This window comes from Stomoxys calcitrans, chromosome 1, assembly GCF_963082655.1.
Source record: "Stomoxys calcitrans chromosome 1, idStoCalc2.1, whole genome shotgun sequence".
NCBI classification, from domain to species: Eukaryota; Metazoa; Arthropoda; class Insecta; order Diptera; family Muscidae; genus Stomoxys; species Stomoxys calcitrans.
In genome coordinates, this window is record NC_081552.1 from 173,290,284 (window position 1) to 173,362,372 (window position 72,089).

The window sequence follows — 72,089 nt, forward strand, 5'->3', positions numbered from 1 at the left end:
TCGCTAAGTGGATCATAAATTAGCTGTTATTATTAATAGAAAGCGTTAAGACCAAGAAAATACAAATATTTTAGGCGGCCTCTGCGAAATCTTTGAAGGAAAAAAAACTAAAAACAAAACAACACTTGTTCATTGAACGCTAAATGGCATACAAGCAATCCTAATTGAAAACGTTAAGTACCGCGTGTTGACTGCTCAGCTATTTGAGAAGAGCCAGCGTAGCCTGGCACTTGGCATGGCATTATGATGATAAAGACATCAAAATGTTAAAACAAATGACATACAGAATATTATTGTGCATGTATCTGCCTCTTTACGTATAAAAAAAATCCACTAAAATAAATAATGAAGGTCTTTGTGGTTCATTTTCAGAACAAGGCACCCAAACTGAAATTCTACAGATTACTGAACCCAATGAGGAGGAGGCAAAACACGAAACCCCAGAGGACAGTGGCCTCGACGAGAAAAGTAATGGGGCATCACATGGTCAGCACTACTATCACACAATCGAGAGGGAATCTTCGGTGAACAGCAAACAAAAGAATGAAATACCCGAGAGCAATAAGTTGAGAAAGTCAGCCTCGTTCTCCTCCTCTTCGAATGCTTCCATAAGGGGTCTGGAGGGAGCAAACACAGTTTCGACTTCCAGTTCCACAATGTCGTTACGCTCTTCTCCTTTGAGATCATCCTGCCGTACACTAAAAACTGGCAAAATCAATACATTCCAAAAATGGGAGACCACCGTGGAATCGGTCAGTTATGTTACTACCAAAACAGTGGCCATTAACGAATATCCTTCGGATAAAAGGTCCCGTTCACGTTCCACCACACCCATTACCATAAAGGTAATACCAGATACCGCAGTCAATACTTCAAAGGAAAATGATGCGAATTTGTCGAACGGCTGCAATGGAACGGAAAATGTTTCTGAGAAAAAGGGTAAGTTTTTTTTTGAATACCCATCAAAATTTCGTAAGTAAATATAAATCATATCAAATATACCATTCTATTAATTATTACACAAAGGAAAACAATGATAATATAACTAAAAAATAGGGCTATAAATAAAAATAAATAAAAAAAAAATTAAAAATAAAAATCTGAACTTAAATTCTAACATTTTGGGTGAAAAATTCCTAAAAATTATTGAGATGTATAAAAATAAGAATACAAAAAATTATCAATTAAAACTTGAAAATAAAAAAACAATGATTTCACATTATTTCTTGGTGGGCTTACACATTCCTAATGGAAAAATCTTGAAAATAAGTTTTGAACTGATAGAGAGATTTGCAATATACTTTGTTTGGATGAATGCTTTTCTATAAGTACGCATAGATATGAGTTGCCTAGATTGTCACATCGCATTTGTAAAATTTGTAATGCTCGCCAAGAGCTCGACTTGAGAAATGCCATTGCCTTGCTGGTTAGAATAATATCCTAACATGTGCTATATGCGTAATTTCTAATTTTTTTTTTTTGTTCATTCGATCCTTCGACGAATCTTTCTCTCAATCAATCCATGTACTGGCGTTTTAATTGAAAGTAGCATCTATTTATTCCAAGTCTATTTGTTTGTTTACGCCTTCTTTTTTCGGTCATAAATCTTATTGAGATTCCATTGCTGGATATTATCCGGCTCTAGACCATTTCATTTAATGGCGATATCTAGTTCGCTGGTGAATCAGAAATCGCGATACGGATAGTCAGTCAAATGTTGTTAGCAACACCACACTTTAAATGTTTTCTATTGTGTTATTCTTTCTAGGGTTCCGTCAATCCAAGACTGTGACGATGGCAGCAGTCCCTCACACTCGACTTCAAGGTTCATTTCAGGTATCTGATTGGAAACCTCTTCCCTTCCTTCCAGGTTTCCTATCGTCGGTTCGATTATCCGCGATGGTATAAGCTGCTCCCATCCTCAATCCATTCTCCCATCGCCTTAAGTCTCATAGCCGCAGTGGCTGCCTCGCACTTAATCTGTATGTCAATGAGTCGGATGTCTAGAAAAATCTCCAGTGCCCTAGTGGGCGTGGTCCTCATCGCTCGGCCTATGCGAAGACAACATTTTCTCTTAACCTGTTGTATGGTCCTTATGTTTCACTTTTTCTCCAAAGCAGTCCACCAAACTATTGAGGCGTAAGTAAGTATTTCGAGCATACGGCCCGTCTACATACTGCCCAACATCTGAGCAGCACGCTCCTGAATGTGACACTTCCAATTCAGTTTCCTGTCCAAGATCAGATTAGAATATGGTTTATATAGTCTCTTAGGACAGAATCCAACCGGTACGGTCCGAACATTGTTAAAAGACCCCTCGATGTCAATGCATGCCGCCAGGATATACGTTTGGGCAGTCTCCACCGACCTTCCCTTGACATAGTGTCATGGTGTCCACAACATGTTCCATGGTTTTAAGTAGAAAGGACGTAAGGCTTATGGGTCTGTAGGCCTTTGGTGTCGCATAACTTTCCTTGCCGGACTTGGGTATAAACACCACCCTTGCCTCCTGCCAGGCTTTGGGAGTATATGAAAGTCCTAGGCACGCTGTGAAAATTTTGGCGAGACGAGGCGCCGGATAGTCTGCCTCTTTCTGCAGTAATGCCGGACATATTCCATCAGGTCCGGGTGACTTAAATGGTTTGAAGCTCCTCAAGGATTCCTTCACCATAAATTCCGTAATTATAAACCTTCGATCAATGTCATTATTCCAAGATTCCGGTGTCTCCGTGAGTACCGTCGTATCCTGTGAAAAATAGGTTTTCATCAAAACCCTAAATTTCAGCGAAATCCAAGACCTTAAATCGAGAGTACGCACTATACTGACTTTATTTGGCTATGACAGAACATTCGTTCTACTAGCCGAATGTAGAATAGCGTTCCAAGCGCCTCGATCTTCTGTGCTCATTTTACATTCATTTTTTTATTTATTCCATCGAGCTTTTGGTGGTACCGTTTTGCGCGTACCACCGAAACTGGAGTTTCAAAGTTGTGGTTCCCAACTTTCTCCATTTTCATTATCTGAGCGATTATACATGGTGTTTTAGGAGTTGATACCATGCATTTCGTCTTATCTCCATTTGCTGTCAAATCCAATTTCATCGACTCTCTTTCGATTCTTGCAAACGCTGCAGTTGCTACTTCCGGTGACCGACCTATAATGTCGATGTCGACGGCATAGGCGGGTAGCATGTGTTTTCCTGTGATTAGTGTGCCATATCTTTTTACATCTGCATCTTGTTTACTCTTCTCCAGCAGGATATTAAAGAGATCACGCGATAAGCTGTCATCTTGTCCTCGTTTGGTATTAAATGGTTCGGAGAGCCTCTTTCCTATTCTTGTTGAGGAACATGTATCAGCAAGTGCCATCCTGCAGAGTCTTATTAATTTTGCAGGGATACCAAACTCAGACATGGCTGGAAATAACTTTGAACGTAAAGGAGTATCGAAAGCGGCTTTGTAGTCAACAAAGAGGTGGTAGTTGTTAATTTGTCCTTCTCTGTTTTTTTTTTCCTGGATTTGGCGCAGTGTGAATATCTGGTCTAGGGTGAATTTACCAGGTCTAAAGCCGCATTAATAGGGCCCAATTATCTCATTGGCATTAGGTTTTAATCTTTTACACAGTACGCTCGAGAGTATATTGTATGCGATGGGGAGAAGACTTATTCCTCTGTAGTTGGCATATTCCGTCTTGTCTCCTCTCTTGTGCACGGGACATAGTATGGTGAAGTTCCAATCATCGGGTTTGCGTTCTTCTAGCCAGATTGCGCAGACAAGTTGATGCATACGACTTAACGGCGTGTCGCCTCCGGTCTTAAATAGTTCAGCGGTTAACCCGTCGGCTCGTGATGATTTGTTGTTCTTAGTCGGATTACTGCTACTAGGACCTCATTGTATATAGGAGGTAAATATTATATACCATCATCGTTGATTGGTTCTGCGGTATCCTCTTCGCTGCCATCATCGGACACTAGCAGTTGGGTAAAATAGTCTTTCCATATACTCAGCATGCTATCTGTGTCAGTTGCCAGATTTCCTTCCTTGTCTCTGCAGGAGGATGTGCCTGCACCAAAGCCATCGATTCGATGTTCTCTTTGATAGAATTTCGAGACTTCATTCTGACTCCCGTACAACTCAATTCGCTCACATTTTCATTGCTTTCCATTTTCTTTTTATTTCTGCGGAAAAGAGGTTTCTCCTCTCTCCTTTTCTCTCGATACCTCTCCTTCATCTGGCGCGTTGCTACTGATTGCAGGGTTGCTCTATATACCGCATTCTTGGCTTCAGTAGCTTCTCGGCACTCTTGGTCTTACCATGGGTTTCTGGCGGAGGCTGCCGGTAGCCAAGTACGGTTTACTGGTTTGCCATTGCGTCATTATATCATCGGAACAAGTTGTTCTTTCATCAAGCAGTGGATCAGTCGAGTGGAGTATGCCGTTGCCACCTGTTGTGTTTGCTGTTTTCCGACGTCAAGCTTCCGCGCAGTGTCAGATCGTACTTTTCCCGTCACACTAGGACGTGTAAGAACCTTTGCTGCAAAACAAGGTAATGATCCGAATCGATGTTCGCGCCTCGGGTCGATCTTACATCTAACACGCTGGTTGAATGTGTTTCATCAATCACAAAATCATCTATTTGGTTTCTCGTGTTTTGATCGGGTGACAGCCATGTGGCCGTGTGAATCCTTCGATGTTGGAAACTGGTGCTGCTAACTACCATGTTATTTGTCGCAGCGAAGTCTATTAGCTTCAATCCATAATGGAAAGTTTCTACGAGTAGGCCAAATTTTCCGACTGCTGGGCCAAAAATATTTTCCTTCCCCATATTCACATTAAAATCTGCTAGCACACAAAAACAGCACTGGCAGAATCAACCGTTGGGCGATCGCCGTGCGAAGAACGAAAAATGTTTGTTTTTGTTGCGATTAGCACTGTTGGATAAGTTGGATTTGAATAGGGGACGCAAGATTTGATTTGTTTTCTATTGCGCTTATGAATCAAGTCGTCTCAAAGAGACCTGTTCAAAATCAGATGTGAGCTTTACAACTTACTCTAGTTAGATTGGTTGTAAAGCACCATGATCCATTTGACATCTCCTGCTGATGATTTTTCTTGGTCGAAAATGAAATCGCGGTACAGGAAACCAGTCAAATGCTTCTAGCAAAAATACGCTTTTTGTTTTTTGTTATACTATTCTTTGAATAGGAAGCATTAAACAATGGTCTAAAGCCGGACAATACTCTGCATTGGAATCTCAATATTCTAGAACGATTTTAATATCATACAGCGGTCATATTTTCTTTCTAGGCGCTCGTAGAAAATATCTTTGATCTGTTCGTCCTTATCGTCGGTCGGGGCATGGGCGCAAAAAAGGCGAATGGTGAAGAATTTGGCCACTTTGCGGATAGTGGCTAGCCTTTCATCCACCGAAGTAAACAAATCCACAGCCAAATTCGTGCCTCGTTTTATGGCAGCTATAACATAGGCCATCACCTCCTGGTGTTTTGTGGAGCTCTTCCCGAGCCATCAAACTTCCTGCATGGCAGTAATGTCTGCCCTGTACTTTTCCAATACATCTACAAGTGCGTTCACTGCACCCTCTCTATAAAGGTGCGGACATTCCAGGTGCAGATACGCAAATCACGGTCCTTAAAACGTTTTGGTGGTCGTCAATAGAGGGGGAAATCCGTTTTTATTCTTCTTGATTTTTTCAAAGAATTTTTTTAAGTTTTCCGGGTGATGGGCTATTAACCCGACCCGACATCTAGTGCCTGTTCCTGGTAATGAAAGTCGATTTAATGCCTTTATTAAACATCACGTCAGCATAAGTGAGGACATAACTACCCTTTAGGAAGATTAACAATACAAACACAGTAATTTTAAATAAAAAACAAGTAAAAAGGCGTTAAGTTCGGCCGGGCCGAACTTTGGATACCCACCACCTCGGGTATATATGTAAACCACCTTTCATCAAAATTCGTTGAAAATTTCATACCTTATACTCATATACCTCATACCGATCTGAACTATATACGACACGCATGTCGAAAAGCCGAACATAAGTCACTGTGTCAAATTTCAGTGAAATCGGATTATAAATGCGCCTTTTATGGGGCCAAGACTTTAAATCGAGATATCGGTCTACATGGCAGCTATATCCAAATCTGGACCGATTTGGGCCAAGTTGCATAAACATGTCGAAGAGCCTAACCATACTCACTGTCTCAAATTTCAGCGACATCGGACAATAAATGCGTCTTTTATGGCCCCAAAACCTAAAAACTAGATATCGGTCTATATGGCAGCTATATCCAAATCTGGACCGATCTGTGCGATATTGCAGAAGTATGTCAAGGGGCTTAACTTAACTTACTGTTCCAAATTTCAGGGACATCGGGCAATAAATGAGCATTTTATAGGCCCAAAACCATAAATCAAGAAATCGGTCTATATGGCAGCTATATCCAAATTTGAACCGATCTAGACCAAATTGAAGAAATGTGTCAAAGGGCCTAACACATCTCTCTGTCCCAAATTTCAGCAAAATCGGATAATGAATGTGGCTATTATGGGCCTTACACCATAAATCTGAGGATCGATCTATGTGGCAGCTATATCCAAATCTGTCCCGATTTGAGCCAAATTAACGAAGGATGTCGATGGGCCTTACACAATTCACTGCTCCGAATTTCATCAAAATCGGATAATAAATGTGGCTTTTGTGGGCCTAAGACCCTAAACGGGAGGATCGGTCTATATGGCAGCTATATCCAAATCTGAACCGATCTGGACCAAATTAAAGAAACATGTCAAAGGGCCTAACACAACTCACTGTCCCAAATTTCAGCGAAATCGGACCATAAATGTGGCTTTTATGGGCCTTAGACCCTAAATCGGAGGATCGGTCTATATGGCAGCTATATCCAAATCTGGACCGATCTGAGCCAAATTGACAGAGGATGTCGAAGGGCCTAACACAACTCACTGTCCCAAATTTCAACAAAATCGGATAATAAATGTGTCTTTTATGGGCCTAAGACCCTAAATCGGCGGATCGGTCTATATGGGGGCTATATCAAGATATAGTCCGATATAGCCCATCTTCGAACTTAACCTGCTTATGGACAAAAAAGAATCTGTGCAAAATTTCAGCTCAATATCTCTATTTTTAAAGACTGTAGCGTGATTTCAACAGACAGACGGACCGACAGACGGACGGACATGTCTAGATCGTCTTAGATTTTTACGCTGATCAAGAATATAAATACTTTATAGGGTCGGAAATGGATATTTTGATGTGTTGCAAACGGAATGACAAAATGAATATACCCCCATCCGCCGGTGGTGGGTATAACAAGTAAAGAGGCATTAAGTTCGGCCGGATAGCAACCACCTCAGATATATATGTAGACCCCCTTTCGTCACAATCCGGTGAATATTGGCATATAACTTATGCATCCAAATTCGGCACGGACATTGAGTGGCCTAATAAACATAAGTCACTGTTGAATTTTGTATTACAAATTTCAACAAAATCGGGAAATAAATAAAGCTTTTATGAGCTTCAGACCCTTAATCGGCACATCGGTCTACAAGACAGCGATATCTGAATATAGTCCGATCTTTACCATATTGGGGTCGGATGGCGGGTGGCCTAAAACTACTTCATGTTTCCCTTTATCGGGAGATCGGTCTGTATGGCAGCTCTATCTAAATATAATCCGATCCGAACCATATTTGAAACGGATGTCGGGGGACCTAAAACTACCTACTTCCAGCGAAATCGGGTAGTAAATAGAGCTTTTATGGGCTTTAGACCCTTTATCGGCACATCTGTCTATATGGTAGCTATATCTAAATATGGTCCGATTTGATCAATATTTAGGTCAGATGTCAAGAGGCCTAGGGTAACCCTCTGTTTCAAATTCCAGCAAATTTCTGTTCCGGATAAAAAACAATGCTTTTATGGGCTTCAGACCCTTTATCGGGAGATCGGTCTATATGGCAGCTATATATAAATATAAGCCGATCTGAACCATATTTGAGTCCCATGTTAGGAGACGTAAAACAACTTACTGTTTTAAATTTCAGCGAAATCGGTTAAAAAATAAAGCTTTTATGAGCTTCAGACCCTTAATCGGGAGATCAGTCAATATGGCAGCTATGTCTATATCTAGTCCGATCTGAACCATATTTAAGCCAGATGTCGATAGGATTAAAATAACACACTGTTTCAAATTGTAGCGAAATCGGGTAATAAATAAAGCTTTTATGGACGTCAGACCCTTTATCGTCAGATCGGTATATATGGCAGCTATATATAAAGATAGTCCGATCTGGACCATATTTGGGTCAGATGGTAAGCATTTATGGGCATTAGACCCTTTATCGGCAGATCGGTCTACATAGCAGCTATATCCAAATATGGTCCGATTTGGCCCGTTCAAGAACTTAACCAGCGTGCATCAAATAAACGTATCTGTGCCAATTTACTGCTCAATATCTCAATTTTTTAAGTCTGTAGAGTGATTACAATAGACATCGTTAAATCGTGTTAGAATTTTACGACGATCCGAATATTTATACTTTGTAGGGTCGAAAATTGATATTTCGATGCATTGCAAACGGAATGAATAAATGGATATACCCACCTATCCTGGTGGTGGGTATAAAAATAATAAATAAAAGAAATTTAATAAAAAAACAAAAAGTAAAATATGCTAACTTCCACTAAGGAACAGGGGCAAACTTCCCACATATCAATGAGTGCAGTCCGATTCAAATTTTAAGCTCAATGATAAGGGACCTCCTTTTTACAGCCGAGTCCGAACGGCGTGCCGCAGTGCGACACCTCTTTGGAGAAAAGTTTCACATGGCAAAGTACCTCACAAATGTAGCCAGCATTAGGAGGGGAAAACCACCGTTGAAAATTTTTTCTGATGGTCTCGCCAGGACTCGAACCCAGGCGTTCAGCGTCATAGGCAGACATTCTAACCTCTGCGCTGCGGTGGCCTCCAATCTATAATCATTTATTTTATTCAATCAAGTATAAGTCATTATTTACTATGAAAATTAACATTAAAATAAAAAGTATATTTCCAATTTTGTTTACATAATATCTTAAAATTGAATAAAATTGTATTTGAAAACCCTAGCCAAATTTTTGAAGTTCTTTTCAGGTTTAATTTAAAAACTGTAAATTTTATAGCTGTTAAAAATATACACATTATGCGAATGGCCTTGCATTTGATTTCAAACTTCAAACATTTTTAAATGCACGTTTAAGGAAATGAATAGTATAAACGTATAATGGTATTTTTCCATGTCGACTTAGTTCTTAATGCCAATCAGTTGCCGGTACCTCGATGAGAGGAACCATCTTTAAAATTTTAGAATTTAAATGCATGTCCATGTACATTTGAATTTGCCACATTCCGCTGGCATGCTTTCATCTCGCAATTATGTTCATCCATATGTGTTTCCCATTTCATCCGACAGCTGTCTTCATTTAAATAATCATCCTTTCATAGAGCTTAGGCATACCATGCATTCGACCTGACCAAATGATGTTTAGTTTTCCACACAGCAGAGTGTTTATTTATTTTTTGGGGAAATTTGTGAAAAAAAAATATTTGATTGCACTTGGCGTGTTTTTTTATTTATTATTTAATTTCATTCAAGGTAATTTGAACATAAATGTTAGAGCGGGGGGTTTATGCAAAATAAATAAACCGGATATTGAAATTGCAAAAGAATGTTGTTCGCTCATCAGTCAAAGTCTTCATTTGGCTTCTATTAGATGTTGAGAAATATTTTGCACGAGGATTTATCGAAAACTAATTATTAAGGCAGGTGTTTTTTGTTAAAGAAAATTCAACATGTGAAATTCATTTTTGAAGAGTGCCAAATTTTCCCACCACAGGTATGTCTTAAATATGAACTGTTAGTATTTTTTTTGAATGAAATTACCTGGGAAATTGCAAATGAATGCTAATGGATGTGACCTTCAAATGTTTTTGCAAATGAAATATGAAGAAATTGTTAAAAAGCCTTATTTTGGTTGCGCACTTTCGTGAAATAATGTAAAAAAAGATAAGGTAGAGCAAATTTGGTAATAAAAATCAAATGTTGGTATGATTTTATCTTCACTAAAATAAACCGAACTAACGAAAGCTAATTGATGGACCTTACCCATTTAAAATTTGAACTATATAATCTTGGAGAGTACACAACCCCCAATTAGTGGTCATCTATCTGTCATTAGTCGCTCTGCTAGCCTTATTTCGATGAATCAGTTTGCAGGTCGCATATCCACGGACTCCAATTTACCTGAAATGTGTCTACTCGTCTAATACAAAAATATGTGTAGCCCGATACCCAGAACATGTAAATCTTTAACTTCTCGTTCATAGATCTGCTGCAACCGCGACGGCCTTTAAATTCAAAAATATTTACCCACCCCACTTCTGTAGCAGCAACGCTTATCAGATGGAAGAAATTTTTTACATTTTAGTACGTTTAGTACACATTGTAGCACGCACCAACATTCACTCTCATCTTAAATCCATATAATTAAAATATCCTAGCCTGAGCCATTTCGTCTGGACGTAGATAAGTTAGTTACTGACGTACTTTGTCCCTACAACCCAGAAGCTTGATTTTTATTTTAGATCAGTTGTTGTTGTTGTAGCAGTATGTTATACACTGAGGCGGCAGTCCTTGCCGATGAAGAACTCGGTACGTACAACCGCCATGGGATTGATTTTAGATCAGTGTTGGGCAAATGTGCTAGTGTGGGTAGCATTTTCAAGCCCATGGGCTTAAGTTCTTGTTCGCGTACACAGATATGTGTAATAGTGCACGCAAAAAAAAACGTTGGGAATTGTAATCGTGTAACGTTTCTCTTCAACATATCTAAAGATAGTCATAAACGTAACATTTTTGAACGTAACTTACTTGGTTAGTTATAAACCCTTTAGCAGCTTTGCCTACACAGATAAGAATAATTATGAAAAACAACAACTTTGGTCGAAAAAACGACTACGAAAGTTGTTAATTTTCCTGCAACAATTTGTTTTGAATCTCAACTATCCAAAGTACAAATTTGTTGTTGACAAGCACTCTTTGCAAGCCAACATATAACAACAACAACACCAACAATACATCCATAAGCGAGACAAAAAACCAATCTAACCAGTGGTGTGGTGGTGTTTTTATTTTCTTTGTTCTGCTCGCGCTGCTTTTTCTCGTCCATTTTGCTGCTGCTCTCGGGGTTTTCTCTGTCGCTCCCTACTATTACTCTTAAAAACAAATTGTAATAATTTTGGTGCCACAGAGTATTGAACTCATGAAAAATGGCATCATCTTATTTATGATGAAATAAATCAAGGAGTGCTGCTGCACAGTAATAAGTGTCTCAATTAATTAAATTATTTGAAATGTAAAAACCACTCTAAACATTTTTTCTGTATTCGAAATTCATATTCGAATTTATGCCGAATTTTCTAAAATAAGTTTAATGAAAACAAAAAATAAAAATAATTTTTTTTGATCGGGCGGGGTACTCGAACCTGTGTTTGCAAGTCATGAATGGCATGGGTAGTACGCCTATTTTAACAACTACCTTTATTAAAGAATTTGTTGAAAGTCAACCAAATTTCAATAATTTTTTCTGTCAAGCCTCTTGTAGAGACTTACTTACGCACTTCAGCAAATAATGTCTGCGATTCAATGCTGAAATTTGTTGAGAAACTAAAGTTTCACATCCAAATTTGGTAGTTGGTTTTTCTAAGTGTTATTTTTTCTGTGTACGGTTAAATAACCTATCTTTTGTTGCAAAACCAAAAACTCTTTGATTGCAAAAGTATTTCGATAGCCGGAAGTGATTATTCGTTAGCCGTACCAATAATTATACTCTTGTATATATCCCACTAGAGAGAATAGACAAGTTTTTAAGCGTATAGACCAGTGATGGGCAGAAATACTGTGTACGTACGCAAGAAAATAATCCAAAGTGAGACCATGGGGTTGCACTTAATTGCAATTGTGTTCTCGTCACTGGTATAGACACATTCTCACAAACAACATTTTGTCTGTTGTGTTTTGATTGAGCAAAGAGTGAAGTGACAATTTAAAAGTTGTATCTTATGAACAAAACTGGTAATATTTAATTACCATCCCAAAGTAGGTATTTAAATGTGCCAAAACAACAACCCCCACAAGTAATTTGTTTTATTTATAGTACAACGAATACAGCAGATCATAATACGAAACCGTAATGGCGTTGTACAAAAATGGAAGGGCTTTAATATAATTGTGTATCAAAGTGTATTGTGAATTAGTCAACTGAGATCTGCATAAAATTGGTTTTGGGGATGAACTAAGCATACTTTTCAATATGCACATTCTATTAAAAAAAAGAATATCCATTCATAAGAATGACATTAAATTAACCTTTTATATGAAAATCGTAGTTTTGCGGAGAGCGGACCCTCCCCCTAACCCCACTAAAAACGCCAGATCTCGGAATTGGTGCATCAATTTAAGCGAAATTTTGTATGCCCCATTATGGTAACCCAAAAAATTAAAATTGGTAAAAAACTGTGGGATCAAACAACCGTGGGGACGCCCAACCATAAAACCCTCCCAAACGGACATGTTTACCATTTGGGACAATATAGGTATAACATGTAAGGTAATTGGAGGTAGAATACGAAACTTATTTAAAAAATTTAGTCAAGTTCCAGGGTGCTGCCCCATCCAAAAAAAACATTCCAAAACGGCCATGTATGTCGATCGGGACAATATGGGTTTCAAACAAAAGGTACTTGAGAGTGGAATACGGAGCTGTATATGGAATTTGGGTCAAATCCTGGCGAGCCGTCCCATCCGAAAATTATGCTCCAAATGGGCATGTATACCAAACGGGGCAATAATGAAAGTTATTTGAGAGGTAAACACGAATATAAATAATTTTCAAATGTGGACCATGTCAAAAGGGCCAGCTACATTATAAATAAAGAAAAACTAGTTGAAATTCCGAATAACATGTTCTGTTAAAAAACTTTTTATTTGTCTTCAACAAAGTTCAACGTTTTTTTCGAAAAGAAGTTTACTTGGCGAAAATTTCTTTTATGTGAAACGAATAATTTTGTGTGTGTGTGTATTTGTCCACCACTGCTTTAGACCCATTTTCGAGTTTCCCGCGTAAACTGTCCTAGAATTCGTTGAAGATTTCGATTTTGATAACCGATTGGTTGTTTTTTTTTTATTCATACAAATTGAGCCACCCTAATCAAAGTTGCCTGCGATATAATATACTGTTGTCCAGAGTCACATAGAAAGTGTGGGATTATGCAAAGCTTCCGTTCTTATCATTTCAGTTCATCTCAGATACACAACCCATTCATTCTTTGGATCATACGAAGTTTCAGGCACAGATCTGTGATATTGCGATAGCCGTACAATAAATCCGGGTAAAGGGTTTACCACCTTCGTAGTACAGGAGTTATATGGTCTGTATGGGCCGTGGACTCTACGATGTTGAGGTCGAGGTGCGATTTGTTTGAACTGCCTGAATGTGCTTAAGATAGAGGGCTGACTGTAGAGTTTTCCGACACAATGACATTTTCGAGTAAAAAATATGCCATTTGAGAACAAATAGAGATAACTCTTTCAAATTTGAATGGTTAGAGCTGAGATGTTATCGAGATCATTTCAAGATTTTAGGTAGTTCGGGCGCCTCTTGGCAGGGCCCTTAAGTTGGTCACCTCGCCATTTCGAAAAATTTTTGGGGCTGCCAAATTTCAAAATTTTGTTTGCGGATACTCAGAAATCTCTACAACAAACTCTGCTTGACGTATACAAAATCTCCCCTGATTCCGGGAAATTCGACTATTAATTTTTATTTTTTTTGAAATTTTGGCCAAGATCGGCTTCGTATCTTGCTATTATGAAGGCATGTGGGTTCGATTTTCATTTTGATACATATTTTGCTTTTTTTTGGGAAAAGAAATAGATTCATTACCATAACTTTTTAATTTTCTCTAGCAAAGAGAACATTCCGTGCGAAGCACATCGAAATATTGATCTGACACCCAACAAGATATCCATATTCTTAATCGTCTTGATATTCTAAGTCGATTTAGTCATGTCCGTCCGTCTCTCGAAAGAACGCCAACTTTAGAATGAATAAATTTTGCCCGAACACTTCTTATTACTGTAGTTTGGTAGGGAGTGTAAATGGGCTATATCGGTCCATGTTTTGATACAGCTGCCATATAAACCGATCCTGGATCTTGACTTTTTGAGCCTGACATTTTGCATGAAATTTTTGTTTTAATTTCCAACAACTATGTCAAGTATGGTCCGAATCGGTCCAAATCCTAATATAGCTACCATATAAACCGATCTCGTATCTTGACTTCTTAAGCCGCTAGAGAGCGCAATAATTACTCGCTTTGGCTGAAATTTAGCATGAAGTGTCTTGTTTTGACTACCAACAACTGTGCCATGTATTGTCTTAATCGATTCATAATGTGATATAACGGTCTCCCGATTATACTTCTAAAAACCCTAGAGGGGGCAATTATTATCCGATTTGGCTGAAAATTTGCGCAATGACTTTCAATTTGGTCTCCAACAGCGAAACCAGTCGGTTCATAACTTGGTATAGCTCCAATATCATAGCAATTCTTATCCATTATCCTTTGTTCGCCTTTAAAGATATATCTGGCAAAGAACTTGACAAATGTGGTCCATGGTTTTGTTTCGATTCTATCCCACCGTGCGACGGTCGTAGGGCTTGTCTACGGCGAGCGACACTGTCTCGTATAAGTGTCATTTGTCGATCTGATGAATATATAAGAGAGGATGACCAGTCGGTGGTGGTGGTCTGATATGAGATCAATAAGCACTAATACACGGATCATATGGCAGGAATTTCTCGCAATGATTATTGAAAAACATAGGGGTTCATGCACTGGGTATATACTGCAGTTGTCAGAGCTAAAATGTTATACGGTGTTGTGGTCTGGTGGACGACGCTTCAAAAATCCACCTACTGTTCAAAACTCAGCCGAATCCAAAGGATGGCTTCTTTGTGCATTACAGCCGCACTGAGGAAGTAAAGGAATGGCTTAGATATAATGTCATAACGGCGATTGGTATAAATATCTTCTCAGACAGCCACGCAGAACATATATCTGAATTCAAAAACACCTCTCGAATGTCGCAGATCTCTCAACGAGATGGCTGAACAGTTTGAAATTCACCAGTCTGGATGCCGGGTTACAGTGATATCCCAGGACATTGTAGAGTGGACGAGCTTTAAAGACAAGAAAAATACCTTACACACTCCAGGGGAACTAAAATCTGTGGGCATACTTCTAGCAACTTGTAAGCTAAGTCTCCAGGATCAGACCGCAGGGCAACGAATGACAGATGGTCACAAAGTGTTGGTTATGAAAACTCTAAAATTATGTGGCCCACTCTAGGCTTTGAGAGTTCTAAAACTTTACAGTCGCTGGCTATACCAGACGTCTCAGTCATTGTGGCCGTCATAACAGGCATTGTCTGATCGGAAAACATGATGACAGACTGAAGGTTGCAAGTAACGGTTTTTGCAGAAAATCTGAGGACATCGAGGAAGAAAATATAAAGCACCTGCTGTGTGCGTGTGTTCCGCACCACTAGCATTCAGAAGAAGTTCCACTTTTGGTTTTCATATCTTTCAAACCCTGTCTAATTAAGTAGATGCGAACATTCGCAAGGTATTGGGTTTTAAAGCGATCTGGATGGTTCAATGGTAGGAACTGGAAGGCATCTTCTTGCTTCTGTTCCTTTGGTATCATAATAGACGAAAACGTCTCAGTGAGCCTGATTTCGTCTCGTCTCGGTCTCATATGACAACTTCTTTCTAGCTAAGGTATCACAATGGGCTAATTCTCGTCTCCGAGTGAGCTGGCTTTATAGTGTACTGGCCGTTTGAGTTAACCTTGGTCGAACCTACTGTTGAAAAGATGTTTGATATCCTGTCCACAAGACAACAACTAGTACAGCCAATGCATGACTAACGAATTTCATGACTATGCCAAATTTCAGCAAATTCTGGTTATAATTGTGCGTCTATGAGACCAAGACTAAATCGGAAGATCGTTCAATATAATAGCTATATCCAAATATATAAATAACACGACTTACATTGCCAAATTTAAAAGAAATCAGGCCTTAAATCGGTAGATCGTTCTATATGGGGGCTATATATAGATAAGGTAAAGGCCTCGTGGGGATCAAGAAGTTAAAACTGGTGATCGGCATATGTGGGAGTTATGTCAGTTTATAGACCGATACGAATCATACTCGGCACGAATGATAGAAGGTCGTGTACCAAATTTCAGCCAAATCGGATAGAAATTGAGGTCTATAGAGGCTCAAGAATTCAAACCTGGTGATCGGTTTATATGGGGGCTATATCAGTTGGTAGAGCGATTCGCATCATACTCGGCACGAATATTGGAAGTCAAAACAGAAGCCCTTATGCAAAATGTCAGCCAAATCAGATGGAAATTGAGGCTTCTAGGGGCTTAAGAAGTCAAATCCAGGAGTTGGTTCATACATTTTTAGACCGATTCGGATCATACTTGGCACGGATGTTGGAAGTCAAAACAGAAGCCGTTGTTCCATATCGGATGCAAATTGGGCTGAATCAGGTTAGGGAGCGATTCAGACCATATTTGGCAAGTATGTTGGAGGTCATCACTCAAAAACTGCGTCCTATGAGGACTCAAGAAGTGCAATCGGGAGATCAGTGTATATGGGAGCTATACCAGGTTTTAGACCGTTGCAGACCATATTGGCACACATGTTGGAGATCATAAAAGAAGTCATTGTGCAAAATTTCAGCCAATTATAATATTAAATGCGTCCTCTTGAGGCTCAAAAAGTATTATCGGTAGACCGGTTTATATGGGACATATATCCGGTTTTTAACCGATTCGGACCATACTTTACACATCGGTTGAATGTCATAGAAAACATCATAGTACAAAATGTCAGCCCAACCAGAATTAAATTTCGCTCGCCAGAGGGTCTAGAAGTATAATTGATAGATTGGGAATATATGACATCTGTAGCACAACATGGACCAACGTGGCTCATTTACAACAGGCCTTCACCAATAGGAAGTATTTGTTCAAAATTTCAAACGGCTAGCTTTGCTCCTTTGAAAGTTAGCGTACTTTCGACAAACAGATGGAGGGACAGACGGACGGACATGGCTCGACCTACAATTTCATTGCGAATATATATATACTTTATGGGGTCTTAGACCAATATTTCCATTTGTAACAAACGAAATGTTGAAGTTAGTATACCCCCATCCTATGATAGAGGATGTATAAATTTGTCAAAATTTTTATGTTGTTTCAATTAATTGCAGGGCCAATAGCTGATCTCTCGCTGTGGCATACAAATCCGCAATGAAGGTATTTATGTCTACTGGATTCTTTAACCACACGCACCGTTTGCGGTTAGATTTTCAGTTTAAGTTTCATTGCTGCTGACACTCATCTTGTGGCTTCACTACTTTCTTTGGATTTTCTCTATGCCTTTATTTTTTGCTTATGGATTCGGCAGCTTTCTAGTCACAAAGATATTTCAATAGGGAAATCAAAAGAATACATTTTTGTACTTAAAGTAAGTGAATGAATGGCTGTAGTCTACAGTGGCATAGCACAGAAATTAGCAGGATGTAGGGCCTTTAAATACCCACGGCCTATTGGTTTATTTTGGTAGACCAATGTTAATATAGTGAAAATAATTGTTTATTCCAGGCATGGTGATATCCGCGAGGGGGTGGACCCGCCCCTGACCCCAAACTTTCGAAAAAGCCACATCTCGGAGATGGGTGCATCGATTTAAGCTAAATTCTCTATGCCCCATTATGGTAACCCAAAAACACAAAATTGGTACAAAACTTTTGGGGTCGAATAACCGTGGGGGACACCCAAGCCTAAAACCCACCCAAACGGACAATAGGGAAATCAAAAGAATACATTTTTGTACTTAAAGTAAGTGAATGAATGGCTGTAGTCTACAGTGGCATAGCACAGAAATTAGCAGGATGTAGGGCCTTTAAATACCCACGGCCTATTGGTTTATTTTGGTAGACCAATGTTAATATAGTGAAAATAATTGTTTATTCCAGGCATGGTGATATCCGCGAGGGGGTGGACCCGCCCCTGACCCCAAACTTTCGAAAAAGCCACATCTCGGAGATGGGTGCATCGATTTAAGCTAAATTCTCTATGCCCCATTATGGTAACCCAAAAACACAAAATTGGTACAAAACTTTTGGGGTCGAATAACCGTGGGGGACACCCAAGCCTAAAACCCACCCAAACGGACATGTTTTCCGATTGGATCAATAGGGGTATCAAATGAAAGGTATTTAAGGGTAGAGTACGAACTTGACATAACCTTTGACCCCAAGTGTTGGGGGTGAAATGGCTACCCTCATTACAAATTAAGAAAAAGCTTATCAAACTCCAATCTGATATAAATATTGATCTAAATGCTTTGGGTTAGGTTTGAGTGGCTGTCCTTTACGGACTCACTTAGACAATTGTAAGTTCTTTGTGATATCACAGTAGTGACAGACCAAGGCCTCTGCAGTACCCTCAACAACCGCCCAAAAATTACATGTTTACCAATTGGGGGAATAAGGGTATCAACTGAGAGGTAAATGGAAGTTGGCTACGAAATTGATATAAACAAGTAAAAAGGCCCGGCCGAACTTCAGATACCCACCACCTCGGGTATATATTTAAACCCCCATTCGTCACAATCCGGTAAAAATTGGATAACTTATGCACTCAAATTCGGCACAGAGATGAGTGGTCTAATAAATATAAGTCACTGTTGAACTTTGTATTTCAAATTTCAACAAAATCGGGTAATAAACAAAGCTTTTACGAACTTCAGACCCGTAATCGGCTTAAATGACAGTTATATCTAAAAACAATCCGATCTTTACATTAGGCGGGTGGACTAAAACTACTGGAAATCGGTCTATATGGCAGCTATATCAAGATATAGTCCGATCTGAACCATATTAGGGTCAGATATCGGGAGGCTTAAATTAACCCACTGTTTCAAATTTCAGCGAAATCGGGTAATAAATAAACCTTTTGTGGGCTTCAGACCCTTTACCGGCAGATCGGTCTATATGGCAGCTATATCTAAATATGGTCCGATTTGGCCCGTTCAAGAACTGATCCAGTGTGCATCAATCAGACGTATCTGTGCCAAACTTCAGCTCAATATCTCAAGTTTTGAAGGCTGTAGAGTGATTACAACAGGCGGACGGACAGATACACAGACGGACAGTTGGACAGACGGATAGACGGACAGACACATGGACATCATTAAATCGTCTTAGAATTTTACGACGATCCGAAATATATATACTTTTCAGGGTCGGAAATCGATATTTCGATGTGTTGCAAACAGAATGACTAAATAAGTACACCCCCTATCCTACGGCGGTGCGTATATAAATTGGGGTCCAGTCCCAAAGGGGTCCACCTCAAAAAACTCCCCCAAAGGACATACAAGCCGATCGGGACAATATGGAATCCAAACAAAAGGTACTTGAGAGCGGAAGACGGAACTGTTAAAAAAATTTGGGTCAAATCCCGGGGGATCGCCCCACCCCAAAATGTGATTCTAATGAAAGTTATTTGAAGTTAAATACAACTATGAATTATTTTCAAATTTGGACCATGTCAAAAGGGGCCCACAAACACTTAAGGCTAGCTTATTCTTCATTTCCCTTAGTTTCAGGAGCTTCGGTTAGTAGCAACGAAATGAAACTGGTTTTCGTGAAGTTGTCGCGTTGTCGCAAGTATCTGTATTTACTAATGCGGGTGCAGTTACTTTTATTCTATGCCGATCGTAGGTACATCAAGTGCCACCAAACTTTGCCTTTAATCCTATTTCTTGAAAGAGTTTAGACGGTAAGTTCCTCTGCACTTTCATCTACCGCATGAAGGCCTCACCTAGAAATGATCACATTTCTATAATCAACAGCGAGTTTTTGTAAAGACATACTGAAACAACTTTTCATTCACACAAAGCCCGGCCGACTTGCTACATGTAGCAAAGGAATGCCTTTTTGTTGTGTTGCCTTATTGTCTTACAATAATGTTGTTCATTCGCTACCCGTGAGGCGGCCGAGTAACCTGACACCACTTTCAATTGCTGACGTTGCAGTTGTCACCCTCATCTTCAGCTACAGCATTTCCTCCGTCATCGGCATCGATGTTGGTTTTGGAAACACAATCCACCCAAGTTCTCATGCCTTTATCTAAGAAAGGCAAGAAATTGCTCTCAATCTCATATGGGGTTTCCTCAGTGGCATCATGCTTTGAGGTGGCATCGTTTATTTCGTTTTGCTTCATAGTTTTACGGTAGAGTAACGCAACCACATTGAGTGTGTGTGGCGGAGTGGCTGTCTGCGCAAAGACCCCCTCTGGAACACGACAACGACACTCACATCTTTATGATCGCAGCTAGAGTTGCCTCTGGTGATTTATTTTGTTCTTGTAATTGGCATTGTTGTTAAAGCATTTTCTCTAGTTTCAATTGCTCTTCTTTCACAGTGTCTGCAGGCTATGAAATCGACCTAGGGGTCGACGAGCAATTGTGGTGAATTCTTGTTTTTGTTTTGTTTGTTGGTTGTTTACAAAATAAAATGTTCAGTTTTTTGTATGGCTATGATCACCCACCACCCGCCAAGAGAAAACTGTGTCTGTTTGCCAAGAGCAAGGGGATGCCATATAATGGTTTATATATATATATATGATCTGTTATATATACATTTAGATGTGAATGTGTGTGGGTGCAAATGGAAGCCATTTGTTTCAGTTGACTTAGACTGGACAATTTTATTATACATTGGGAGTGGCCTTGTAACACTTTCGCCTATTTTGAGAGGGGGCGCTGCCCTGATTTGAGAATTCATTGAGGCATAGTGGCTGCTGTAACTCGTCAAACACTATTGGGAAGACCTCATTTAGACAATTTGTTTGTTTTCGGTAAAAATCTCTACTCAAACACAAACAAAATAATTTTCACCTATTGTTAAAATTCCATTTTCGAAAATGTATGTATATTGCAACAAAATTAAAAAAAAATATGTGTGTTTAGTCTTAAAATAAACGAATAGGTAGGTAGGTAGGTATATGCTTAATTATACTACACGAAGTGTATGAATTTAGCCATTCAAATGGATTCTCTGCAGTGCTTACGCAAGGTAGACCTGTTTCTTGGTAATCAAAGGAACAGAGCACTTGGTGCTATTAGCCCTTATGTTGATACTTTTTGAAATAAAATTTGGAAAAAGACTTGTGAGGCTTCAAATAATCAAAATTGGATACTGATCTATACTCGTATATGAAAATATAGTCAATTGCAAATTTTCCCATGAACACTTCATTAAAACTTTCAATACGGAATTTAAAGTAGGAATGATAAAATTATTTTCTCTTCGCAACTAGTAAATTGGAGTGCTAAGAAGTACGCATATAGCATTTGCGAAAGTATACAGTGGTGGAAAAATTATAGGGACTACAGTTACTATGAACAATGTTAAACAAATAGAGTAAGAAAACATGGTTACGTCTGTTAAAGGCTGAATCTGAATATTCATAGACTTGTGGAATTTGTAATGATGAACTTAAATTAGAAACTAAATCTCATTTAATTTGCGGATGCTCATTATGATGATTTTTCCGGTAAATTGACTTGGAAAAAATAATAGGGACAATTATTACAACGTTGTCATTACTTATGAATTGAATTACTAAAAAACACAAATGGTTACCACTCGTTCACAATATTCGTTTCGTAAATTACAGCATTAGCACCTAAAAATGGTTCGCAGAGTTCACATAGATGAAGAAGAGAAAAAGTGATTAAAAAAACTTAAAAAAATCATATAAAAACCAAAAGGGATATTGTGCCCCAGAGAGGTTTAAAAAGAAAAACACTGAAAGAAAAACACTTCATTGCATAAATGAACGGGTTTCATTGATTTCTTTTTCATTTTCATTCAAGTTGCATTAACATAATGAAATGTTCCATACATGCAATAAAAACTTGCGTTAAACAAAAGTTAATGATTTTTGACTTCATTAAATGAACAAAACGGATTTCATTGTTTCATTGTTACGCTACAAATGACTATAAAGCTTGACGAAAAAGTATAAAATAAGTCAATGAAATCAGTGTCATTGACGTAATAAAACCTTTCATCTAGTTAACGAAATTTGCATTGCATTTACTAAACGAAAATCTTCTTCTTTCTTTAAACATTTTTGAGAAAATTCGACTTAAAAATATATGCTTCTTATATATAAAAATCAATTTGTGTTTGTTTGTAGGTTTGTTTGTATGTGTACAACTTTGGAGCAAGTGCTGTAAGTGGACTGTAAGTTTATTTAGGCGCTCCCAAAGTGTAAGGAAGAAAAAAAGGAATAAAAAAAAACGCAACAGATCAGGTTTCAGGTGGTACAATTTATTGATACGCCGCAAGCCCTTACCGCTGTCTTCAATTGATGCTGGACAATTGACTGGCGGTTGGTAAAAAAGTATATAAAACCATCATAAATACATATATCAAGGCGAAATGGAATTCATGGTAATATGGCTGCCCTTTATCCATTGAGTGAAAGCTATCAGCCTTTTTATAGGCAATGGATAAAGGGTTGCCATATTCGATAAAATATTATAAGTTTCTGGGAAAAATGTCTGGACTTCATGTAATTCATAATTCAAATTGTAATGATAGTTGATTGTTGAACAGGCTTCAACATGCCGGGCCGCTTGCAGTGTTGCAACTTAAAATTGGCAGGCGCCTGAGATGGCCCATCCAAAAATAGTGCTTTGAGCAATTGGCATCCTTGAAGACGTTTGTATAAGGCCGGCTTTTAAAATTCGGGGTAATTGATCGTTGCCAATTATGATTTCAATATTCTTTGGGGAGCAAAAGTTTGGGTCTGCTAGGTCGCTCAAGTGGTCATATACCTTCTTAAATTTTTCATCCTTCACCTCCGTCGGAAGAGCTATATTAAACTGCCGTTTGACAACCCCGGATATTTGGATCTTCGCAGAGGGATCCTGGTAAGACTGAAGATTTACAATACAGTGTTCTTTGCCCTCCTTTATAGTAGAACGCAGGTTCAACCGGTCCACCAAGTCTTTTAGAATCACGGTTTGCGTACCACCAGAATTCAGAAGAACCCTAGTTTTTTCTGGGCCATTCTGAGCCAATATACGCGTGAGAGCAGTAGGTAAAAAAATGTGGGTTTTTGACCGTCGACTTAACCGATCCTCCATATTGGGCTTTCGACTATGGGACGGCGGTGATGAGCGTTTCGATGCCCTGTTGGACGACAAAGATCCCGGTGGCCTTCGCTGTTTTTTTTTGTCACCATCTCGGACAGGTTCTGATCCATGGACGCGGTGGACGTTCTTTAGAGTTGCGTCTGTATGTATTAGGGTATGGTGGTTCTTTTGGCAGACCATACAAGTCTTCCTTGAAGGACACCAATGTCGTGTATGTGATGTACAGAGGCAGTTAAAACAAAACCCCTTTTCCTTTACTACGTCCCTTCTCTTCATCACGGACATCCTGAGGAATCTTGGGCATGACTTCAAAAAGTGTCGGTCATTACAAATACGGCATTTGGGAACGCTAGATGAAGAACTAAAAACGTAAGATTTGTTAAATATTATGAACGGAGATGGCAAAACAAATTAGGCGTTGGGTAAGATACAAAGCTTGACAACAGGACGAATAAGGGTCCCACTTTGGGTACGGATCTCAGCCACTCGGACATTCGAATCTTTGCCTTGGAAAACGTTGATGACCCTACCGAGACACCATTCAACAGGTGGAAGGTTGTCTTCTCTAACGACCACAAAATCATCTGCCTTCAGGTTCTGCTGAGCCGTTTTCCATTTATATCTGCGTTGTAATTCACAGATATACTCGTGTTTCCAACGCTTTGCAAAGTGAATTTGTATGGCCTTTAGCCGTTGCCAGCGATTTATGATCGATAAGTTGTCAGAATATTCCTCGGGGACAGAGATCAGTGCTGCTCCTCGTAACAGATGGCCAGGTGTCAGTGGTACAAGGTCGGAAGGGTTTTCACTCATAGGAGAGAGGGGTCTGGAGTTCAGTACGCTCTCTATTCTAACAAGAAGCGTTGAAAATTCCTCAAACGTAAATCTCGTATTGGAGGCAACTTTTCGTAAATGAGACTTCATGCTCTTTACAGCTGCCTCCCACAGACCGCCCATATGTGGAGCATGAGGAGGTATAAAGTGCCAGGAAAATCCGTGCAAGTTATACTTATCAGAAACAGACTTATGAGCAGTTTCAAGAAATCTCTTGAATTCCTTAGCCAGTGACCTACTGGCTCCGACAAAATTCGTGCCGTTGTCTGAAAACATTTTGTTGGGAAAACCTCTTCGTCCAACGAATCTATTGAACGTGGATAAAAAAGCCTCGGTTGTAAGTTCTGAGCAAGCTTCTAGATGTACGGCTCTTGTAGATAGACACACAAAAATTGCTGCATATCCCTTGTCTAATTTCGCATTACGCAGTCTAGATGTTTTCAGTTCAAAAGGCCCCGCAAAGTCAACTCCTGTGTTCGTGAATGGTAACGAAAAGGTGCATCTTTCCGCGGGAAGAGCGGCCATGAGTTGACTTCTAACACGGCTTTTGTAGATTGTACAGGCTTTACAGTTTCTTATGCAATGTTTGATAGAATTTTTGAGTCGTATGATATAAAACTCTTGACGGATTGCACGCAACATAATTTGGTGTTCCGAATGCAGCAGTATCTTGTGCGTGAATTCGATAAAGAGTTTACAGAATCGAGAATTGGTGGGCAGAATGATCGGATGCCTTTCATTATAGCTCAAATCAGAATTGGCTAGGCGTCCATTTACTCGGAGCAGTTTATTCCCATCAAGGAATGGGTTGAGAGGAAGTAGTTTACTCTTGGAATTTATCTGTTGTTGACTTTCGAGGGCCCGATACTCGCATGGATAATGGGCGACCTGAGCTGATCTAATTAAAATACATTTTACAGTTGTAATTTCTCGGGTACTTATGAAAGAATTTGCCATTTCCAGGCTTATTTGCCTCTGGCATTTTCTTATAAATCGGAACATATAGCAAATTACTCTCAGGGCACGGTCGAAAGAGGAAAAGCGATCCAGAATGTCCTCAGATTCCGTTTGAGATTGATAGGAGCTTATCTTTCTTTCTAATTCGGGTTCCGTGAGTGACATTTTCCGTGGCCAAAATTCTGGATTTTTTGTCAACCACTTTGGTCCATGCCACCATAGTGAATTTGCCTCCAATTCCGAAGGTGTAGTTCCCCTTGTCCCCAGATCGGCAGGGTTGTCGCTTGTAGGAACATGTCTCCAGGTAGCGTTACCTACGTTATCTAAAATCTCAGATATTTTATTAGCCACGAAAGTTTTCCAATGGTGCGGTGGTTTGTTAAGCCACGATAATGTTATCGTGGAATCGGACCACAGATAAATGTCTGTGACAGTAAAGTGCAGGTTCTGAAAAACGGACTTCAACAATTTTGTTAATAATGCTGCCCCGCATAGCTCCAACCTGGGTAGGCTAACTGTCTTTAATGGTGCAACCTTGCTTTTGGAAACCAGTAGTTGTGAAGAAATAACATTGTCAGTTGAAATTGAACGAATATATAAACAAGCGCAGTAGGCCTTTTCTGATGCGTCACAGAATCCATGTATTTGAACCTTATTGTCCGGGGTAAAGTTAACCCAACGGGATATTTTTATGTTTTCTATCGCACTAAAATCCGAAATGAACGAGTTCCATCTTTCAAGGGAGTGTGGTCTGACTTCTTCGTCCCAGTTGGTCCCGTCCATCCAAAGCTGTTGTAAAAGAACTTTTGCTACTATTATCACTGGTGCTAGCCAACCCGCAGGATCGAATAGTTTTGCAACAATTGATAGAATCTTCCGTTTTGTTATTGGAGCAGAAGGAGTAGTCAGATTTGACACTTTGTAAAAGAACGTATCCGTCATTGCATTCCATCGTATGCCTAACGTTTTTGTCTCACTCGCGTCTTCCAATTTCAAGAAATCTTCGAATAGAAGATCTTCCGGGGGCAAATTTTTCAAGATTTGTGGGTGGTTGGCAGTCATTTTCTTTAATGGGAACCCTGATGAGTTAAGCAGGTCTATCAGTTCCAGCAAATACGCCTTGGCTTCAGTTAATGAATGACCGCCAGAGAGTATGTCGTCCACATAAATTTGGTCCTTTAAAACCGACGACGCCATTGGATGGGTGGACTTTCCATCTTCACTAAGTTGCAACAGAGTGCGTATGGCTAAATATGGAGCACAATTTATTCCAAATGTAACAGTTTTCAAACGGTAGTCTTGAACAGCTTCGGTATGAGAATTTCGAAACAGTACTCTTTGAAATTCTCTATCATCTTTGTGGACATAAATTTGGCGATACATCTTTTGAATGTCACCATTGAAAACGTACTTGAAGAATCGCCATCTAAGAATAACGTTCATCAGATCGTTTTGAAGAATTGGTCCAGTATGTAAAATATCATTTAGTGAGACTCCTGTGGATGTCTTTTTTGACGCATTGAATACTACGCGAACTTTGGTGGATGTTCTTTCAGGTTTAACTACCGCATGGTGGGGCAAGTAAAAGGAGCAGTAACCTGATTCATTACAAAGTTCAGACGATGAGGTTGGTTCCATATGACCAAGACTCCGATATTCATAGAGTACATTACAATACTCGTTGGCCAGTTCAGAAGATTTTTCCAAAGATTTCTCCATTCTTAGAAACTGTCCCATGGCAGTTCTTCTGGAAGACCCCAGAGTCATTCCAGGGGGTAAATCATGCCGAAATGGCAATCGGACAACGTATTTACCGTCAGGTTGGCGATATGTAGTTTCCTTGTACCAGTTTTCGCACCACAAATCGTCCTCAGAAAGACGTTTTGGAGTTGGAACTTCCTCTAGTTCCCAAAATCTCCTAACTTCATCGTTGAGTGTGTCAGAACAAGTCACCCAAGAAGCAAATGAATTAACGGATCGTCCCCTTGGGGGTCCACTTAAAATCCATCCGAATTCAGTCTCTTGTGCCAAAAGGTTACCAGATACATTCTTTTGGACACCAGATCTCAAAATAAAAGGCAAAATGTCGCTTCCTAGCAACATATCAATTTGAGCTGGCTTGGAAAAATTTGGATCAGCTAAGTCCATTTGTGTTAGATGTGACCAATCAGAAATCTGTGTTGGACGAGTTGGCATCAGATGGTTCATACTCGAAATAACAATGGCCGTTGTGTTCACTTTAAAATCAGACTTTCTAGACTTCAAAGTCACGCAACACAGTCTTGACGAATTCTCCAGCACAGTGCCACCAAGTCCGGAAACCGTCGTGAACGCTTTCCTTGTCGGAATCCCGAATCGATTTACTATTCGACTTGATATGAATGATTCCTGGGACCCTTGGTCGATGAAAACTCTTATCGTGAAATTTGTTCCTAAATGCTGCAGGTCAACCAGAGCTGTAGGTAGAACAGTTCCCTCACCAGAATTAGCAAAATGTGACTGTACAAACGAAGTGGGATCAAGGTAAGCTGTACCCGACGTGGTCGGTTGTTCTTCATCCTGTGCATCCAAATGAAAAGCCGCAACTTCGGATTGCATCCGGTGTTGGGTTCCTTCCTGACTTCCAGAGTGACCAGTATCAGGATGTAATAGTGTGTGATGCTGCTGTTGGCATCTCTGGCACAGTCTATCACTTCTACAGTTCTGAGAAACATGCCCGTATGACAAACAATTCTCACAGATCTTACTATCAGATATGAATTTCCGCTTCTGTGAAAGCGGCCAAGACTTAAATTTTGTACAGGCACGCAATGCATGGTTCTGTTTACAGACTTTACAAGGACGGTAATTGTGTTCAGACCTCGTATGAAAGTTTTGAGACTTATTGGAAAGGGGAGAATGATTCACAGGTTTCCTCATATCAGATATAGACTCAAGCATATTCAATCTCCTTGAAATAAACTCGTCGAGTTGGTCCCATGACGGCATTTGCTTGTGGTCATTAAGTGTATTCTCCCAAGCAGTCAAAGTCTCCTCAGGTAATTTTGACGATACCCAATAAACAAGAATCGGGTCCCATGAAAGAACAGAAATATTGTAAGTTCTCAAAACCGAAAGAGAATTATTGACGGTATATTGCAGGTTTCGCAAACCTTTCCCTTTCTCCGAGCCAACATGTTCAATCTCGAATATCTTCCGCAGTTGATGGTTTATGAGAATACGTTTATTCTCATAACGCTGTCGTAACGCCTCCCACGCCAGACTAAAATTGTCGTCAGTCAGAGCAAATCTCTTAACAATCTGGTTTGGCTCACCACGGGTCTTTGACCGAAGGTGAAATAACTTCTGTGCAGGAGAAAGTTTGGGATGTTTCGCATAAATAGCAGAAAACATATCCCTAAAGCTCGGCCACTTATCATATCCCCCGCTGAAAAGCTCAGTGTCGCATGGGGGAACTTTGATGGAAAATCCACCTACGTCCGGATCGTTCGAGACAACTTTGTCCTTAACATCGAACTTTTCAGTCTTCTCCCTCGCAATCTGAATTAGATCCAGAATCGAGGCCTTACAATTCTTGTAAGACCTGCAGGACTCGGTGAACTTGGCATGAACTGATTCCCGAACCTCCTTCGTGTACTTCGGATCTTCAGAAATCATCTCAGCCTCATACACCTGAACCAGTTGGCGCCATCGGCGCTCCAAATCGTCCAATTCGACCTGTAAACTAGATGCTGTATGGTCCTCGATTGGGATAGTGGCGAAGTTCGCGCAAAATGTGACCACCTGGTCCGAAAAGAATATGAATTTCTGAGAACTCATATTGTCGTCAAAAATCCTCGTGCAGGTGACAGAGACTCCTTAATACAAAATATCCAGAAAATACCCAAATGTCTATCTGCTGGTCAGTTGTCGAAAGAAAAAAGAAATAGTCGTAAATGGTAAGGACGAACAACCCGTATTCGGCAGTCCTCCGCAGTAGACCCGCACCAGTGTTTGGCAAATTATGCCGAGTACTTTCCAGCGTCTGCAAATTGTAAATACAAGTCTACTCCAGACACCGTATCAAAGACTGCAAAATCACAAACACGCAATTTCGAAATGCCCTCTATATCGACCTCGCAACACTACTGTAGTGGTGGATTGCTTTAACACAAATTAATAAAACTCGGGCTAAACTACGGCTCTGTAAAACCGCAGCAATTCGGTACAGATCTTTAATAAATGAAAAATTCTACGCAATATCCTCTTCCAAATGCTCCATTATTTGCATAGCAAACTTAAGACAAAATTGTACGGTAACAAGATAGAATATCAAGTTTGCCCCATGCAAATTACTATAATTTATTTTCAACGAATACAGTTAAATAGATATAGTGATTAAAACAGATCAATACTCATGCAAATATATACGTCTCTCACTTACGCTTTTTACTTCGTACGTAACCCTCGTAATTATCTGTATGTACATTCACTACTATAAGCATCCACACGCCTCTTAACACACCGACTGTTCCCTTTGTTTCCCTTGCAGTCAGCCAAATGAATGCGTATGACCGTTTGTCCAAGACGTTGTTGTTGCTTGGGCAAATTACAATTCGTACCCCTTTTTATTTCCATATGCTTGGGTACATCTTATTCACGGCACTGGGAATGTCTCACCGTTACCGTTTGGTGGTAAAAACCAAAAATTTCAATTGAAATTCGGTGACCAAACTGCCAATAAGAAATATGTGTGGTTTATTTTCAATGATTATGTTCTGATCGTATTTGTTTTCTTCTTCTACCGCACTCACCCTCTTCTTTCTTTTTTACAATCTTGCTATTTTCCTCATTAAACTGTAAATTCGTTACTTAATAATATTATAAATCTTTTGATTCTCCAAGACGTTTGTCTTTTTTAGCATTCCATATTAATGTTGTCATACATATTCTTCCTTCTATTCTTGTATGATTAATTTTGTCTTTACTGCTTCACTTCTCAATCAAAATGACGAGCTGTTGGTTATGTTGTGTTTTGCAAACCTGTTTCCTCCCAAATACAAAATGAATCTGCGTTTATGAAAGCAGCGCTAATAGCAGCACATGCATGTGCATTGGTTAGCTTCGTTGCAGAAAAAAGAGATTAAAGATGTTGCTGAGTCAGAAGTCGTTGCGTTATTAGTGAGGAGAGTGTGTTCAATTCGTTGTAGGCATGTTTCGAGAGCTGGCGCAGACCATTTGCCATTCTATTACTGCGCTGCCAACGAAACTTGATCTGTATATGCCAATAAATAACAAATGTCAAGAGGGTTACGGCTGAGCGTTTGTAAAAGCGTAAGTGCGTAAGTAAATTCTCTGTTGCTCTTTCCGTTAATTACATAGGCGTCAATATTTTAAAAGAAGTTATTTATGATTATATCGAAAGAGTTCGAGGGATGTTGAGCAAATGAAGAGACCAGGTGTCTCAATTTACTCTTGAAAGGGCTTTGTTCTTCGCTATATGTGTAAGATGGTACTCGTGAAGTACCAATCTGGTTATAGAAATTAAGAGAGTGTTGTTGCTTTCGTGAAAAGCATTACAACAGCAACGACTATGTGCAGGCAGAATGATAACCTTTATCAATAATTAAGATAAACACTTTCCTTAATTTCTTTGTCAGAGCTTTGTATCTTTTATAAGGTCGGAGTTGCCATCACTTTGAATCTAGTTATTATATCCGTTCACAAATTTAAACAAATCAAACGTACCTTTTTTCCATTTTATGTTATGCCAAATAGCTACTCAATGCTGTGGACGTGATCCCAAATTTCCTTTAAAATGATTTCTTCTGATTCCTTTGACGGTTCGAAGGACCATGTACAACTTTGGAGCAAGTGCTGTAAGTGGACTGTAAGTTTATTTAGGCGCTCCCAAAGTGTAAGGAAGAAAAAAAGGAATAAAAAAAAACGCAACAGATCAGGTTTCAGGTGGTACAATTTATTGATACGCCGCAAGCCCTTACCGCTGTCTTCAATTGATGCTGGACAATTGACTGGCGGTTGGTAAAAAAGTATATAAAACCATCATAAATACATATATCAAGGCGAAATGGAATTCATGGTAATATGGCTGCCCTTTATCCATTGAGTGAAAGCTATCAGCCTTTTTATAGGCAATGGATAAAGGGTTGCCATATTCGATAAAATATTATAAGTTTCTGGGAAAAATGTCTGGACTTCATGTAATTCATAATTCAAATTGTAATGATAGTTGATTGTTGAACAGGCTTCAACAGTATGTTTGTGTGTTCCTTAAAGACTCAGAAACGGCTGAACCGATTTTCTTGAAATTTTCACGGATGGTGCATAATGATCCCGTGGTGAAAATAGGGTACTAAAGTTTTTGTTATTTGAAAGGGGGGGGGGGACCCTCCCCTTTACCCTAATCTTCAGAAACGCCAGATCTCGGAGATGGATGGTGCAATTTAAGCGAAATTTTGTGTGCTCTCATATAGTACCTAAAAATAAAAATTTGGTATCCAAATTTCGGATAGGGTATCTAGGGGGGCTGCCCCACCCTAAAACCTACCAAACATATATTTAGACCAATCACGACAATATGGTACTCAAATGAAAGGTATTTAGGATAAGAAAACGCATCTGATATCCAATTGTCGGACCATGTGCTAGGGGGACCACCTCAAGCCCCAAAACACTCCTAAATCGGACATATTTACCGACCATGGCAATATGGGACTCAAATGAAAGGTATTTGCGAGCAGAATACGAATCTGATATCCAAATGTGGGAGCACGTTTTTGGGGGTCCACCCCTTCCCCAAAACACCTCCCAAACAGGACTTATTTACTGACCATGGGAATATGGGGCTTAAATAAAAGGTATTTGAATGTAAAATACGAATCTGATATCCAAATATGAGACCAAGTGTTTCTCACCAAAAACATCCCCCAAAGGGTCAAATTTACAACCATAGCAATATGGGGCTCAAATGAAAGGTCTTTGGGAGTAAAGCACGAATCTAATATCAATATTCGGGAAAAGTATCTACGGGGCCACGCCACCCCCACAACACCACCCAAATAGTAAGTATTTTCTGACTATTGCAATATGAGGCTCAAATAAGAGGGTTTTTAAAGTGGAACACAAATCCGATATATATTTTCAAGGCCAACTCATTGAGTCGCCGCCCATTCCCCAAAACACCCCCCAAGCCGGTCATGTTTGCCGATATCAACGTTAGGGGCCAACTGTACAGGGAACGTCCCACCACGATTACAACCCCCCATTAGACGTATTTGCTCACCAAGACAATTTGGGTCTTAAAGAGAGGGGAACTCAATATTCATAGTTTTTAGGGCCAATAACCCAAACCGGACATGTTTGCTGACTTTTGCAATAAGGAGTTTTAATGAGATTAGAAAACGAATTTGTGGTGTGTAAATGGAAGCTGGATGGATCTGCAGTGGAGATAGAACACGATGAGCCGAATGCAAATACAAAACAAAACAGGTTTCTTTTGAACTTGCGACTCCCCAAATATATTAAGGAGAGTGTTCCAGATGGACAAATGAAAAGAAAGAATAGCAAGAAAAACAAAACACTCGATTTAGGATTATAATGATAAGTTGGATTTATTTCTCGGCGGACTAAGCCTTACCTATCAGTTTGACGACAGAGGTTGAACAAGAACGATTTGCCGTCGAGCTAAAGCGGAAATTATCATTATAACATGATTTTTAAGCAAGGCGAAAATTGCCATAAACGTCATGAACATATGTTTCATGACGGCAAATTCAAGTATATGGGGATTATTTAAAGTTTATTAGGAATTAGGGTTTTCATATAATCTTTCAACATTTTCAAGGGTTTGGTCTAAACATTCCGCCCCCCTTGCAGGATATAATTCTGCAAACAGAAGGTTAATCATATCGTAAGGATAAATTCGCAATGATCGTGTAAAATTCTAATTATAATATAATAGTTAATTTCAAATTCAATATTGTATTAATTAATAGTATGAAAGTAGTAATTCATGAGGACTTATACTAATTGTAAATAAGTAAATTAGTTTACATTATGCATTGGTATTCAGTATGTGCTTATTTCAGTGAGTAGTGAGCTTTTGATTTCAGTTTAAGACCTTAATTCGTTTTCAAATGATTTTTTTTTTTTTTTTAAACTATGTTTATAAGGAACAAATCCCATAAAGGGTCCAGCCGAAGATGGTATTTTGGGCTGTCGGAAGCCCCGTTCGGATAAGGATGCCTTCTGTGATAACTCGAGAATAAATATCGACTCCGAGTATTACGTCGATGGGTGCAGACTCGCAAAACTTTTCGTCTGATAGAAGAAGATTATGAAAATTTTGAGTAAAGTTTCTTGGCAGTGATTTGCTGGGAGTATGGATATTGATCCGATTATTCATTCGAAGTGTGGTGTCTATTTTGACCCCAGAGTCGTAAATCGAGACCAGCGTGAGAGGGCAAATCGCCTCCTCTTCGAGAGTCAAAGTCGTTAGACCAAGAGAATCAACTATCTTCTTTGAAATATAACTGAATTTTGACCCTGTATCCAAAAGGCAGCTAATCTTACGTTCTCCTTTGGGGCTGAGTATCTTGACAACGGCAGTAGGAAGGAGTGTCATTAGATTTTGCTTCAGAATTGCGGACAGTGAGGTATTACTGTAGTCAGTTTCGGTTGGTGTTGTCCTGTCCTTTGACTCGGTTTTTTGGGACCTGTTTCGTGCGGCTCCAGCAGCACTGGTTGATGGTTTAGGCTCAGGTTCCCCTCGAAGAGTTCTTTGCTTACGGCGTGAAGGTTTATCCTTTTTTAATCGTGGATGCAGATGCAGTAAGCTATGATGTTTTCCTTGGCAGTATTAGCAACCAGTTTTGGTAAAACATGATCCCTGTGAATGAGAGTGTGCCAAACAATTTCTGCAGTATCCATAGGTTTGTACTATCTGAAGACGTTTTGCCGTGTTCATATTCAAAAATCTTTTACATTTCCTTAACGCGTGTTTTTGTCTGCATATTCGACAGACGTACTCATTGAGTTTGGTACTGGAGGAGGGCTTTTGATTCCGCATGGTTTACTGTAAGTATGGTTCCGAAAAGATTTAGGATTGCTATTTTATTCTGCGGACTCATGATATCTAGGCTATTCGTAGAAGGCAGTTAAGGTGAAGTGACGAATGGAAGCAAAACAAGTTTGGTGATTGGTCGTTTAACAACGCCTCGTTCCGTAAGGATGTCAGCTACACGAACCCTTTTATCCGGGCCAGGATAAACCTTGGAGACTCTCCCTAATCGCCAAGAATTTGGAGGTAGATTATCCTCTCTTATGACCACCATTGTATTCGTTTCAAGGTCTTTTGTGGGAGTTTGCCATTTATGGCGCTTATGGAGCTCCTTGAGATACTCATCCTTCCAGCGGTTACAAAAATGGTGGTGGATAACTTTTAGCCGTTGCCACCTGTTTATCACAGACATTGGATTTTCATGAACGTTAGGTTCAATAGGCACAAGGATAGGTGTGCCTATTAAGAAGTGCCCAGGAGTGAGAGCAGACATGTCGGTCGGATTCTCGGACATTGGAGATATTGGGCGAGAGTTAAGACAAGCCTCAATTTTGGACAGTAAGGTTTGGAATTCTTCAAACGTATGTTTGAAGTTACTGGCAACCTTTCGGAAGTGGATTTTGAAACTTTTCACTCCAGCCTCCCATAGTCCACCCATATGGGGTGCTCCAGGCGGAATGAAGTGCCATGTCAAGTTCTGGTGTGCATAATTAGCTGTGACAGCATTATGGGAGGCTTGAATAAATTCCTTGGATATAATCTTTGATGCTCCTACAAAAGTAGTGCCATTATCGGAGTGCAAGTGAAGAGGGCAACCTCTTCTGGATATAAATCGACTAAACGCGGCCAAGAATGTAGGAGTGGAGAGATCAGAAGTGGCTTCAAGGTGGATGGCCTTCGTCGCGAAACAGACGAAGACACATACGTAGCCCTTCGTCATGCGACAATTTCTCCCGGAAAAGCTTTTTATGTCAAACGGGCCGGCAAAGTCTAGTCCGGTATGAGTAAAGGGACGAGATATTTCCGTCCTCTCTGGCGGAAGCGAGGACATAAGCTGCTCATGGCACTTGTGCCTATAAATAACGCAGGGTTTACACTTGTTTATGGCAGCCTTAATAAGATTCTTGGCCCTCGGGATCCAGTACTTCATACGAATCAACTTTAGGACCAGTTGATTACCCCCATGTAGACTTATATCGTGGATAAATCGCACTAGCAGGCGTGAAAATTGACAATTGTATGGAAGCAAAATGGGATGTCGTTCATCGTACGTCAACGACGGCGATGAAGTCAATCTTCCACAAACCCTCATAACCCCTTCGTGATCGATGAAAGGATTTAAACTCAGAATTGTACTTGAAGGATCAATCTGCGTTTTGGCGGACAAATTCAAGTACTCATCTGGATAACTAGCCTTTTGACTCATTATTATAAGCCTTGACTGAATAAGAGCTATTTCGGTTGATGATACATCCTTTGACGATCGGTGAAAATCTGAGCGGAAATTTGGATGGGTGCTATAGAAGAATCTATATACATATGCAACGACCCGCAATGCCTTCGGCAGGGACGAAAACCTTCCAAGAATATCCTCAAAATTACTGAAAAAGGAAAAGTTGACCTTGATAGATTTTCTCTCAATATCTATCGCTTCATAAATTCCGCCATTAACCGTTGGCCAGCTGTCAGGCTGCCTCGAAAGCCAATCTGGCCCATACCACCACAGGTGGTTGTCAACAAGGTGCTGAGGATAAGAGCCTCTACTCGCAAGGTCGGCAGGATTAGACTCCGATCGTACATGATACCAGTCCTTTGGACTAACAACCTGAGTTATTTTGGACACCCTGTTTGCGACAAATGTTGTCCAGTAACAAGGTGGTTTGGCTAGCCATGAAAGGACAATTGTGGAGTCGGTCCAACAAAAAATGGAATAGCTATCAATCTGTAGCTGCGGAATGATATGATCTATTATCTCTGCCAATAATGTAGCCCCGCATAATTCCAATCGAGGGATGGACAAAGTCTTAAGAGGAGCTACTTTGGTTTTGGAGCATACTAAGTGGGTGCAAACGGATTCTTTGCTCTTAACTCGGATATAAAGAGCAGCTGCGTATGCTTTTTCTGAAGCATCGCTAAATCCATGGAATTGGATTTCACTACCGGGCTGATAATCGAACCAACGTGGTATTCTGACAGAATCGATATACTGGTATGCAGATAAGAACGACTGCCATTTCTCCAAGGACGTCTCAGTTATTTGGTCATCCCAATCGGTACGTTCGATCCAAATTTCTTGCATTATCATTTTGGCCAAAATGATATAAGGTGCAAGCCATCCTGCAGGATCAAATAACTTTGATATCTGTGAAAGGACTTCCCTCTTAGTATACAGACATGGAGATGGAAGACAACTTAAAGTAAAAAAGAAGGAGTCCGACCGCGCATTCCATCGGATTCCAAGAGTTTTTGCCATACTACTGTCATCCAGTTCGAGAAAATCCTCATTAAGTAGTTGATCTGGAGGAAGATCGGTAATAATTTTCTTAGAGTTTGATGTCCATTTTCGGATAGAGAAACCTGCGGACTTTAAAGCAGTAATTAACTGATCCCTGGCTTCTATCGCAGCCCTAATTGAATGAGCTCCGGATAGGACGTCGTCAACGTACATGGAGTTTCGAATAATTCCACTTGCCAGTGGATGTGTCATCTGGACATCATCAGCCAATTGCAACATTGTGCGGATGGCTAAAAATGGGGCACAGTTAACCCCGAAAGTGACAGTCCTCAATTCATAGTCCTTGATGGTGTCATTCGGACTTCGGCGAAATAGAATGCGTTGATACGCAGAATGTTCCGGGTTTATCATAATCTGTCGATACATTTTAGTTATGTCACCATTAAAGACGTATCGGAAAAAACGCCACTTAAGAATAAGGATTGTAAGGTCCTGTTGCAAGACCGGACCTGTATAAAGGACATCATTGAGACTAACTCCATTGGATGATGAAGAAGAGGCATTAAATACCACACGTACCTTGGTGGTGGTACTTTCGGGTTTTACAACCGCGTGATGAGGCAAGTAATAGTGTCGCGTCAGGTTAGACTCATCATTGGACTGAATTTCGGACATATGTCCAAGGGATATATATTCATCCAAGACTTGATCATATTCCAATTTAAAACTGGAATTGCGCATCAAACGGGCCTCGTTTCTTAAAAACTGAGCCAACGCACAATTTCTGGATTTTCCAATACTTATCCCCTCTGGATAATCAGATTTGAACGGGAGGGATACCTCATATCTGCCATTTGGATTTCTTCTTGTTGTGGTGGTATATAGATTCTCACAAAATATGTCCTCTGGAGATAAAAACTTCTTCCGTGGAAGATCCTCCACCTCCCAAAACCTTGAAATTTCCTTGTCTAAGGAGATTTCACAAAAATATGAAACAATCGTGGAAAATGTGGAGATAGGTTGAGCAGGTGCTGGTCCTGTAAGGATCCAGCCGAAGACGGTCTCCTGCGCCATTAATGTCCCACAGATTTCCCTAATAATGCCCGAGAGCATTATGGAAGGGAGTAGATCCGCCCCAATCAACAGATCGATATTCGAACTCTTGAAGAAACGGGGATCTGCGAGGGGTATCTTCGGGATCTCCGAAATAATGGATGGGTCAATGGTACGAGATGGGAGATCTCCCGATAAATGGGGCACCACCAGGGCCGTCGTGAAAATCTCGATCGCTGGGTCTTTAATAGACCCCAGTGTGAAGGTACATTCCTTCTGAACAGCTGCAGAAATCGTGTTGTTCAGACCAGATACCGTAGCAGATCTACGTTTAAAAGGAAGTCGAAGTGTGTTGAATAGCTTTTCAGACATGAAAGTACCCTCTGAACCCGAGTCTACCAACGCCCGTGCTATGTACGTCAACTCCCCGTGGGATATATTAACAAGCGCAGTGCCCAGGAGAACTCCTCTTGAACTGCTGGAAAAGCAAGTTTGTATGACCGGATTGGTCGTACTAGTGGACTGTATTTCAGATTGATTCGAGCTATTTGAGGCAGTTGCTACAGCCTGGGTAGCATTTGAGCTGACGACCGGTGGATCAGAAGGGGGATTACTAGTTTCGCGGTGAAGTAGGGTGTTATGCCGTTTATTGCACTTCGCACATGAAAACCTGCTAGTACATTTTTTCAAGGTATGCACTTTCGAAAAGCAATTTATACACAGAGCATTCTTCTTAATCTCATCAAATCTATGGGCAACATCCATATTCAAAAACCTTGGACATTTCCTTATAACATGAAGTTCAGTCGGACATAGTACGCACTTGGTTTGGTTCACATTGTTCTGGAATGCCCGAATATTCTTCATGTTCGGATTCGGACTGGACTTGCCCTTCGATACAGAATTCCCACTGGGGACTGCGGTATATTTTCTCCTAATCTCCGACACGGATTCGAGTGTTCGATGCCGACTCGTCAGAAAACTATCTAACTCAGACCATTCCGGAATCCCGGTCTTGTCAGGTAATGATTGCTCCCACAGCGTGAGCGTAGTATCCGGAAGACGGTTTGAACAAATAAACACAAAGATCGGTCCCCAGCTCTCAACATCTATATCATACAATTTAAGTAATGAGATGCAAGAGTTCATATCCCTCTGAAGCTTCTTAATCGAGTCTACAGATTCCGTGGTGATATGTGGGAGATTAAACAGGGATTTCAACTGGATATTAACCAGGACCCGCTTGTTCTCGTATCGAGAGGAAAGGTTACTCCAAGCCAGTTCAAAGTTCTCATTGGTCAGGGGGAACTTGCTGACTATGTCATGGGGTTCTCCTTGGGTCCTTTGGTTAAGGTGGAAGAGTTTTTCAACTGCGCTTAACCTTGAATTCTTCGAACAGACCGCCGTAAACACGTCCCTAAATGTGGGCCACGATGAGTAGTCACCACTAAACAGAGGTATCTCGCAAGGGGGCAGTTTGAACCCAGGTTGTGGGCAAGGGCCCGTAATGAGTCCAGTGTTCGGGCAAGGAATTGACTGAGGACTCCGGGTTTGCTTTGGGGACATTAACGCGAAGTGCATTTCCTGTAATTGTGCATGGCATCGACAATACGTTGAATAGGTGCTATTGTATTTTGCCTTGACCATAGTCACTTCCGAGGCCTCATCCGAATTGCCCTTCCCATCTAATTCCCCGTCCGCCTCACTTTCAATATCCTGTAAGCACTGCTCGTAAGAGATTCTAAATTCCGCCCAGGTTTTGGACAATTCCTCCATATGTGTCTCGAGGAGAAACGATGAGGACATGGGAGCCTGCTTATCGTTAAGGAAAGCCTCGAACTCGACCATTCTATCGGCAATCCTGATGTATCTGTTGAGAGACATTTCGTGGTAGAATAAAACTAAAATCGAAAGGCAATAACACAAACAAAATCTGGACAAAATCCAGAGGCCTTCTCCAATATCCGGAAGGAATCCTTCGATCACTCCTCTCCGGAAAAAACAAAAGGATATGTCGAAAACGAATCTGTCCCAATTACAGCAAATTGCGTCTGGACACGCAGCGACCAATGACTAAATACAAATTAGGAAATAAATTCCACGATCTGCTAAGAAAAAATTTCGAATAGGATAGAAAAAATCAAAATATGGACAGCGAAAAGATAAATATCTCTGAGCAAGATAGCCTATACAGAGACACGTCTCAGCATTTATAATGGTAGGAAAATGCGTGAACTTCGAAAATCAAATCGTAGAAACGCCCTCTATTCGTATAAATATTCCAATTTTTTTCCGAGCCTAATGCTCGTCAAACGAAATCTTGCAGACCCAATATAAAACACTTCCGAAATGTCCTCATAAATTTAGAAAAATGCAGTCAATAGGAATATTATAAAGACATTGGAAGTGTTCGCTGGGATGCGGTATTAATATAAATATCCAAAAGATGTCTCAACTTCAAACTCAAAAAATTTCCATAAGTATGTGCGTATGTTTGTTTAGAAATACGACAGCGGTCAGCTGTTTCAGCTCTTTAGCGAAAGTTATTGGAAACCACGGTCATTGACCTTATGATTGGAATGGCAACCAAACAAAACATGCAAGAAGAAGCAAAAAGAGAGAGAGACATAAAATGGGACTTCCAATCTTCGAATTAAAATATCACTCAAGAGATCAACTTCAAGCACTCTTCAAAGAAAACATCACTCAAGAGCTTACGTCTCTCATAACAACAGTGTGTGCACATGGGATTTTTATTAATGGAGCTATATGGAACGAAACAAAATATATAAGATAGCAAAATAGCTCTCTGCTCGTAGCTACTAGAAGAGAGGTTGTATGTCTAGCAGCGACAGACAGACTTGGCTGCCAATACGACTATGTTAGGTCCCAAAAAAATATTGCAACACATACAGTGTCATACAAAAATATTCTTCAATAGAAATGTAATAGTCTGGAAGATAAAGTCTCATACATACATCATATTCTGTGAACACTGAGCATGGATCTTGATGCAGCAATATTCAACAGTACTAAAAAACAAGCTGTATGTTTCTGGTGTTCAAATCTCGGAGCTGAAATGGTTCTTGTGGTGGACTTCTCATACCTTTTTTTTTACGGACTCGATATAAAGGTCAAATAATAAATTTCCTCATGTCTCCTTAATAAACTCTGTATATAATGCGCTTAAAATATCAATACATCAGCTATCGTTATGTGTACTGGGATATAACACTTAATATTCAAAAGACCATTCGGCAATAAAGTTGACTACGATATGTATGTATTTTTGTGAAGGTACCACAGATTTCAGCTATTCTCGTCCGCAGCGAAAGTCTTTGTAAACAAAAGCTCTCCAATGCAAAAGACAGTGAGACATATAAAGAGAGTGATAATGCTCGAACACAATATAACCTACGAGATTAATTCGTAATTAATCCAGTGTACATCACTCAAGAGAAGAAGTCTCCCTAAAGTATTGGTATTTGGTTGACTACGTCGGTTTCAAAAGAAACGAAGTGAAGCGAAACAATTAGAATTGGCGGGGTGCCTGTAATATTCTCAGCAGAGACAGACGGACTTCAATGTTAAAATGACTATGTTGCGTTCTAGCAGCCACGACAGCACTTTATGTGTTATAATGAAAAATTATCGCTATCAAGAAATGTGCAATATGAAGTATGAATATAATCACCTGAAACGAAAAGTTGCATGTCATGCATTTGATGAAAAAACTTCGGACAGCTTTTGGTGATCAGCTTTCTCATAAAAAATGGACCCCAACTGCCTCTGACATGGATCGGCAGATTTTGTTAGTGGACTCAAAACAGTTGATGATTATTCGATCGTAGTACAGATCAGATGTCACACTTTTTATTGGATTTCTTGTAAACTTCTAATTTCTGACATTCCAGAATTTAAAATCTTTAAAAATCTCACGCTCTTTACGTTTTTACAGAAACACAAATGTAATAAATTATGTTCCACGTGCAAAATTTGATTTAACTTGTTTCATTAGCTTGATCTACTTCACTGTAAAGCACATTATCTACGAATAACCATAGAAGCAATGCATAAATGCAAACTAACCTGTTGCTGCCGTTCGATGATAGGTATGGGCGATGATCTGGAATTGAAATCTCTGCGTGTTCTCCGTAAGCAATGATCCGATTCGAATTGGACCAAAAATGCTGATGTGTAAATGGAAGCTGGATGGATCTGCAGTGGAGATAGAACACGATGAGCCGAATGCAAATACAAAACAAAACAGGTTTCTTTTGAACTTGCGACTCCCCAAATATATTAAGGAGAGTGTTCCAGATGGACAAATGAAAAGAAAGAATAGCAAGAAAAACAAAACACTCGATTTAGGATTATAATGATAAGTTGGATTTATTTCTCGGCGGACTAAGCCTTACCTATCAGTTTGACGACAGAGGTTGAACAAGAACGATTTGCCGTCGAGCTAAAGCGGAAATTATCATTATAACATGATTTTTAAGCAAGGCGAAAATTGCCATAAACGTCATGAACATATGTTTCATGACGGCAAATTCAAGTATATGGGGATTATTTAAAGTTTATTAGGAATTAGGGTTTTCATATAATCTTTCAACATTTTCAAGGGTTTGGTCTAAACAGAATTTGAAATCCAATTTTGAGGGCAATGGCAATATCGGGTTCAAATAAATGGTATATAGATATGAGAGTAAAGCACGTTGCTGATATATTTTCCGGGCTTAGTGTTTGGGGGACCACTTCAATCCCCAAAACACCCCTAAATCGGGCATATTTACCGACCATGTGGATGTCGAGCTGAAATGAAAGGTTTAGTGGGTAGAGCAAGAATTGATACCCATTTTCGAGACCAATTTTCTGGGGGTCTACCCCTTTTCCAAAATACCCCACAAGCAGCAATTTTTTAGTGACCATCGCAATATGGGGCTCAAACAAAAGTATTTGGGAGTAGAATACGAATTTGATATCCAAATGTAGGACCATGTACTTAGGGCATCCTTCCTTTCCCAAAACACCCCTAAAGGAAAAAGATTGTTCGACCATGCCAATATGTGGCTCAAATGAAAAGTACTTGAGATTAGAAAACGAATTTGATATCCTATTTTGGGGCCATGTGTTTGGGAGACGCCTCATCCTGTAAACTCCTCTTAAGCCAATGGCAATATGGGGTTTAAAAAAATGGTATTTGAGAGAAGAGCACGATGCTGCTATTTATTCAGGGCCAAGTATCTGGGGGACCACATCTCCCCCGAAAACACCACTAAATCAGACATCATGAGAATATCGGGCTGATATGAAGTATTTTAAGAATGGAGTACACCTTACATCCAAACTTAAATTCGTAGACCAATAAAGATCATATGGGATTCAGATAAAGGCACTTATATTGTTAAACTGTTAGTCAAGTTTGCATGGTATTTCACTAAAAGATCTATATTTGTCGAAAATAAATATTCCAAGGAAACTTTTTTTTCATATAAAGTAAAAGAAGGCGCAGCGGGCCCGGGTCAGCTAGTTTGTTATAAAAAACATTTTTAAAATGTGATTTCCGAGTATTTTTAAATTTAATTTAATTAAAAATCTTATTGCTGTGCAGTAATTTATGGCATTCCACTGAAATATTTGCAACCCCAGTTTCGATTACCCCTCCGTATTTTTGTGTTTTTATACCCACCACCGAAGGATGGGGGTATATTCATTTTGTCATTCCGTTTGCAACACATCGAAATATCCATTTCCGACCCTATAAAGTATATATATTCTTGATCAGCGTAAAAATCTAAGACGATCTAGCCATGTCCGTCCGTCTGTCCGTCTGTCTGTTGAAATCACGCTACAGTCTTTAAAAATAGAGATATTGAGCTGAAATTTTGCACAGATTCTTTTTTTGTCCATAAGCAGGTTAAGTTCGAAGATGGGCTATATCGGACTATATCTTGATATAGCCCCCATATAGACCGATCCGCCGATTTAGGGTCTTAGGCCCATAAAAGCCACATTTATTATCCGATTTTGTTGAAATTTGGGACAGTGAGTTGTGTTAGGCCCTTCGACATCCTTTGTCAATTTGGCTCAGATCGGTGCAGATTTGGATATAGCTGCCATATAGACCGATCCTCCGATTTAGGGTCTAAGGCCCATAAAAGCCACATTTATGGTCCGATTTCGCTGAAATTTGGGACAGTGAGTTGCCTTAGGCCCCTTGACATGTTTCTTAAATTTGGTCCAGATCGGTTCAGATTTGGATATAGCTGCCATATAGACCGATCCTCCGGTTTAGGGTCTTAGGCCCACAAAAGCCACATTTATTATACGATTTTGATGAAATTCGGGGCAGTGAATTGTGTAAGGCCCATCGACATCCTTCGTTAATTTGGCTCAGATCGGTCCAGATTTGGATATAGCTGCCATATAGATCGATCCTCCGATTTATGGTGTAAGGCCCATAATAGCCACATTCATTATCCGATTTAGCTGAAATTTGGGACAGTGATATGTGTTAGGCCCTTTGACATATTTCTTCAATTTGGTCCAGATCGGTTCAAATTTGGATATAGCTGCCATATAGACCGATTTCTTGATTTATGGTTTTGGGCCCATTAAATGCTCATTTATTGCCCGATGTCCCCGAAATTTGGAACAGTGAGTTAAGTTAAGCCCCTTGACATACTTCTGCAATATCGCACAGATCGGTCCAGATTTGGATACAGCTCCCATATAGACCGATATCTTGGTTTTAGGTTTTGGGGCCATAAAAGACGCATTTATTGTCCGATGTCGCTGAAATTTGAGACAGTGAGTTTGGTTAGGCTCTTCGACGTCCTTCTTCAATTTTGCCCAGAACGGTCCAGATTTGAATATAGCTGCCATATAGACCGATATGATAGACTCTGGATTTAAGGTTTAGGGCCCATAAAAGAGGCATTTATTGTCCGATTTCGCCGAAATTTGAGACAGTGCTTTGTGTTAGGCTCTTCGACATGTTTATGCAACTTGGCCCAAATCGGTCCAGATTTGGATATAGCTGCCATGTAGACCGATATCTCGATTTAAAGTCTTGGCCCCATAAAAGGCGCATTTATAATCCGATTTCACTGAAATTTGACACAGTGACTTATGTTCGGCTTTTCGACATCCTTGACGTATATAATTCAGATCGGAATGAGGTATATGAGCATAAGGTATGAAATTTTCACCGAATTTTTATGAAAGGTGGTTTACATATATACCCGAGGTGGTGGGTATCCAAAGTTCGGCCCGGCCGAACTTAACGCCTTTTTACTTGTTTTTAATTTTTTGTAGAAAATTCGGCGCAAAAATATGGTTTATACACTTTTTTTACATTTAATAGAGAAACTTATTGCTGTGCTGAAATATATTGCATGCCACTGACATATGTGCAATCCCAAGTTTGAATCGTACCGCCGTATAATTTTTTTTTTATTTTTTCCTCAAAGTTATTTGATAAAATTCGGCGTAAAACATACTTTTTTTTAATTTTTTCTAATGTAGTTTCTACAAGTTTTTTTGAATTTAATTTGATTGAAAAACTTTTTGCTGTCTTAGTAATGCCTATTGAGTTATTTCATAAATCATAAAGTGATGTAGGTAAGCTAGAGGACGCGTGAAAGACTACCAAATATGAGATCAAATCACCTCGACCATGAAATTAATTAAATTGTAGAGTAGAGGAGCAATAAGTAGAGGGAATGACAGAAAACCCCGAAAGAGCAAAACTATAAAACGCACAAAGAAAAAGAAGCGCGCGCCGAACTACGAAATAAAAAAGCCACCAACCACCAAAGGTGGTGGTGGGTTAGAGAATAAAACTTTTTCGTTACATAAATGAAATGATTTTATTACTCCAAAGAAAAATGTTCAAGACATAAATGAATGTTTTTAATTGTATCAATGGAAATATATCATTGCAATAATGAAAATTTTTCATTCATTTCACGTTAATGAAAACCGATGAAACTTTAGTCATTTATGCAATTAAGCCCTATGTTGGCTCAAAATCTATAACAAATTTCATTAATACAACGTAAGATTTCATTTCTGTCACGAAGCTTTTCCTTTTAGCGCATGATTGCGATAGGCCTTTTAAATTCGGCCCAGAAAGCTCTTGCAACTAGAATTCCGCTAGTCTAGAAAAGAGCTTTGAGTCGTAAACTTACATGAGCTGTCACTTAATTGACAGTTTTTCCTCGGCAAACGGAGGCGTTTTATTCCCTAAGACATCGTTGTAATCCACAACACACATTTTGTCCCTAATCCCTAATTGCCGTGAGAGGCAATTTATAGTCAATGAAGTCATTGCAACGAAAGATTACTACGAATGAATTTTTTAGAGAATAAAGAATAATTGGTTTAAAATTTTGCGCAAGTACTTCTTATTGATGTACTTTGTTGGGGATTGAAAATGGGCCATATCGGTTCATATTTGGATATAACTCCCATTCTTTAGCCCCTAGAGCGTGCAATTATTATATGATTACGTTGAAAATTTCCGCTTTTACCTATGTCAACACTTTGAACTTACATGCAAAGTTTTGTCCAATTCTTTCTATAACCCGATATACATATACATATATTTACCGATCAACCGATTGGACTTCTTAAACCCCTTTGAAGGCGCAATTTTTTCTGCACGATTACTTCTGTTTGGTCGATATCGGTTTCTAACAGTAAGTAAGGAAAATCGGTGGTTTTGTGGTTTTACAACCGTTAGCTACCAAGGCCACCGTAGACGCCGAACGCCTGCGCTCAAATCCCAAATTTCCAGCGGTGTTTATCACCTTACTATGGTTAGCTACATTTGTAAGGAATCCTGCCATGTTAAAACTTCTCTACCAAATGGTGTCGCCATGCGGTACGCTGTTCGGACCCGGCATATTAAAGGAGGCCTCTTATCATTGAGCTCCCTGTTCCTGAATGGAATGTTCATAGGATATTTAGTATTAGTAGTTAGCTACAGATGCCCACTACAGAGGGCATGACTTTTACAGTACACTGCTCATTACTAAACATGGGTTTCTTCCGGGTAAATACCCAACGCTTGGGTATTTATTGGATAAATAACCTATTAATACCTTTTTTGGGTATTTATAATTATGCAGATAATTTGGATATAAAAACATTTTCCAAACAATTTTTGATGATTTCGTATTCTTTGTATATAAACCTGATCTTCTGAACTAATAAATTCGGATTTAAGTTATATATAGCCGCTATATAGACCGATTTCCACACCTAAAATCTTGAGGCAAAAGAATTTGTCATTTTTCATCCGATTTTGAAATTTGGCACAGTAAGTTCTGGTAGACCCCTACCGATTTCTGTGAAGTGTGGTTCAAATCGGCCTATTTTTGGATATAGCTGCTATATAGACTAAACGCCCGATTTCCCAATATAGAATATTGAGGCCATAAAAGATCCATTTATTACCCGAATTCGATGAAACTTGGCACAGTGAGTTCTGACAGACTCCTACCCATTCCTGTCATAAGTGGTCCAGATCGGACCATATTTGGATATAGCTGTTATATAGACCAATCTCCCGATATAATGTAATAAGAAAAAATTTAATTGATATTTTGTCTTTAGAAAGAATTTCGTTAAAATTTTCTTCTTAATATTGGGTTGCCCAAAAAGTAATTGCGGATTTTTTAAAAGAAAATAAATGCATTTTTAATAAAACTTAGAATGAACTTTAATCAAATATACTTTTTTTACACTTTTTTTCTAAAGCAAGCTAAACGTAACAGCTGATAACTGACAGAAGAAAGAATGCAATTACAGAGTCACAAGCTGTGAAAAAATTTGTCAACGCCGACTATATGAAAAATCCGCAATTACTTTTTGGGCAACCAATACAATGTTCAGGATCAAAGCTGTTTTGAACAAACGACTCGTTTTCCCATTATAATGCTCTGAAAACGTTTCGTTTGCCACAAGGCATGTGAGTCCAAATAAATGCCAAAATTGTGCTAAACAAAAACACAGTCTTGAATAATGTCAAAAATAGAAATCTAATTTTATCCAAATAAAATTTGTAAAATATACACACTTTGCTGGGAAAGTAAGAAAAAATAAATCTAAAAAATAGTGCACAATAACATTTATTTTGGAGTGTGAAAAAGTGCAAATATGCAAAACGAATCAATGTAGACATAGCATGAAACAAAGTTTCATTGACATTTTGTCTTTAAGAAAAATTTCATTAAATTTGTTGTCTTTAGGAAAAATTTCTTTAAAATTTTGTCATTAGGAAAAATTTCATTTTTTGTCATTAGGAAAAATTTCATCATTTTGTCTTTAGAAAAACTCGGGGCTTTCGGGGCTACGTCCCCGATGAAAGCTATATCAAATTTTCGACCGATTCAGACTATATTTGGCACTCATGTTGAAGGTCATAGGAGAAGTCGTTGTACAAAAATTCAACCAAATCGGAAAATATCGGGCAATTTGTGAACCCATTTGGGGCACACTTGCCAAAGATATTGACAGTCATAACAGAACCCCATACACAAAATTTCAGCCAAATCGGATAAGAATTGCGTCTAATAGCTCAAAAACTCAAGATCCAAGATCGGTTTATATGGCAGCTATATCAAAAAATGGACATATATGGCCCACTTACAACCTCAACGGATCTACACTGATAGAAATTATGTGTGCAAAATTTCAAACGACTAGCATTACTCCTTCGAAAGTAAGCGTGCTTTCTACAGACAGACAGACCGTCCGAAATGGCTAGATCGACTTAAAATGTCATGGCAATCAAGTATATATATTCTTTATGGGGTCTCAGACCATTATTTCGATGTGTTGCAAGCAGAATGGTGAAATCAGCATATCCCCATCCTATGTTTGAGGATATAAACATATTTGGAACACGCGTAGGATGGGCTGACATAACTCATTACTATATAGACTTCGGATGTATATGGAGGTTACGTCGAAGGGATTAATCTATATGGGAGCTATCTCAAGATATAGTCCGAGTTCAGACTCGGCTACAAAAAGAAGGCCCTGTATCAATGAGCTAAGAACTTGAATCAAATTGCACTCATGAGGAGAGTATCCCCGTGTTTAAAAAAGGAAGAGCTATAGGAAAGTTTCTTTCCAACATTTTTGTCACTATCTCACGAATAAATATTTCAATGTTCTCTTCCAATGCTTCAATTGTTTGTATAGACATGAGCTCCAACATGGCCCCACCATAAATAGTCGAAAGGTGTTAAATCACACGGTCGAAAGGTGTTAAATCACACGATAGCTCTCACCATTCACAGTTACGTTACGATTCGCATCATCTTTCAAGAAGTATGGTCCAATGATGTCACCAGCCGACCAAAACTGTGACGTTTTGTGGATGCATTATACCTCTTGCAATGCTTCTGACTGATCTTCATTCCAAAATCGACAATGCTACTTATTGTATTTACGTACCTATTGAGCCAAAAATGAGCTTCGTCGTAAAATGGACGAAGCGCGCGATGAACTTTCCTAAAAGAGCACGAATTTTGATAATAAAGTTCAATAATTAGCTAGCGTTGTTCGCTTGTAAGACGATTCATGGTTAAAGAAGATGCTTGGCAGTGAAACAAAACACGAAACGTACGTGAGCTGTTTAAACCAGTGTTGCCAAAAAGATAATAGCTAAAAAGTCGCCCTTTATATTTTACACACGCGGACTGACTTGCACTCAGTACTTTTTTGATGCATTCCCCATTGTTGTCTTTATAAATTATGGCAGAAAAGAAAAGGAAAATGGTATTTTGGCTTCAAAAGTACCTTTTCAACATGTTTTTATACCATTTCGCCAACCCCATTTATATTCCCTCTTTTATGTACACCATCGACTCTTACATGTAACGATGATCAGAGAAGCTAACTTAATCCACAAGGTATCAGTCACATATTCTTTCGCTTATATTTTCCGAATTAAAGGTAACATCCAGTGTCTGCTATATATTCCTGGTAATACAGGTCTGTTTATTTCCTTGATCAAAAATCACTACATTGCAACTGTTAATATATTCGATAAGTAGCTCACGTCTGACCACAATAGCGCATGTCCGTTTATGACACTGAACCACTGCGCCACGGTGGCCTCCTAGTGAACAAAACACTATAAGCAATACAATCAGGTCCACTTTTAATACCAAGTGTGATACTGCCGTTTATATGAACATATTGTTGAAGTATTACATTTTAAGAAAATCGGTTCAGTCAAGTATCATACAGTCATAATGGGTCTAATGACGTTTTTGAGGGTTGGCGTGACCCCCTATACATCGATCTGATTTTGTATGGCAGATTCGAAATCTACACCCGAATACCTTTCATTTGAGCCCCATATTGAAATGAACATCCAATATATCTGTTTTGGGGGAGTTTTGGGGATGGGGCTGCCTGATGGCTACTTAGACTTAAATTTTAATAGCATATTCGTATTCTACTTTCCAATACCTTTCATTTGATGCCTATATTGTCCCGATCGGTCCACTTTTGCTTCTGGGTTGTGTTTTTAACATAAGGGGGAGGGTCCGTCCCCCTTCCGATACCGACAAATTATATAGCCTATGTTTCCTTCCAGACCAACCTACACAATATGCGAAAATTTCGTGAAAATCGGTTCTGCCGTTTATCAGTCTATACGGAACAAATAAACCGAGTCCCATATATCCGTGATTGGCTAATGTGCCCAGTTGGGTGTTTTTGTGAAGGATGGGGTGACCCCCTATACTTCGACGTGAATTTGTATGCCAGATTCGTTATCTACTCCCGCCCACATTTCTTTTGATACCCATATTGTCCTTATCGGTCCACTTTTGATTTTGGGTAATGTTTTTGGGATAACGGTGGAGGGTCCGGCCCCTTGCGTTATTAATTAATTATAAGGCCTACACCTACTTCCTGGAGGCCACCGTAGCGCAGAGGTTAGCATGTCCACCTATGACGCTGGACGCCAGGGTTCGAATCCTGGCGAGACCATTACAAAAAACGTCAGCGGTGGTTTTCCCTTCCTAATGTTGGCAACATTTGTAAAACTTCTCTTCAAAGAGGTGTCGCACTGCGGCACGCCGTTCGGACTCGGCTTTAAAAAGGAGGCCCCTTATCATTGAGCTTAAACTTGAATCGGACTGCACTCATTGATATGTGAGAAGTTTACCCCTGTTCCGTAGTGGAATGTTCATGGGCAAAAATTTTCAAATTTACAAATTTGCAATTTTTACTCCTACTTCCTGACCATATTCGTAATCTACTCCCGAATACCTTTTATTTGAGTCCCATATTGTCATGATCGTCAAATAAACCTATTTTAAGGAGTTTTGGGGCTGGGGTGGCCCTCCAGGTACTTGGACCCATCTTTTATTCGTACTCTACTCTTGAATATCTTTCATTGGCATCCCATATTGTCCCGATCGGTCCACTTTTTTTCAGGTAGCACTTTTGGGGTAAGGTCGAGGGTCCGCCAACCTCCTGATATTAAAAAAAATAATATAGCCTATGTTTCCTTCTAGACCAACCTACACAATCTGTGAAAATTTCAAGGTAATCGGTTCAGCCGTTTTTGAGTCTGTACGGAAATTGAATTTTATATATAAGAAGATAAACAATTTTATTGCTCTAAAAAGGTCGAGGGTCACGAAAATAACATGTCCAGCATAAATTCATTATTTGTCGCATGCCTAGTTGCATAACATGATTTCATAATTTCTGTGTCATTTTCACCACTTCGTCCCACATCATCTTCTGTACAATTGTTTCCCTCTTACTCTATGGTTTCTTTAACCTGTCATCGTTTCCATATAAATTTCTTCACACGCACACATATCGCAACTCACTTTAATTACTTTAGAGTTTGTTGTAATTTTGAATAATTCTAACTGAGATTATTTCCTTGATCTTCTTGCAGCAGTTTGAATAGAATCCCCGTTAATAGTACCACCTATCCTAAGAACAGCTACTACCACAAACACTACCACTTTTACTACTACTACCAACCACTACTCTCTACCTACCATCACAACCTACCTACTTCCACCAAATGTGGGATCCTACGAGAGCCAAGCACGCCAAACAGTGATAAAGATGGCCAAAAAGTGTCAAATCTACAAAAGAAAAAACAATAACAAAAAATAACTTTAAAAGTGACAAAGTTGATTCAGAATAACAATATTACAAAATAACATCGACAATTATTGATTATGTAGTAGTACTCGTATGTAGTTCTGTAAGATAAAATATTTCTTTTTGTAAAAATAATTTTAAAACATGTTTTTATCCAGTAATAATAAAAACAACTAACACGATTTTAAATATGACTAACAAATAAAGTGGTTATTTATATACATTATTAATGAAACAAAACAACAACAAGAGTCCTCTTTTCTTTTGCATTTTTGAATGCATTTTCTTATGTACTGTAAATGTTGTGATAATGAGTCGCTTGACTCTTTGGCAAATACGCATTTTAAAAAATATTTTTTATTGCATTTTACATGCTGACATTTTGGTGTTTATTTGTATCAAAACTACAAAAACAAAAGGCTAAGATATCGTATAATTAAAACATTTTTCCATCATGACACAATCCATTTTCTGAGATAAACAGTTTTGCCTGAGATACAGAAGAACGGTGGCACAAGCACAGGCGAATGAAATGCCATAGCGGACACGTCATAGCGAAATGGAACAAATTTGGAATAATCACAGAAATCAGTGCTAAAAAATGTTATTTATGAACTAAATGTCTACACAAGACAAATGAGTCAATAAACAATGAAATTATAAAAAAGTGAAAAATAAATTGGGGCCCCAAATTTTGGAATTTCTTTAATCTATTGTCCAGTCTGAGACATTGGAGGCGCAATAACTAGAACAATACAAGCGTAAAGATTGGCAGAGCTGAGTTTTTCAACGACGGATGGAAAATTAGCAGGTGTAAGGAATTAGGAGACAACATTTTGAATTACATGACATTTTTAACGAACTTTCAGTTGTACACCCCGCCTCGCCCTTTAGTTGTATACACTCGTCCTCGTTCTTTAACCCCGGCCAAATACGCTCCCGTTTGTTCAATAAACACTTGTTTCCACCATAAGTTTTTCCTTCATTCAAAACATCGAAAGTTGTGAGAGGGAGGGCCAAGTCGTCAAAATAAAGTGGGTTCGGCAATAATTCGAAACGCAGTTCCTGCCATGAAGCTGCGACATTTTTGTTAAATATGATGATGCGTCGTCGTGGTTACATATTACATTTATTTAAAAAAAAAAAAAAACAAGTTATGGTTCATTTCGGACCATAATTGAACTGAATATTGGAGACCATAGTAGAAGTCATTGTGTAAAATTTCAGCCAAATCTAGTAAGAATTGCGCACTTTAGGGGCTGAAGAAGTAAAATAGGGAGATCGCTTTATAGGAGAGCTGTATTAGGCTATAAACCGATTCATGCCATATTCGACACGTATGTTAAAGGTCATGAGAGAAACGGCTAAATCGGATAATAATTGCACCCTCTAGTGGCTCAAGAAGTCTAATACGACCCAGATCGGTTTATATGGCAGCTATATCAGGTTATGAACCGATTTGAACTATTTTTAGCACAGTTGTTGGAAGTCATAACAAAACATGTCGCGCAATATTTCAGCCAAATCGGATAGGAATTGCGCACTCTAGACGCAATAGGTTTATATGACAGCTATATCAGGTTATGGACCAATTTCAACCATACTCAGTACAGTTGTGGGAAGTCATAATAAAACACCTCATGCGAAATCGGATAAGAATTGTGCCCTCTAGCGGCTCAAGAAGTCAAGATCGCAGATCGGCAGCTATATCAAAACATGGACCGATATAGCCCATTTACAATCCCAACCGACCTAAACTAATACGAAGTATTTGTGCAAAATTTCCAGCGGCTAACTTTACTCCTTCGAAAGTTAATGTGCTTTCGACAGACAGACGGACGGACATGGCTAGTTCAACTTAGAATGTTATGGCGATCAAGAATATATATACTTTATGGGGTCTTAGACGAATATTTCGAGAAGTTACAAATAGAATGATGAAATTAGTATACCCCATCCTATGGTGGAGGGTATAAAAATTAAATATACCAAAAAGATTAAAAACAAGTAACAAGACGTTAAGTTCGGCCGGGCCGAACTTTGGATACCTACCACTTCGGGCATATATGTAAACCACCTATTGTTCTAATGCGGGGAAAAATGCATAATGTATGCCCCCAGAGCAGCTTTATCGAAATATGGTCCGATTTGGACCAAATTCGACACGGATATTGAGAGGTCTAATAAATACAAGTCATTGTCGAATTTTGTTGAACAAAATATTGGCCTTTGTGGTAGCCATATCCAAATATAGACCGATCTGAACCATAAACGACACGGATGTCAAAAGCTCTAACATATTTCATTGTGTCAAATTTTGCTGTCAAATTTCAGCAAAATCGGATAATAAATGTGGCTTTCATTGGCCTAAGACCCTAAATCTGCGGATCGGTCTTTATGGAGGCTTTATCGAGATATAGTCCGATATAGCCTACTCTCGGACTTAACCTGTTTATGGACAAAAAAAGAATCTATGCAAAGTTTCAGCTCAATATCTCTATTTTTAAAGACTGTAGCGTGATTTCAACAGACAGACGGACGGACATGGCTTGATCGTCTTAGATTTTTACGCTGATCAAGAATATATATACTTTATAGGGTCGGAAATAAATATTTTGATGTGTTTTTACGCTGATCAAGAATATATATACTTTATAGGGTCGGAAATAAATATTTTGATGTGTTGCAAACGGAATGACAAAATGAATATACCCCCAATCTTTGGGCGAAATATTTGATCTTCAATTGGTTCGCTATATACTAACCAACACAGTTTTTACGTCGAATTTCATTCGCTGAATGAATCTCATTTTACTTACAGACCACAACTTCATAAAATCACTTTCTCGAAATATTCTAAATATATAAACCGCATACGAAGTTTAGCTTCTGGTTTGAACCGTTGAGTGGAGCGGACGTTTTGTTATTTCGCTCTCCAAGAATATTCTACAACTCGTAATAGGTAGCTATTTACGAAAACATTTTAGGTCATTTATTTTAAGTTTTCGCAGTTAATTCGATATAAGACCAACTAATGTACGGCCCTTGAAGCCTTCACACCTAAAAATATCCCATTAGACTTTCTTAACCAGAAGAAGTGTTGTGATATCTAAAGAGATATAAAACGAGAATTATGAAACAACAAGTAAAAGCGTGCTAAGTTCGGCCGGGCCGAATCTTATATACCCTCCACCATGGAGCGCATTTGTCAGTTCTTTTCCCGGCATCTCTTCTAAGGCAAAAAATGATATAAGAAAAGATTTGCTCTGCTATTAGAGCGATATCAAGATATGATCCGGTTTAGACTACAATTAAATTATAAGTTGGAGACCTGCGTAAAATGGCTCAAAAAGTAAAATAGAGAGATCGATTTATATGGGAGCTGTATCGGGCTATGGACCGATTCAGACCATAATAAACACGTATGTTGATGGTCATGAGAGGATCCGTCGTACAAAATTTCAGGCAAATCGGATAAGAATTGCGCTCTCTAGAGGCCCAAGAAGTCAAGACCCAAGATCGGTGTATATGGCAGCTATATCAGGTTATAGACCGATTTGAACCACACTTGGCACAGTTATTGGATATCAGAACAAAACACGTCGTGCAAAATTTCATTTTAATCGGAAAAGAATTGAGCACTCTAGAGGCTCAAGAAGTCAAGACCCAAGATCAGTTTATATGACAACTATACCAAGTAATGGACCGAATTGAACCATACTTAGCACAGTTGTTAGAAGTGATACTAAAACACTATGTGCAAAATTTCAGTCAAATCAGATGAGAATTGCGCACTCTAGAGGCTCAAGAAGTCAAGACCCAAGATCGGTGTATATGGCAGCTATATCAGGTTATAAACCGATTTGAACCACACTTGGCACAGTTATTGGATATCAAAACAAAACACGTCGTGCAAAATTTCATTCTAATCGGAAAAGAATTGCGCACTCTAGAGGCTCAAGAAATCAAGACCTAAGATCAGTTGATATGGCAGCTATATATAAGGTTATGGACCGATTTGAACTATACTTGGCACAGTTTTTGGATATCATAACAAAACACGTCGTCCAAAATTTCATTCCAATCGGATAAGAATTGCGCACTCTAGAGGCTCAAGAGGTCAAGACCCAAGATTGGTTTATATGGCACCTATATCAGGTTATTGACCGATGTGAACAATACTTGGCACAGTTGTTGGATATCATAACAAAACACGTCGTGCAAAATTTCATCCCAATCGGATAAGAATTGCGTACTCTAGAGGCTCAAGAAGTCAAGACCCAAGATCGGTTTATATGGCAGCTATATCAAAACATGGATCGTTATGGCCCATTTGCAATACCAACCGACCTACACTAATAAGAAGAATTTGTGCAAAATTTCAAGTGGCTAGCTTTACTCCTTCGGAAGTTTGCGTGCTTTCGACAGACAGACGGATGGACAGACAGACGGACGGACATGGCTAGATCGACATAAAATGTCGCGACGATCAAGAATATATATACTTTATGGGGTCTCAGGCGAATATTTCGAGTAGTTACAAACAGAATGACGAAATTAGTATACCCCCCATCCTATGGTGGAGGGTATAAAAATGATCTTGGACTTAACAGGCATTTAAAATAATTCGGCGGAGACCGGCCGGGATTCCAAACTGGACATTAGAAGCAAGAGCCGTTGCTGTTGTCAATCGTTCGAAGCTAGTGACACAACTATCGAAAGATGCACTGAAACATGTGTATACCATAAAAGTCATTGTAGTTGCGCAGACAAAAAGTCGACAACACATAAAAGAACAGCTACTAGACACGGTGTCGAGTTTGATTAATGTCGTACTTATATCATGAAAGTGTTTTCGCAATGACTTCGATATAAGTATAACCTACCAACGTAAGGCCCTTGAAACCTTCACATCTAAAAATAACCTATGAGACTTCCTTAACCAAGAAGTTGAAACGCGTCATACTATGGTCGGTGTTGTGGAATCTTTTAGCTTTACTTTTCCATTGCAAGAAAATTCTTCTCGCTTGTCTCGAAGTAGAAAAGATGAGAATTATAAACTAAAAATTATCTTTGCCTTAACAAAAACTTGAAAAACTCACTCAAGGATAGCACGATAGTGTTCGGTTTATGTTCTGCGTCTGTTTCCAGTGGAGCGGCAGATATAGAGCCCAGGAGTAGGCTTAGAATGGACTCCAAAGACCCAACAACTGCGGTGGTGATATCAGACCGTACAATGTTGTCTGCTACTGAGACCTTGACTGGCGCCGCTAACCGAAAACCGACTGGTCTGAAGTCACTTTTGACGAAGACACCTGGTTCGGGTCTAGCGGACAAGCACTAACCGATTTTATCTTCGCATGCCTATAATCGCTCTCAGGTTTATTGGGAGGCTTGGAGCCAATGATACTAAAACTCTCACTGACAAGGAAAGAGGCTCCCTTAATTGGGTTCGGAGATTCGCTGCACAGGCTACCCCAAAAGCTACACGCCTAGATTCGGAAAGGGCACAGCAGTTCAAAGGCTACGGTCACTTGGAGGGCATTTCATTCCCAAAGGAACTAAGGCGAACAATAGTAATATGGGTCCAAGAACCTTTGCTAATGTCGTTAATAACAGCTTAATGACAGTGGTTAGCGACAAGGGATAAGAACAGGGCTGCATACCTAGTAATAATTGGAGTGGGATGGACTGTTTGTCATCTGTATACTTCGACATCCTTACGGAATTGCCTGGACTTCCTCCAGTTTACGACGATGTAGGCTCATATCGGGGCAGATACAAACAAATTGCTTTCGGAGATACGAATTACTTTTGGGCAGGCGCAGCACTGGATTCAGTCAAATGAAGAAATGTATTTCTTCTCGATCACTGGTACATGCATGGATACCAAGGATTCCCTCAGATCCTGAATTCATATTTTGGAAACTTTACTTAAATTGGTCATTACAGAAAATGTATTCCTCTAGCCAAACGCAGAATAGATGACGAAGCGCCTTCTTTTCCCATCTCTGACACCTAGTTCCGAGATGTCACTCTCCACTTGGTCACTCCATCGGAGTTTTGGTCTTTCCCCTTTCCGTTTTCTTTTGCATTTGCATTCAAAAGACTTCTTTGCTGGAGCTTCTTCATCCATTCTGACAACATGACGTAGCCAACGCAATCGATGTACTTTGAATCCTTTAACTATGCTATCGTGGTTCATACGACGCCTATATTCTCCATATAAGAGGCCCCCGTAGGGCAGAGCATGCCCGCGTATAACGCGAGACCATCAAAAAAATTTTTCAGCGGTGATTTTTCCCTCCTAATGCTGGCTGAGTCGTTTGTGAGGTACTTTCCCATGGAAAAACTTCTCTCCAAAGAGACTGTAAAAAGGAGGCCCATTATCATTGAGCTTAAACATGAATCGGACTGCACTCACTGATATGTAAGAAGTTTGCCCCTGTCCTTAGTTCATTGACAAAATTAGCAATTTGCATTATTCTCCATTAACGCAGTCTGGTCCATATATTTTACGAAGTATTTTTCCTCAAACCGTACCACCTCATCTGCCGTCGTAAGTATCCATGCCATACACAGCACGGGCACTATAAGCCTCATGTATACAGTAATTTTCGTCTGTCGAGATGTGCCTTTGCACCTCATCTGCTTGCGTAATCCAAAGTAACATCCGTTAGCCAATATTATACAATACTTCGTGTTCGTACTTAGGAGACTAAGGGACTGTAATCCCAATCTTTAAACCACCGACTTGAAGATTGTTAGATCGGAGGAGGCTGATGGTGATCGGGGACATACAGCAATCGTACTAAGTTCCCACTCTCTCGCACTCCCCAACAAGTCTGAAGGAGTTGTATCCTATGGATTCAATAAGTTGAGACTGAAGGTGTATAGAAGTAGTGGGGTTGGGGAATCAGGAGACAACTCAGCAATTGTTGTTGAACACTTGTCTGAGGAACTAACGACCAAGGGAATTACAGGAGACTGAAAATACCCCTGTCAGTATCAAAAAAAAAAAGAAGGGAAGGCGTTGAGACGGGAATCAACAAGCCCCGTGTGGGTGGGTCATCCGGTTGGATTGGGCTCAAGACATTCGCCAACAGGAAAGGACTAATCTAAACTAAGGAACAATCGTCCACATCGCAAGTCTCCAGTGTCCTGAGGATGAGTGTTTGCAATGCTTACTCAAGTGTCTCTTGATGCGTAAGGAAACTCATCATGGCAAGATCGACCGAATTTTGTGAGGATGAACTCCTGGCGGAGCCAGACGACGAGGCTATCGCAACATTGGTGGAAATTCTGAATTCTGACTATGGTCCGGTTGCTGAACTAGCTAGAGTTGCTAAGCGCTCAATCGATATAAACCGTGAAGGCATAATGGCATCTGTATCTGAAGGCCAAAAAGGGCATCGTATGGAATCTCGAAAGGATTTGAAAGGCAATCTTTGAATGAAAAGTACACTGAATTGGAACTTTTGGTGTGAAATCGTTTAAAACAATAATTGCATTCTTCTTGATTCATACCTTGCCTCTACCAATACAATTACTTTGTACTTTAAATGAATTTTTCATAATTATACCCTACACCACTACTGTGAAACAAGGCATTATAACTTAGTGATTTTGTTTGCAACACCCAGAAGGAAGAGAGATTGACCCACTGATAAGTATACCGATCGACTCAGAATCACTTTCAGATTCGATTTAGCTATGTCCGTCTGTCTGTCCATGTTACACAAATTAACATGGACAGACAGTACAGGTCGCAATTTTCATCCGGCCGTCTTCAAATTTGGCACAAGTATTTTCTTGGGTCTAGAGACGAAGCCTATTGAAATTAAAAAAAATTGGTTCAGATTTGGATATTGCTCCCATATATATTTTTGTCCAAATTGGACTATAATTGCAATTATATCGTCATTTGTAAACAGATTCTCACCAAATTTTGCACGAGGGATTTTCTTTTAAGCCTCGACATTATTGAATTTCATAGAAATCGGTTCAGATTTAGACATAGCTCCCACATACTGACTTACTAAGAGATGTATTACGTCAGGTTTGGGATCTGTAGATCAATGAAGATGGGTCTGCAGAGGGACATCACAAAGAGGTATACTGTTTTCTCTACTTTGGAATACAGCCATTTAAAATATATTATTGTCTATGAAGGAAAAATGTGTAATACCTTTATCGCGTAAGCTGCACTGAAAAAAATGTTTCCCCTTATTTTAAAAATTCGAGCCAAAGATTAGCAAAGATGATCAACTTTCTTATGGAAGGATCCAACTTCTTAAGGAAACATACCCTTTAGTGAATATTAAGAATTAAGAATTTTTAATTTTATTGGTAGGTTATTAAATTTTTAACTTTACGTCTTATTATTTAAAACAAAACCCTTAAATGAAGGTAAAAAAAATCATTGAAAATTAGGAAAAGACGGAAAATAGCCTTACTAATAGGAGCGTCTTTAAATGTTTGATTTTTTTGGGTTAAGATGCAAAGTTTAAAAAAGGAATTTTTCAAAAAATAATAATTGAACCGTCATCTATGAAGATAAATAATAATCAATCAGCCTGCTGCGGGGAGAGCATGTTCAATTTACTGAAAACAGCGCAAAATAAGTTGGTATTTTGCTGGACAGAATTTTGAACTTCAATTCGAAAATTTTGTTGCCTTTATAAACCTGCAAGAGAACTATTGGCAAATATTGAAGAGTATAAAATGATATATACTGCGCTTCAAAACTCCACTTACAGTTCAATTCTCACTAGGATACAAAGGATGGCTGGCTTATTCGAGAATCACAGCAACACTGAGGACGACACCGCCTGATGCACTGAATATAATTCTACACCTTATGCCTCTGGACAATATGGCTAGAAAAATTGCTGCGACCACTGCTGTGAGGCTTAGGGATTTGACTCTTTGGTCATGCGGAAATGATTGTTCAGTTAAAGGATTGTCTTATTACGTTTGCTATAGGAATTTCATTTGAAGAGGTTCGTAGGTGTCACTTCCTTGTATTTGGATTGCTCCTCTGCGCCCTGTTTACTCAAAAAACTTGCTCTCCTGCAAGTTCTATCAGTATAACTAACTGCCGTTTCGAAAAGTATTGTGAGATATCTACCTGCAGACACTTAGACAACTTCTTCTGAAGATGTGAAACATATTCCTCGGCACCGATTTCTTCGTCTTCCATGCATCTCAGGGTAGTACAAAATTAATCAGTTTCGTGAGTAATAACCTACGACTTTGGCAATTTGTCATTCAAGCTGATTCTTCGAGATAAGACCCAAAAGCGACAGATGACATACGGTCACAAATTGCGGTCTGTAAACACTTTAAGATTATAGATGGCCAAAAGAACTTTAAAGGGTCTATTGTTTTGCTGCTATTGGATACAACTGTCAAGTAACACTCATCGTATCGATCAAAGATCTAAGGTTGCAAATAAAACTGAGAGCACGTTGAGGTAGAAAATGTACACTGAAAAAAAGTTTGCCCAAAATTTAAGAATTTTCCTCATTGGTAAGATTTTAGTAATGAAAACGAACCAAAGAACCAAAAATGTAAAGTAAAGATGCTATATTTAAATTTAGTTTCCTAATTACTAACGGACATGACCATCCGTTTCAAAAATTGGTTGCTGATTAATTCTTATATCTTATTGACTGTCCAATTTTTGAAAAAGAAAAAATTCCTTTATCTTATCTTATCTTAACCTAAAACAGGTAAAAGCGTACTAAGTTCGGCCGGGCCGAATCTTGTAAAATCTGTACAGAATAAATTCAGTTGAAGGGCATAATTTTATAAAAGCTTATACAAGGGCGATCGAGAGACTGCTTTACATGGGAGCTATATCAGGTAATGGATTGATTTGGACCGTATTTGACACAGTTGTTGAAATTCGTAACAGAACACCGCATGCAGAATTTCAGCCAAATCGTACAAAAATTGTGGCTTCCAGGGGCTCAAGAAATCAAATCGGGAAATCACTTTATATGGCAGTATATCAGATTATTAACCGATTTAGACCGTACTTGGCACTGTTGTTGGATGTCTTTACAGAACACCGCATGCAAAATTTCAGCCAAATCGGACCAAAATTGTGGCTTGTAAGGGCTCACAGCATCAAATCGAGAGATCGGTTTATATAGGAGTTATATCAAGTTATTGATCGATTTGAACGGTGCCAGTAGTTGAAAGTCATAACAGAACCCCACATGCAAAATTTCAGCCAAATCGGACAAAAATTGTGGCTTCCAGGGGCTCAAGAAGTCAAATCGGGAGATAGGTTTTTATGAGAGCTATATCTAAATCTAAACCGACATGGCCCATTTGCAATCCTAGCTACATCAATATTAAGTACCTGTGCAAAATTGCAAGCTGCCAGCCTCACGCGTTCGACTGCTATCGTGATTTCGACAGACGGACGGACGGTCATGGCTAGATCGACTCAGACCGTCGAGCCACTGAGGGTGCAATTCTTATTCGATTTTGTTGAAATGTTAAAAATGTTGTTGTTTGCATAGTTACTATATCTGTGACCTCTAATATACGGGCCAAATGTGATCTGAATCGGTCCATAACCTGATATAGCTACCATATACACCGATCTCCCGATTCTAGTTCTTGATGCTATATTTAAATTTAGTTTTCTATTTACTTACGGACATGACCATCCGTTTCAAAATTTGGTCGCTGATTGATTCTTTTATCTTATTGACTGTCCAATTATTATATTTTGAAAATTTTTTTCATTAAACTTAGCACCCTAATTAAACATTTAAAGGCGCTCCTATTTGTAAGGCTATTTTGCGTCTCTACCCATGGTTCACTGTTGTCTTGTCTCAAGGTCAATTTCCGAACTTTCAACGATATTTCGACCTTCGTTTAAGATTTTTGTCTTCAATAACAAGACGCAAAGTTTAGGATTTATTAACACGCAATTTAAAATCAAAAATCCCTAATATGAAGGAAAATATTTTTCACCAAAGGGAATGTTTCCTTAAAAAGTTGGAAATTGATCATCTATCAATTAAGTTTGCTTTGGCTCTTTGGCTCGAATCTTCCAAATTAAAATTTTTAATTTTTTTATAAACTTGAACTCCAAAAAAAAAATGTTGGAACTCATGACATATAAAGTGGAACCCACTGTGCTTAATTTTATGAGGTTTTGATAATCTGTGGCAATAAAACTCATTTTCTCGTATTGTCATAATGGATGGAAACTACATATGGGTGTTGTGTTAGTTGATACTTACTTAATGTGATTGTTACTTTATAATGAGTCAAAGCCTTCTACCAGTGTGATGTAGGGAAAAAAAAGAAAAAAATCTTTGATGTCTAATTGCCTTTTATGTAGCGAATGTCTAGCATCAATAATATCACAAGAACTTATGAATTATATCTAAGTTAATGTTTATTATTTTCGGCCTTTTGAAAAGGCATTCTTATAAAACTTTTATCAGCAGCTTTTATGTTAGTTTTTTTTACAGAAGATCTCTTCTCAAATGGATAAGTATGAGTGCGAACATTAAATATGCGTTTTGTTTTGTGTCATGCTAAAACAGTGTATCTAATTATGATTTCTATGCACCTGTATCTAGTTCTTCCTACCCATGCCCATGGATAACATTGTTTGAGTGTTACAAATAACGTATGTATACATTAGGGTAGGTATTATTATATTTAAATTCACTTTCCCAAAATACCTATGAGTGTTTAATAGATATAAAGAAAAGACCGAAGAAAAGAAAACGCAAACAGACAAATATGAGAATCACTGCTTGTTTGGTAATATTCATTAAAAAACTAAAAAACTGACGATTCATTATATTAGCTTTTCCCAGCAAAAAACTTTTGTATTTAAGACTAAATGCAGAGTGGCTGGTGATACATTCAATGCTGACATAGTAAGCTACTATTCCATTTAGCTTCCATGTATGTATGCAATTCAGCGTTTTTAGAAGCACAAAATGTAGAATAGAAAATAATTGCCACTTCACTGATTTGTTTTTACCATAGGATGGGGGTATACTGACTTCGTCATTCCCTTTGTAGCATCTCGAAATACTCGTCTGAGACCCCATAAAGTATATATCGTTCCCTAACCGCCAAAAAGATGTAAGTGCGAAAATCAAAACTTTACAGAAGAAGGTTTTTTCTTAATAAATCATAGCATAACTTAAGTTAAATATGATTTTTATATATGTATCACATCTTTGGCTGAAGCATTTAACAACTAAAAGCGTGCTAAGTTCGGCCGGGCCGAATTTTCTATACCCTCCATCATGGATCGCATTTGTCGAGTTCTATGGGCAGTATCTCTTTTTAGGCAAACAAAAAATATTGAATAAGAACTGTTATGCTATATCAAGTTATAGTCCGATTCGGACCATAAATGAATGCTGAAATTTGTAGAAGTCATTGTGTACTATTTCAGTTCATTCGGATAAAAATTGTGCCTTATAGGGGCTCAAGAAGCAAAATCGGAAGATCGGTTTATATGGGAGCTGTATCAGGTTATTGATCGATTCATACTATATAAGACACGTATGTTGAAGGTTATGAGAGAAGCCGTTGTACAAAATTTCTTCCAAATCGGATGCGAATTGCCCCCACTAGAGGCTCAAGAAGTCAAGATCCCAGATCGGTTTAAATGGCATCTATATCAGATTATGTAGCGATTTGCGTCATACTTAGCACAGTTATTGGAAGTCATAACAAAACACCTCATGCGAAATTTCAGTCAAATCGGATGAGAATTGTACGCTCTATTGGCTCAAGAAATCAAGATCCAAGATAGGTTTATATGACAGCTATACCAAATAATGAACCGATTTGAATCATACTTAACACAGTTGTTGGAAATGATACCAAAACACAACGTTCAAAATTGCGCCCTCTAGAGGCTCAAGAAGTCAAGACCCCAGATCGGTTTATATGGGAGCTATATCAAAACATGGACCGATTTGGCCCATTTACAATCCCAACCGACCTATACTAATAAAAAGTACTTAGTATACCCCCATCCTATGGTGGAGGGTATACAAATTTTATGCATTTAAATTGAAATAACGGCATTTTTAGCAATTATGTCTTTTTCGCTGTCAGATGAATGACATAGTTTAAAGTAATTTGGAGACAATTGCGAATATTACCATTGTTTGAAAGCGAGCTATGCGTCTTAATTTAAGTCCGATTTGAGAGTAATTTGGAACATTATTTGGAATTATATTACACACCTACACATTTTTGCCGCATTCCTCTACTTTGGAACAGTGCATTGTATAAAGTCTCGTGGAACGAATACGGTCCAGATCAGACCGTATTTAAAATATCTGCCATATGAACCGATCTCCCAGTACATGGTCTTGGGCCCATAATGAGCGCATTTGTTATCCGATCTCGCTGAAATATAAAACATAGATTTGTGTTAGGGTCCTTAATGCACTCTCTGACTATGGTCCAGATCAGACATTTTTTACATAGCTGCCTTGTAGATCGATTTGCGAATAAAAATAACGGGCCCAAATTGTACCTAATACTCGACATTAACGAAATTTGGAACTGTTAGATAGTTTTTACTCCTCAAACCCTATTCCGGGCGATAACGGAATGCGTGAAGTGGTGTGGTGCTAACGCAAGGACGTCGAGTGTGAACATCTTTACCGACAATAAAATTGCTATCAGGGCAATTACAACCAGGACGGTAAGGTCACGAACAGTCTTGCAGTGTAAGAAGGAGATTAAAGTCTTCTCTAAGGATGGAAAAATCCGCATCGTTTGGGTGACGGGCCATAACGGAGTAGGGTGGAATGAAAGGGCAGACGATTTGGCGGTGAAGACCAGACGACTGCCGTCTATAAACTTGGTTAACCCGAAGCCTTTCGGGTCGAGTCTGAGTGGGCGACGAATACGCATGCAACATTGTAGAAGAGCGAAACGGTCGGTAGGACGGTGAATATCCTATGGGGGGATCAAGATCGTGAGAACACGAGGCTATCACTGAAAGGAAGTAAGAAGGAGGTCAGTATAGCTGTTGGTATCATAACGGGACACATAGGACTACGAGCTCCCTTATGTAAAATCGGTGCGGCAAATGATAGCATGCGTCGGGCATGCGGGGAAGATGATGAGACGTTGGAGCATTTCCTTTGTCATTGCCCGGCTTTCGCGTCTTACAGATACCGGCACTTAGGTGGAGACATGAACCAACTTAGGGGAGTGGTATTGAAAACAAAAACAATTAAGGATTTTGTAAGTAGCACGGAATTTCCAACTTAAAAATTTCTTTTTAGAGGTTACTTCATAGTTTTTAGAGCGCACAACAAGCCGATTACTGGCTCAGGTGTATGTCCATAGTGGCATGGGTCGAATAAATAACTGCACCCTCTTTTCAAATTAACCTAACCTGTCCGATATAGTCTAGATCGAAACGTAGTATGATATACTGTATAAATGTACAGCGATTACTCGAATGAAATTCTTGCCTTATATATAGAACGTTTATTCTTGGTTCTTGGATTTCGGCCCGGCCGAACTAAATAAGTTTTTTAGTTGTTTTATTTTCTTTAATAGTACTTATAATCGCAGATTTGGATCGGACTGAAGTGGTCGAAACTGGGCCACTTTGCTCCTTTCGTCCCAAATATATTAAATCCGTAATCATTCCCAAAGTCATTTAGCTTAAATCCTATATTTTTCAATCGAACCATAATTCCGTCTTAGGGAGCTTCTTTAGATGTGTCCAAAATGGGATATGACCTTCGTACCTTACTACCTTTTATTGGCGTCCCATATTGTCCCGTATGAGCGATATGGGTTTATTGGTGACCCCAAATTTTAATATTAGTTTCGCAAATTTGAATATTAGTTTAAATTTGAGTCCAAAATTGTCCCTTTGGCAGTTTGCTTGAGGGTAGGGCCCCCCTCAGATTCTTAGCCCTCTTTTTAAACATCCGATTCGTACTCTACTACCAACTATAAAACGTATTATTATGATAACTTACATATTTTTTGCAGTTATTGTTAAATTTGTTTTTGGCACTAGGCATGGATTATCGACACAGAATTTTAACAGAAAGTGGAAACGGGCGCAAATTATTGATTAATATTAAAAACTGAAATCTCAAAATTTGGCACGTCTTTTTGCGGTTAGGGGGCGATATATTATTGATCTTCATGACATTTTAAGTTGATCTAGAGTTGTCCGTCCAACTGTAGAAAGCACGCTAACGTTCGAAGGAGTAAAGCTACGTGCTTTAAATTTTGTACAAATATTCCTATTTGTGTAGGTCGGCTCGAATTGTAAATGGGCCATATCGGTCCATATTTTGGTATTGCTCCCATATAAACCGATATCTCAATTTTACTTCTTGAGCCTCTACAGGGCCCAAAACAGATGTGCAGAGTATCGTCCGAAATGATTTAAACTCTGATATAGCTCCCATAAAACCGATCTCCCGATATTACTTCTTGAGCCTCTAGAGGGCCCAATTCTTATCCTAATCGGATGAAATTTTGCACGATGACTTCTTCCCCTAACATACGTGGTTAGTATGGCCTGAACCGGTGTAAAATCTGGTATAGCTCCCATATAAACCGATCTCCCGATTTTACTTCTTAAGACTCTAGAGGGCGCAATTCTAATCCGAATTGGCTGAAATTTGACACAGTTACTTTACCAATGACCTTTAGGATATATGTCAAATATGATCTGAATTGGAAATCGGTTTAGCTACCGCATAAACCGATTTCCCGATTTTACTTCTTGAGTCCCTATAGAGCGCGTTTCGTGTTTTGTTTCAATGTCACACATCTCCAGCATACAAATTATAGAATTTTATTGTCAAAATACGTGCTCTGTTAAGAAAGTTCATCGCGCGCTTCTTCCATTCAGCGACAAAGCTCGTTTTTGGCTCAATGGGTACGTAAATAAGCAGAATGTCGATTTTGGAGTAAAGATCAACCAGAAGCATTGCCAGAGCTACCAATGCATCCAGAAAAAGTCACAGTTTGGTGCGGTTTATGGGCTGGTGGCATCATTGGACCGTACCTCATCAAAGATGATGAAAATCGTTACTTAACTGTGAATGGTGAGCGGTACCGTGAGATGATATTCAACTTTTTTGGCCTAAATGCTTGACTTGCATGACATGTGGTTTCAACAAGATGGTGTCATATGCCACACAGCACGCGTAACAATGGGCTTACTGAGAGGCGAGTTTGGTGAACATTTTATTTCTCGTTCGGGACCGATCAATTGGCTGTCGCATTGGAAGACAACATTGAAGCATTTTTCCTAAAGTTGGAAAAGTATGCCAAAATTGGACTAAGGGGATGTACCATTGAGGCGCATGGTCAACATTTGCATGAAGTAATCTTCAAACATGGAATTATATGTACCGTACTATTGATTCATATAAAGATTTCATGCATTTTTTTGAGTTTTATGTGTTTTTTTTAAAAACTTTCCTAAAGCTCTTAAAAAATCACCCTTTACATTCTTCACATACACAATAAGTGAAAAATAGCGCTGAATTCAGCGCCGGAAACATAGCGCTTCAGGGTAGTGCCTACCGTATGCACACAAAGATTTTTGTGCTGGGTTATATCTGAATTTGGTTATCAGTTGTTTAGCCACTGATGTTAAGCGTTTCAATGCTTTTGAATAAATTACAGAATCTTGTTTACTTTTGACCAATGACAGCGTTTGATAAATTCGGCAGTTAAAATTTCCCAATTGAAAATAAATTTTAGAAAACTTTTGCATTCAAATGATTAATGAAAAGATATTTGTAAACAAAATTTACACCAATTTCATATCATGGAAATAAAACCAACCCACCCTTATGTCGACACAAGCCAAAAGAATATAGCTTATAATAGTTACAGTTTGAACTGTTTCACGCTCCAAAGTAAGAATAATTTTATTGCATTCAAAAAAGAAGCTCACTATTACTTTTGCATACTCACTCACACCCTGAGTTATTCACAGTGGCGGCGGCTGTAGAGCCCCAACTTTGGACGCCAGCAGAAACGTTTTTGTGTGGCAATTTTCTACACAAACCGGCAGACAAAAATGTTTACAAGATATTTTGCCCTGATAATGGAGAGACAAAACAAGTCAAACTTGTTGTTGGTAAGAAGATACCTTCCTTTCTACTCCAATTGTTTGGTTGTGCATCTATCAAGGAATGCCATTACAATACAAAGTTATTTTGAATTGAAATAGAAGTAACTGTAACAAAAACACTCACAAGCATTTCCGATGCTAAACAGGGAAAAGCTTTATTGTACCAAAGAAGATTACTTATGACTTTAAGCTGCTATTTTGGACTAATTAGAAGCTTTAACAAGATATAAACAAAATCTTTCTTTTGACAAACTTAAATCATGCTCTGCAAGATACTGATAGCCTCTGTGCCTTGTAATGGTTTGGAAACAAGAGTACTTGAGGAAACATATGAGACACTATTTGGAGTGCTTGAGAGGACTATTGTTCGTAATATATAGTTTATGACCAACCAACCTGTCTTGTTTGTCCTGTTTGGCCGTGCTGAATTGGATACCCACCACCATGGATATATAGTCATAATCCTAATTTGCTAAATCTCCACTAGTATATCAAAATATTGACAGATCCGGAACATCAAAATCGGACAGTAAATGCGGCTTTTATGGCATCCAGACCCTAAATCGGCAGATCGATCTATATGGCAGCTATATCCAAATATGTTCCAATTTGGCACATTCAAAAACTTAACCCGTGCATTTAATACTGATCTCTGCAAAAATTCAGCTCTATATCTTATTTTTTGAATGCTGTAGCATGATTACAACGTAGCGTGGTTCAAGCACATGAACGAAGTGTTGGGTGTGGGTACAAACCAAACACTAACAGTAAGAGTAAACTTAAATGCATAACTACTTTCCAAGATTGCGCAAGAAATTATGAGTGTCGACGAAAGCAAAAGACGATGCTGTTTGTTCCAAAAATAGACGATTATATTTGTTTACCGTTAGCCGCGCACATTATAATCAAGTGGTTGGCTGAATTGGTAGCACATCTGACTAGCAAGAGATTTCCAACCGCACTGGCGGCAAAAGGTAGCTAATGTGGAAAAATGGTAAAAAAGAGAGTTAAATAACAAACAAGTTATAGTCCGATTCGGGGCTCAAGAAACAAAATCGGAAGATCGGTTTATATGGGAGCTGTATCAAGCTATAGATAGATTCAGACCATATTGCACACGTATGTTGAAGGCCATGGGAGAAGCCGTTGTACAAAATTTATGCCAAATCAGATGAGAATTGCGCTCTCTAGCGGCTCAAGAAGTTAAGATCCAGCAAGAGCAAAATTACAGCCAAATCGGATAAAAATTGCGCCTTCTAAAAAGCTCAAAAGTCAAGACCCAAGATCGGTTGATATGGCAGCTATATCAGGTTGTAAACCAATTTGAACCATACTTAGCACAGTTGTTGAAAGAAATACCAAAACACTACGTGCAAAATTTCAGTCAAATCGGACGAGAATTGCGCCCTCTAGAGGCTCAAGAAATCAAGACCCAAGATCGGTTTATACAGCAGCTATATAAAAACATGGACCGATTTGGTCCATTTACAATCCCAACCGACCTACACTAATAAGAAGTATTTATGCAAAATTTCAAGCGCCTAGCTTTATTTCTTCAAGATTTAGCGTGCTTTCGACAGACAGACGGACGGATGGACGGACATTACTAGTTCGACTTAAAATGTCACGACGATCAAAAATATATATATATATTTAATGGGGTCTTAGACGCATATTTCGAGGTGTTACACCTCGTTTTATACCCTCCCCCATCCGATGGTGGCGGGTATAAAAAGCAAGACGGCACAGAGGGAAGTTGAGACATAGTGATCAAGTTCAAACGACAACATAGTTTTGTGTGAAAAAATTTTTGTTTTGATAATAAAAATCTGTGGTTAGGTAAGGTTAGGTCAGGTTTTAGTGGCAATCTACCATCAGACTCACGTTTATACGTTTTCGTCCATTGTGATACCACAGGAATAGGATAATGTAGGAAGGTCCTACCGTTCGAGCACCATCACATCCGCTAAATCAGACAATTTCTCTAAGAAATGAGGACTTGATGTGGAACTATTTCTGACTTCCAGTGCGAAACACATACACAGCTTATGTTGTATGGAATCTTCTTCCTCGACGTCCTCACAACTCCTGCAAAAGTCGTTACTTGTAGCCTCAGCAGCATGTTTTGTAGTCCGTCAGCATGTTTTCACGGACACAATGACTTGGATGTCTGTTCTAGCCTTTTCAGGTTTGTATACGGAATCTATGTAACTTCTACAATATTACCAGAGATATTGTAGTTCCAATCGGTCCTATCAGATATACAAGTGCAGTACATATTATCAATACGCGTCACACAACGTGTAATCCACACTGCCAGAAACATTGGACTTTGTATCATGGGTAAAACAGTGTCCGTAGCCGCCACAGAGCCAAAGAAAAGGCTCCCTTAGCCTTACAACAGTGGTCGCAGCAATTTGTTTAGCCACAATGTCCAGAGACATCAGATGGTGTCGTCCTCAGTGCGGCTGCGATGCACAAACAAGCCTTCCTTTGGATCCGGCTGAGTATTGAACAGCAAATGGATTTTTGAAGCGCCGTCCACCAGACTTCAACACCATATAGCATTATGGGTCCGACAACTGCAGTATATACCCAATGCATGACACGCGGTATAAACCTCTGACTTAAGCCAATGACTCTTATGCAGGTGCATAGGAAAAAATTGCCTTTATTGCTCTTTCCAAAATGTTGGATTTGAAGTTCAATTTCCTCTCCAGAAAAATATCCACGTATTTTGCGCTTTCTGTAAATGAAATATTCTCTCCTCCGAAGAAGACAGGTATCACAATGGGTAGCTCGTTTCTCCTGCTGAAAAGAACTACTTCTGTCTTGCACGGATTAACGTCTAGACCAATTTCAGTAGCCTAACGCACGTAGAGCTTTCTGAAGCATAACTCTTAGAGTGCTGGGAAACTTTCCCCTAACCGCAATAGCCACTTCATCAGCATACGCGATCACTTTTACATCTTTTTCTTCGAGAGACAATAATATATTGTTAATGGCTATATTCCAAAGTAGTGG

At 39.1% G+C, this 72,089-nt stretch overlaps 1 protein-coding gene and 1 long non-coding RNA gene across 3 annotated transcripts; one reads left to right on the plus strand and one right to left on the minus strand.

Moving 5' to 3' along the window:
- The first annotated feature begins 851 nt into the window (after positions 1 to 851).
- Positions 852 to 52,111, plus strand: LOC106081530 (uncharacterized). Its single transcript, XR_009398780.1, has 2 exons — positions 852 to 939; positions 51,708 to 52,111. It is a non-coding gene; the product is annotated as an uncharacterized LOC106081530 (long non-coding RNA).
- Positions 22,584 to 31,206, minus strand: LOC106083504 (uncharacterized). 2 transcript variants are annotated; one of them, XM_059370926.1, is made up of 3 exons: positions 31,178 to 31,206; positions 30,924 to 31,052; positions 22,584 to 23,754 (listed from the first exon to the last, which is right to left on the minus strand). In XM_059370926.1, the coding sequence occupies exons 2-3, from the start codon at positions 30,932 to 30,934 to the stop codon at positions 22,899 to 22,901; spliced, it is 867 nt and encodes a 288-aa protein (XP_059226909.1). In that variant the 5' UTR covers positions 30,935 to 31,052; positions 31,178 to 31,206; the 3' UTR covers positions 22,584 to 22,898. The 2 variants fall into 2 exon arrangements, with proteins under 2 accessions (XP_059226909.1, XP_013102035.1); XM_013246581.2 differs by having other exon boundaries at positions 22,584 to 23,766.
- Positions 52,112 to 72,089: the final 19,978 nt, after the last annotated feature.